The sequence below is a fragment of the Lampetra planeri genome, chromosome 14 (genome assembly GCF_965212315.1).
Source record: "Lampetra planeri chromosome 14, kcLamPlan1.2.h2, whole genome shotgun sequence".
In the NCBI taxonomy this organism is placed as follows: domain Eukaryota; kingdom Metazoa; phylum Chordata; class Hyperoartia; order Petromyzontiformes; family Petromyzontidae; genus Lampetra; species Lampetra planeri.
Window position 1 is genome coordinate 5,821,138 of NC_136120.1, and position 72,089 is coordinate 5,893,226.

The window sequence follows — 72,089 nt, forward strand, 5'->3', positions numbered from 1 at the left end:
CCCAGTCGCCCTCCGCGCCAACAAACTCTTTGAGCGGAGGCAGCCGTTGGTGCAGCGCAGCGGTCGCCATGGAAGCTCGCAGGCTGCTGTCCCCGTAACTCGGCTGCGCTTCGGCGCGAACGGCAGATGGTATCGCCTGTCGCAGCCGTGATGACGCTCCCTCCGCTGGCGGTGACGCGGCAGCCCCAGCGAGAGCGATGTTGGACCCGAGGTTCAGGCCGGCCACGCCCTCAGCAGCTGCTGCGGCGATGGCGGGAGATTCAAAGTTTGAATCCGTTGAGATGGCGGGAAGGCGCATCGGACGTCGGTTCTCCTCGCCCCGTGGTGGTCCACCAGCCCCCAGCCGCGTGATGTGTTCGAGTGTGGTGGCAGCGGCGTAAAGCAGCTCCGCCAGCCTCGCGTGAGCCAGCCTCAGCCCTTCTGATGGCGGCTCCTCTTCATCCTGATGCCCCGGTAAGAATGCGTCCGGCCCCGGCTGCACGATGTCTTGTTGAGCCGTCTCGGGCTCGACAATTTCAGCAGTGTCCTCCACCTGCGGTACTCCGGCTCGAGCTGTCCGGCGCGTGTCCATGTTCGTAGTTGTTCTGACACCAGATGAAGTACCGTTGATGACTCTTGGACACCGTTGGTGAGGCACACGTATTTATTCCGTACAAGTAGTCACAACTGTGGACATACAATACTAGAGGGGGTATCGGCCCCCTCACCCGGCTAGCTGGGAATACACTGCTAGCTATCCCTGACCTACCTCCTAGTCCTCCACTAACGGGCTAGGGGAGGCTGTCTGGCCCGACACTGGTAAGTCGGGCTACGGTACCCGGAGTCCCAGAGCACTAGCTCTGGTTCTCGGGACCACGCCGCTGGCTCGGTCCTGCGCGGCCCTGACAAGGGCGGCGTCCCAGTGGAGTCCAGGGCTCTAGCTAGACGATCTTCGGTCTTCACTGGTTTAGCTTTAACATTCTGCCCCGAGCCCTCTGACACATCCCCCTTTATACTCCACCCCCGCTGAGGGGTGGGGCCCCGGGCTGCCTGGTGCGGACGTCGTTGAGAACACCCCCCCGTGCACTCACGTAGCCCCGCCCACTGTGTTTGTTTCCCATAAGCTGCCATGCATAACGGCTCTCTCTCTAACACCCCTACACATGTGTAAAGACTGTGTTAGCAAGTCTCGATGTGAAGATAGGGTGTCAGCAAGGATGGATGCAAAGACGAGGCGCCATCAAGTCTGGAGGATCTTGGTTGGGAAATTCTCCATATGTCCTTGGTTGGGAAATTCCCCAGAGTGTGGCTGGATGCAAAGACAAGGCACCAGCAAGTCTGGAGGATCTTGGGTGGGGAAATTCCCCAGAGGTCCTTGGTTGAGAAATTCCACAGAGTGTCGAAAAGAGGCAGTTGGGGAAATTCCCCCAGAGAATCTACGAGGATAATTGAAGGGCAAGAAAGCATGTTCGGGGCAGTTGAGAGGGACTCGGGCCATCGTTGCTGTCTTCACGTCGTCGCTGTCTTCACCTCATCGCCGTCTTCATGTCAACACTGCTCGATCATACGATCTCCACGTCGGCATTATCTCATGACGACGTGGTCCTAAGCTACATTACGTGCAATAAAATAAACCTCTAAAGTTCGAATCCGGAGTCGTTACACATGTTTGAATATGTAAAGTTTCGTGAAACAATATACCTGTAAATATTCAACTATACATATATCATGTCAATTGTAGTAGACACAAATTGCAACTACCTTCCAATTCTTTTTCAAATATCTTCAAAGTTGCTAATTTTTTTGAGACAGTGACTCGTGAATTATTTGGCTGGATGAGACTTTGACGGATTACCGAACTCAACATCTGACGTCCGTGAGTTCAACTCTCAGGAGTGGGTCAAACTCTGCCCATCATCTGCAAGAAAACATGCTAAATCAGAATCATTTTGAAGCTATGAGTCATTGTTTGAAAGTGTGATCTTCGTCATGCAACAGAGGGAAATGTCCACCAATGGCGCCAGACTACAAAAGTAGATGAGCACCTCCAGAGAGACTTCAACTTGACATCGTACAATGCTTTCTATAACTTCACGTAGGTCGTAATTGATCAAAGCCATTTCTTTATGCTCTATAGAAGTTCCATTCCTGAAAGCATTAGCCTCCAATAATCCATTATGTTAGTTAATAAAATGTTAATGATGGTGGGGGTGGGTTTTTTTTGTTTGAAAATAACATTTCAGTGGTTCTAAGGAAAAAATATATAAAGCATATTCACCAAGATTACAAAAAAATGCAATAACTGCTCATAAACTATTCGTACGATCTTTTAAAAGTCATATTTCATACATATTGTGAACGAAATGCATTTGTAAGACAAATTATGCTATTTTCCTAGGTAGTAGCCAAATTAAAAATGACATAAATGAAGTTTTAAATTATTTCCCATTCTAAAGTCTCAGTGATACTGCTCATAACCCATCTGCTATATCGTTCCATAAAACGCATGAGATGTGGCACAAAATGGGCACTAAAAGAAAGGCGAAGTGGTTAATGAAGACTGGGAAAAGAATCAAAAGCAAAATGCTATTGCAATTTAACGAAATGTGCCTTTCATCCCGTCATAACAGAAAATGGATTTGCAAAACTTCGTAAGGCACCATAGGGAAAACTGGTTATGTGTTTAACCCCTTTAAAATATCATTAATATAGCTATTTTCGTATTTTTTCATGTCACTGATCAAGTTTGCTGTTCAAGCGCATTGGTGCGTTGCTCTTCATTGTCAAATTTAATTTCCAAAAAAAAGATCCAACCTGTGACATTCCTGGATCATGAGGAGCGGCGATGGCATTGGTAAACCTTCATCCAGCAGTGGACTAACCATGACTCGATGATGATATTGGTAACTTGCATTGCATAGCTTCCTGTATTGGTTAAAATATAATCAACTTTGACATGTGACATTTCGAATGTTATGCTGTTGACCTTTTAGTACACATTGTAAGTGTTATCCTGCACATGATTGGATTTTCTCCAGATACTGTGGTTTCCTTCCTCTCACAAAAAAAAATAAACATTGGCCCAACATGTTGAGCAGGACTCCCATGACAAAACGTCCTTGTACTCTATTATGATTAAGGGAATAATCATGACTCCTGTATATTGTATCCAGCCTAGTGAGAGCATGGTTAGAGCATTTGTGGGGTTGTGAGTTTAATTCCTGGTCAAGGGGTTGGCTTAGCTGATCGTACATCTGGGGTTGTTAAAATAAGTACCAATTTGTGAGGTTCTAATTGATAAAGATATGACATATACACCTCCAGCTCAGAGTTGCCACAAGTGCAGATGATCACAGTCCAATGCTCATTTGAAGCAAGGAAACACATGCCTTTTTAAATTATTATTATGATTAAAACGTGTACCATCATCACAAAGCAATATAGGACTCTTCCAAGATTTCTGGCCAACTTGGAATGTAGGGCAAATACCCTCCAGAGGGACTCTGGAGAGTTCCTCTTAGTGGAGGTCCTTCCTACAGCAGGGGTGTGAGGAAGCAATTTCAGGACTACACTTTTACTTTTAGCAAAGTGATATACTGTATTGTATTTTGCGAGGCCATACTGTCAGGTTTAAAAGTAATTCTAAAACATATACATATGGAAGTCTTAGTTTGGTACCTATGTAATAAAAGACTTGACCACGATCTCTGGCTCAGTGTCCTTTATTCGGTCCGTACTGCGTTCCCACACGGCTGTCTCTCTTATTCTCTCTGTGCTGGTTCCGATGTCACTCCAGTCCACATTAGCAGCCCCGCTGCTGTTCTTGTCGCTCTTGCAGCCCCACAGCAGCTCCGCTGCTGTACTCTCACACAGCTCCCTTGGCTGTTCCTGCTGCAGCTCTGACAGCCTCGTGTTGTCTCGCCTTCTCGTCGCTCCTGCGACTCTTGGCAGCCACCCCGCTGCCCCTCACACACAACCTTACTGCCTATCTCTATCTGCAGCTTTACACTTCCCAGTAGCTCCCTACTGTTCCCAGGGTTGGCTCCCGCTTCTGACGGTGCCCCCTCGGCTCGTACGCCCGCGTGGCCCCACACCTTTCCATTCACACCCCGACTGCCTTCTCCTTCCGGTTTACCCGCTTAAGGACCCCCTACCTTTCACCCACGTCACCTGGCTCCGCCTCCTCGTGACGTCACATCCGGAAGGTCGCTTTCGCCCGCATTACACCACCCTCCCCCATAGAAAAAACCCAGCCGACCTCGGCTGAACAACACCAAAGCGTAATGCGGTGAACCGACCTTCCCCCTTAAAGGACACTAAGCATGCAATATAACAACAAGAACAACACACAAGTAACATCGACGAACGTACGAAAGCATGCGATAAATACGACGGCAAGAACAAGAACAATAACAACATACAATCAACGAAACGTAAGCGATTTGGAACGAGTGCGGGTCGCCGGCCCGTCCCGGACGGTCGGCGGCCCACTTGTAGAACGGGGACGCGATGGAACACGAGAAATGACAGGGGGTAATTCCCCTGCTGCGATTGGAAGTCCACCGACATCTCGTGTCCCTGACGAATCAGTCTTGGTCGTATTCCGCGAATGCGCCTGCAGCGGGGTCGGAAGGGTCGCCGGGCTTGAAGGTACCGCAGCCCTGGCAGGCGCCCTCCGAACAGGCCCACTCCTCCCCCGCGGTGTCACGGTCGGCCTGTCTGGAACAGGTACGACAGGCGCTCTAGCAAGATCAATGGACGCAGGCGGGGAAGAGTCAGAGTCAGCAGCAACAGACCCCGGCAAGGCAACATTGGGAGATGACGCATCACGTAGGGGAGCAACATATGGTTTCAACCGCGACGTATGAACAAACCAACGGCGAGAACCAAACTGAACGCGCCGACTGTGGATTGGGAACCTCAATGAGGCGCACAGGACCATGCCAAGGTTTGTGCAATTTAGGAGAGGTCCCCGGCCGCACCTGCGGGCAATGGAGCCAGGCCAGGTCTCCCACCTTCCAGGGGCACTCCCCCTCAGACCGCCGAGCATACCGCTCGTTCCGGGCCTGGGCTTTGGCCGTAGCCACGCGGGCGTTTTCCCGCGCCTCCGTAACCCGGCGAACCGTGTCCTGAATGTATTCAGGGAGTGGTTTACGAGGTCCCTTCACCCCAGTACCCAATTGCACATCCACCGGAGGCACGTTTTCCCGACCATACATAAGGTAAAACGGCGAATACCCTGTAGCCGCATGGGGCGTCATCCTGTACGCCGAAAGCACTCCGGGGATGTGCAGATCCCAATCCGATTGCTGTTCACTCACAGTATGGCAAAGCATGGCAGACAATGTCCTGTTCAGCCGCTCAACCATACCATCCGTCTGCGGATGGTATGGAGATGTCCGTATCTTCTTAGTCCCAAGGCCTGCGCACACTTCAGCCAATAATTTAGAAGAGAAATTTCGGCCCTGGTCCGTGAGGAGTCTCTCCGGCGCCCCCTTGTCCATAATGTACCCAAACAAAAAGGCGTCGGTGATGGCCGCGGCCGACTGATCGGGCAACGGCCAGGCCATCGGCCAACGGGAGAGATACTCAACCCCTACCAGCAAATATTTATTTCCCCTCGCCGATGGTGGGAAGGGTCCCAATATGTCCAGTGCCACCAATTCATTGACTCGAGACACCTGAATCGACTGGAGAGGCGGCACGTAAGGATGTTTAGGCGGCTTACGCCGGGCGCATTCAGGGCACGCGCGCACGTGCCCTACGACATCTGTCGCCATGCCGTGCCAAAAATAATGACGTTGTAACGTCAACAAGGTCTTCTGCACCCCTAAATGCAATAGTGTGTCACAATGGAGAGTTCTAATCAACTCAAATCGCAAGGACGTTGGTACCACCACACGCCAGCTTTCCTGGAACCTTTCTTGCCACATAAGCAGACCATCTCGGAGAGCGGTTCGCGGCCCCACAGCCGAACTCGGACTCCCATTGTCCCTCATAGACCGCTTCCGCATGGACAACAACGACTCGTCCATCATCTGTTCCCGAATCCAGACAGACCGCGGCAGATTCAAAACCCCATCAGTCGGTCCCGGTTCCATCGGAGTATCCGACTTCCCGACGGCCAACGTAAGCGGCTGAAGGGGGTTCAGAATCGGCGAACACCTATGCGTCCCCGACGCACATTTACAAGGGGCGCGCCCTGGTAATCTGGAAAGTGCGTCAGCGTTCGCATGGCGCACTCCCTTCCGATGTTGAATTTGGAAGGAAAATTCCTGCAGCGTGTCCAACCAACGTGCCCACTGTCCCGATGGCTGGTCCATTTTAAGTGCATATTGCAAGGCCGCATGATCCGTACGCACAATAAAAGAACGACCGTAAAGGTACGGTCGAAATTGCCGTAGGAAAAAAACAACCGCCAAAAGTTCTCTACGAGTGACACAGTAGCGTGTTTCCGCAGGCGACAAGACTCGGCTACCATACGCCACGACGCGCTCTACGCCCCCTTTAGACTGTGATAATACCGCCCCAATACCTGTGTCACTCGCGTCCGTATCAAGAATGAAAGGGCGATCAAAATCGGGATAATCCAATGTCGGGGCCGTAGCCAATAGATCACGCAGACTCCGAAAGGCCGCCTCTTCCGGCTCTCCCCAAACAAATTTCCGTCCTTTACCCGTAAGGAGATGCAAGGGCCTCGCAATCGTCGCAAACCCCGGCACAAATCTTCGGTAATACGAGGCAAATCCCAAAAACCGCCGAACATCCCCCACAGAGGCCGGAGTCGGCCAATCCCGGACACACGCCGTCTTTTCCGGATCCGTGGACACCCCCTCTGCACTCACAATGTGCCCCAAATAACGGACGGACCGTTGCAGTAGGTGGCATTTCTTTGGTTTGAATTTCAAATTGGCAGAGCGCATCCTCGTGAACACTGTCTCCAGCCGCGTTAAATGTTCCTCAAATGTGCGGCTGAACACAATAATATCGTCCAAATATATAAGACACGTCTCCCACTGCAACCCCGTCAAAACGAGCTCCATCAATCTTTGAAATGTAGCAGGGGCCGCATTCAATCCCATCGGGAGGCAGTTGAATTGAAATAACCCCTGCGGCGTACGGAATGCGGTTTTCTCCCGTGAGGACTCGTCAAGGGGAAGCTGCCAAAATCCCGAAGAGAGGTCCAGTGTGGAAAAGAACTTAGCCCCCGACAATGCGTCAAGGGAGTCGTCCATACGCGGCAGGGGGTACGCATCTGCCACCGATATCTTATTCAATTTCCGGAAATCGACACAAAATCGCAAGTTGCCATCCTTTTTCTTAACCAAGACCACAGGAGCGCCCCATGGGCTGTTAGATGGCGATATAATGTCCGCAGCCAACATGTCTTCCACCGCCCCCCGAACGTGTTCTCGCTCCGCTGGACTCATCCGATGCGAATTTAACCGAATAGGGGCAGCGTCGCCCGTCTCAATGTGATGGGAAAGCAACGATGTGCGTCCCAAATCCAAATCGTCGGAGCTGAACACATCCGAATACGTCAGCAACAATTTACGCAGCGCATCACGTTGCCCCACGGACAGGGAAGAATTTTCGTCACATAAGGTAGCGATCCAACGATTATCCGAACCCCTTGGCTCGGAAACACCAGCGACCACTCCCCGGCGATGCGGACAATCGTGCGTCGCAAACGCCGTAGTGGCATGTGCCAAAACCGTACCGGCCGGAACACGGATGTTTTCCACCCCCGCATTAAGCACCTGTAAAACCGGTAATTGATCCGGCCGGACGATGGTCTGTGCCCCAACTAACGCCAATCCCGTTGTTATCGTGGCGGATGGTGACAACAAGACCCCTAATGCTCCTAGCCGATTGGGCAGGGGCTTCCGATACCGCAAGGGTATAAGCATCTGTGAACCAGGTGGGATGTCCACAGATGCGACGGACAGCGCCTGCACCTGTACGGCCGAAGCAGGTCGCCCCCAGGGCGACGGCAGAAACGAGATTCGACGGCCCCCCGGCAATTCAATACAATTCTCATTGATTTTAATCAAAATGGGCATCTTAGCCAAAAAATCCGTGCCTAGTAAGCAAGGAACCGCCAAAGATCTCGATATTAACACAACGCCCGAAGCCGACACATCCCCTATAGATATCTTAGCATCCACCTGGCCCACGATACCCATACTACCCCCGTTCGCAGCGACGCAAGACCCATAAACCGGACACACAGCCCCCGGCGGAATGCCCAACAGATGGAAAATGACATCCGATATAATAGTCGCAGACGCTCCCGAGTCGACCAAAATGCGCACGTCCACACCTTGTATGGACCCCGGTACAGTGGACGAACCCGTAGCGGCCGCGACAACTCTCCGTGCCAATTTGCGCCACTGCGTAACTAAATGACAAGGCCCCGTCGATGGCCTTTCTTTAACAACAACAATAGGATCGCGCAACAAAGGTGGTGGGTGAGGTGTAAAGCCTTGCCGAGTGTCTGGTGCGTGCCGACATGCCTGTTTCGGAGGTTCCTTGGTCGGCTTGTCCGGTGTTGTGGGCTCCTGCTGCGGCGGACCCGGGAAGCGGGCCCAGCAATCTTTGGCGTAATGGCCCCTACGGCCGCAGCGGAAGCAATCGGCCTCGTTGCGCCGAAGCGCAGGTCTTGCATCCCGGCGGCCCCGTCCCAAAGGCGTAGCGCGCGGCCCAGGCCTTCCGCGTCCCGAGCATGGAGAGGAGGCAGCCATCAGCTCCTGTGGACCCCGCTCATCCGGCACATAGATCGCCCTTGTGGGGTCCCACCCCATCGCGCTTCCTTCCTTGACGGGCCCACCCGTCCATGCCGCCACTTGCTTCCAGCGACGGAGATTAAACTGCGCATCCAGACACTTTGCTGCCGCCCGGGACGTGAGCTTCTCATGCCCACACACAGGCATGGGGATCCCCAGATCCCGAGACAGCTCCAGCATTTTTCCCAATATGAGAGGCTCGAGCAGATCCTGTGGCGTGTCAGGATATGCTGCCATGGCCAGCTCCAACACCGCACCCCTGAACGCCACGGGCGATTCTTCGGGTGCTCGTTGTCGTTGAGCGAATCGCCGATGCGCGTCGTCAGGTGGCTCATAGGCGTCGGCCATTTCCTCAAAAACTCCACATAAAGTCTTCTTCTTATCGGCCGTTATGGAACGGAAAAATCGAACAGATTCGTCGTCCAGTAGAGTCGGCAACACTTCCAAGGCCTCCGCATCGGTCCATCTTGCTGAACGAACCGCCGCCAAAAATCGGCAGGCGAAAGCGCTCCAATCGCCCCCGATAGAGAATTCCTTAACTGTAGTAAGGTGGCGACTCCGACTCCTCTTTACGCCGTCTTCCAATGATGGTTGTTCTGGAGGCAAATTCAAAATGGCGTCGGCCCGCGGCGTGGCCAAGATGGCGGTTTGGCGCCGCGGAGCGCGCAAGATGGCGTCTTCTTGCCGCGTGGCCAATGGCGGCGGCAGGGCAGGCAACGTGGCGGCCCGTGGAGCACCTTCTCGTTCCATCGTCGTCCTTGGCGTAACGAGGTGACATAGATGCGCCAGGACGTCCTTGAGTGTCTCCAGTTGTTCTGCCACCTGTTGCCATCTTTGGTCAGCGTCCAATGTTGTTGACGGACCCGCCATCGCGCCGACATCTTCCACGCCCGTCCCCGTGCTCGCCTCAGCAGGGCTCTCCTCCACCACCCCAGCAGAATCCGTGGTCGGAGGGAATTCGTCGTCGTCGGACGAAGAAGCCGATGCTGGCGCCGGGGGAATTTTCTTCCTTACTTGCTTAGACATGCCGTTTCACTTCTGACCCCAGTGTAATAAAAGACTTGACCACGATCTCTGGCTCAGTGTCCTTTATTCGGTCCGTACTGCGTTCCCACATGGCTGTCTCTCTTATTCTCTCTGTGCTGGTTCCGATGTCACTCCAGTCCACATTAGCAGCCCCGCTGCTGTTCTTGTCGCTCTTGCAGCCCCACAGCAGCTCCGCTGCTGTACTCTCACACAGCTCCCTTGGCTGTTCCTGCTGCAGCTCTGACAGCCTCGTGCTGTCTCGCCTTCTCGTCGCTCCTGCGACTCTTGGCAGCCACCCCGCTGCCCCTCACACACAGCCTTACTGCCTATCTCTATCTGCAGCTTTACACCTCCCAGTAGCTCCCTACTGTTCCCAGGGTTGGCTCCCGCTTCTGACGGTGCCCCCTCGGCTCGTACGCCCGCGTGGCCCCACACCTTTCCATTCACACCCCGACTGCCTTCTCCTTCCGGTTTACCCGCTTAAGGACCCCCTACCTTTCACCCACGTCACCTGGCTCCGCCTCCTCGTGACGTCACATCCGGAAGGTCGCTTTTGCCCGCATTACACCTACAACAAAATTATGATGTAAATATGTATATTATTGATTTCTAAACTACATATTTATTATAAACTAGCAGGAAGTACCCGGTGCTGCCCGGATCTTAAAAATATTTCAAAACTACTCTTAACAATGTAACAGCAATACGTACTGACTGTGGTGGCACCTGCTATGATGACAGCCGTGCATACTGTGGTGGTACCTGCTTTCACTGCAGCAGTGCATACTGTGGTGGTACCTGCTTTCATTGCAGCAGTGCATACTGTGGTGGTACCTGCTATGATTACAGCAGTTCATACCGACTGTGGTGGTACCTGCTATCACTACAGTAGTACATGCTGACTCTATAGCAGTATTTATCGACTCCATAGCACAAAGTACTCACCTGACAGAGTGGCGTGGTGAGGCCTAGTCCTGTGCGGTGAGACCTACTATGATTACAGCAGTGCATGCTGACTGTGATGGTACCTGCTATGATTACAACAGTGCATACTGACTGCAGTGGTACCTGCTACATCTAGCGACTGTATAGTAGTAATAACACAGTGAAGATTTTTATAGAATTTTTAACGCAACAAAAAATGTCCCCCCCCCCCACCAAAGGCGCGTGAGTTGGTATGGTCGTGCGCGTGTGATAAATAAATAACAGGTCTACTGCCTATAGTGCGAGCATCGAGCAGCTGTATATATTAGTAACCCCAAGGGGGTTCTCCCTTATCTCCGGTTGTGGCCAACATTTTCATGGAAAATTTGAGATGGACGCCATCCAAGTATCCACTCTACGCCCGTCCTTTTGGAAGAGGTACGTGGATGACATGTTCGTCATCTGGCCACATGGCCGACCGGCTCTGAAACAATTCCTCAAACACATCAATTCCATACACCCAGCAATCAAATTCACCACGGAGGTAGAAAAGGATGGCATGCTACCCTTCTTGGATGTCTTAATCAAAAAGAGACCAGATGGCTCAGTGAGCCACTCTGTCTACTGGAAAGCAACCCATACTGAAGCCTACCTAAAACCTGATTTCCACCACCATCCATCCCAGAAGAATTTCCTCATCAAAACGCTACACCATAGAGCTTAATGTATCTCCGACCATGAACACCTGACCAGTGAACTCAAACACGTACACCAGGCCCTTAAGGCGAATGGATATACTGACTACACAATCCGCAAAACCATCACCCCAACCGTGAGGAAGGAGCAATCTGAAGATCCAATCAAACCATCACCTTACCTTATATAGCAGGGATAACCAAAATATTTCAAAAATCTTGAACAAACACAAGATCCAGGTACGATTTGTCACAGTGCACAACATTCGTGACCTGGCCCCATCTGTGAAGGACAAGATTCCTGACATGCAATATCCCCGCGTCTAAAAATTAAGCTGTACCTGCGGCAGCAGTTACATTGGGGAAACCAAACGACATGTCTCGGACCGTGTTCGTGAACACAAGGCAGATCTGAAACACGGCAGGACCAATACTTCTGCCAAAGCTGATCATTACTTTAATGCGGCTGGCTCACATGAAATGTATTTCTCTATGACGATGGTACTTTGCAAGCCGGCTGGCTATCAACAAAGATTAGCTCACGAAGCCATCCATATATACAGACACAGACACAATTTCAACCGAGACGACGGTTTTAAACTCAGCAATCATTGGAAAGAAGTCATCATGACTTGAATTTGTGTTTCCTTGTCAACCTCTACCGTCAGAGTGTGGATGGGTGTACCAAGGTGCCATTCCCCCCTCCTCCCATCTCTACCCCCCCCCTTTCTCTGCCCCACCCCCTCTCTGTCCCCCTGTCTCTTGCGCAGCCCTTTCCCCCGCCCACTCACTCTGGAGCCCTTATAAGCAGCTACATTTGGAGGCTTGCCCCCACTTTTCTCTCCTCCTGATGAAGACCGCTTTTGTTGCGATCGAAACGTCGTGAGTTTTTTGCTTTAATAAAAAAAATTGTTTACCGAAAGAACCAAAAAATATGGATTTCCACAGTCCCATCTGGGACTGTAAACGTAATAAGACCTACACAAGTTTCTCACAATCAAAACATTACTTTTGCTGAAATAAGCAACAATGTAGCAAGATGCACCATAATACCTATAATTCTATACAACTGTTGAGTCAAGTGCCCTGAATTGATGGGGACAAATGAGAATGATTTTGTTCAATCACTCATGGATTTATGAAGATGCTCAGCATCAGTCGGTCACTGCTGATTGTGTAATAGCTTCAATCAGCATGAGCAGTACTTTACTTAGGATGATGGCAACTGGAGGCACTTACCGGCTGCCTTTGTACAAATTGCAGTTTGAAAAACGACTGGGGCTGCTGAAACAGATGCACATTTTCTTGCAGCACTGACAAACCACATTCAGGGCAAGTCATTGTCAACATGTATCCTTGCTCAAATAAGAAATGAGGCAAAACTCATCTCAACAATGGAAATGCGGAGACGGTGGTGGATATTATGCATTCCTAAGGCAAGATACAGTCCCTCCAAAAGTCGCCCCACAAGTGGTATGGGGTGCTGTGGTGGTGAGATGTTAATTACCTCACCTAGTATACAGGAGGTTGTGGGTTCGATCCTGACCCTGACACCTGTGTATTTGCAGTTTGCTTGTTTTTCCTGCAGTCGCGTGGGTTTTTATTCGGGTCTTTCAGTTTTTCCCTCCACATTTAGAAGCATGTCTTTATATATTTCGGCTGCTATACATTTCCACATGATAAGCCACTTCGTTGAGCTATAATTTTGGCCAGGTCACTTCTGAAAAAGAACTATTTAGCTGAAGTGGGCCTTACCTAATAAAACAAAAAGTTACATATTTTTTTTCGATGCCCTAAATGTGATTGGCTGAGCCATTCTCTGACAAGGCTTTGAATTTGTCTGAGACCGTCAACTCACTGTACCTGAGAACCTATTTTAATCAAAGGTGGCTTCCCATATTAAAATCCAGAATCTCCGTGAGGGAATTTCAGCACTGTGACACAGGCATTAGCCCCTTAAGCCAACCTGCCACAACGGACATCGGAGGCGTAGCTAGGGGGGGGGCAGGGGGGTAAATATGTTCCCGGGCGCCAAGGTAAAGGGGTGCCAAAATGAGGCTTACAATGCGGCAGCCTGAAACTACTGCACAAATCTACACCTCAACCTAAAAGTTGATATATCCCGCCACACACAGCCTACATTTCATGTAATTACATTTTGGTACGCGCGCCTATTAAGAACTTACATGGAAGAACGTCCCAAACAACAGACAGGCGCAGTCTTTCAGCCTTATTCACTGGCCTGTGTTTTGGTGGCGGAAACTACAACGGCCTATTTTTAGTTCTTATTAGTGGCACCACGCTCCAGGCGGCTGCAGCAGCCGCAGCAGCCCACGCACGTTCAATTACATCATCATGGTTTAAACGCCGACGAGCGAACGGAGAGGAAGTGACTCGTTCGTGGCTATTATATTCACCAATCAATAAAGCTGTTTACTGTTTCTGTTGTCTATTATTTACATCATCGAGTTCAAACTCACGAGCTTCGTTTGAGTTAACAAACGATTTCAACAAGTGGAGACAACCAGAAAAACTAAATTCTCATGAAAACAATCCTAGCTACCGCACAGCTTTTACTACATGGAAGGAAGCCGAACGAAGGATAATTGATGGTACTGGAATTGACGCAGTGGTTCAAGCTCAGATTCATTTGGAAAAACAACGTTGGCGAGATATATTGCAAAGAATACTCACCTGTATTAAGTTTCTGGTTTCACAAAATTTGGCACGACATGGCCATGAGGAAAATTTGAATGCGGATGAAAAAAAGATGTTGGAAACTTTCTCGCACTGATCAAACTCGTTGCGCAGTATGACCCATTGTTAGCAAAACACGTACAGCACGCAGAAGAAAGTCCGGGATCAGTTTCTTATTTGTCACCGGAAATCCAGAATGAATTTATCCACATACTTGCGTCGACTGTAAAGAACCAATTGTTGAGTGATATCAGGAAAAACAAGTACTACGGTATCTTACTTGACTCAACTCCTGATCTAGGACATCGGGAACAGCTTTCCCAGGTCATAAGATTTGTGGATGTGGATTTTCAAACTAAAAAAGTAACTATCAAATAATCATTTTTAGGTTATATCGAGATACATGCAAAAGATGCAGCAAGCCTAGAAAGAGTCATCGTCGAGAGCAGTGGCGGCTCCTGCAAAATCTCTCAGGGGGGGGACAAATGTCTGGATGATTGATAAGGATAAGGTCCACCCATGCAATGGATAAATTAACAGCTTAAGCATGTAAAGGCAACTTCACTTCTTTAATATTAATGAAAAATAAAGTGACTCTTACAATACATCTTGTTTGTTTCTATACTCACTATTAAAACAAACCACTCAAGTTTCTTTTATTAAAGATTCCACTAGGTGGCGACAAATTATATTGTTGGATGAAACGTGCTTACGTGTGATGACGTAAGCACGTATGATGACGTAAGCACGTTAGGGCGAGCCCTCCCGGAAGCCATAGAGAATGCATTGCAGCGCCCCCGTTCGAAAAAAAACATCTTTGAATGTAAGTCTATGGGACCACTCGGGGCGATTCTCAGCTGGAGGGAAATCGCCCAAAAAGAGGCCGTACTCCACAGAACGTAGCATGACGCTGATTGGACTTTATCCAGAGGCACAGTGACGGCTAGCGTGACTCTGTGGTTGAATGACATTGGTGGTGCGTCGCCCAATCGCCCTAATGAAGAAACCGCCCCTGGTCGAGAGACTGAAATCTGACAACATACCTCTAGCCGACTGTCGGGCACAATGTTATGACAATGCTGCTGTGATGACTGGGCATATATCCGGCCTTCAACAACGAATATGTGACAAAAATCACAGAGCATTGTTTGTCAACTGTGACAACCACAGCTTAAACTTAGCAGGAGTACACTCAGCTAAACAGGATCCACTTGTCGTCACATTTTTTGGAACAGTTGAAAGTATATATTTGTTTTTCTCTCGTTCAACAATTAGTTGGGAAGAGTTAAAAAAAGCTGTGCCCATCACAGCAAAGCTGGAGTCTGAAACACGCTGGAGTACACGATCAGAAGCTGTTAAAGCTATCTATGAAGGACTGGATGTACTAGTAGGGCTGCTCGACAAATTATCGGAGGACGTAACTATGACGCCTGAAACCAGAAGTGATGCAGAACAGTTACAGGCATGCGTATTACATTTTAACTTCATAGTTTTATTACATTTCTGGAATGTCATTCTTGGAAAAATGTATCGTGTTCAGAAGCACTTACAGGATCCTACTATGAATTTCAAGGAAGCTGCAACTGATCTTGAATCTTTGGAGCATGAATTTGTCAAGATTCGTGATGATTTGAGCCAAGTTGCTGTAGAAAACGCCAAAACAAGATGCACAGCCTGGGGGATCGATGTGGACAGAAGAATTAGGCGACGTCAGAAGATGCCAGGAGAGCTGGCAAGAGATGCAGGACTTTCAGCAGAAGAAGAAATTGTGCGCGTTATGAAGAGCGTATTTTATCGACTTCAACAGGAGATGTCAACACGGTTTTTAGGACTAAAAGACATGAACACAAAATTTTGATTTCTGCTGGACGTCAAAACTCTTCTATCCAACATAGATGTCGATGCAATTCGTCGAAATTGCACAGATTTTGGAAATTTCTATGACACCGACATAAATGGCCACGAACTTTTCACAGAAATTGGAGATTGCAAAATGTTGCTCAGTAACCGGAATGAAGTTCTACCAGAAGCTCCTTTGGATCTTCTTGGTTTTATTGTGTTTTATGTCGACGACATATTTCCGAATTTGCGAATTTCACTGCAAATGTTATTAACAATAGCCGTTTCAATTGCAAGCTGTGAGCGGTCGTTCAGCAAATTGAAACTTATTTAGTCGTATTTGCATGCTTCAATGGGACAAGATCGTCTCAGCGATCTTACTCTTCTTAGCGTTGAAAGAGAAACATTGGAAAAAACAGATGTTGATTACGTGATTGACCAGTTTGCGACAGTGAAATCAAAAAAATGTATTATTTTGTAGACTGTCAACCAGTCTACGACAGTGACTGAGTGGGCCATGTAATATAATTTCTATAATTTAAATTGTTATTCCTTATTCGATGTAATAGGAAAATGTGATTAAACGGGGGGGGGGCGCAAATTTTATAGTTCGTCCCCGGGCGCAAAATATCCTAGCTCCGCCTCTGACGGACATAAAGGAGTTCAACACTCAAACAAATAATAGAAGGAGCCTGAGATTGCTGTGCCTGGAGTAGGTGTTTAAGGATATCCAGATCCGTGATATTAACAAGTAGGGGGAATGCGGCATTGTAAGGCTGGGCGGCCATCCATGTGTAGTGGTGGTGTTGACGCGCGCCGACAGTGAGAGATCACGGGGCGGCACGGGGTGCGTGGTTGTGCGCGCTGACACAAGGGGGGGAAATAGGATCGTGGGCAGCGCGCAGTGATTGGTCAACTGGGGTGGGTGCTCTCAGCGACGTCCGCATGAAGGACTATAAAGGGGGACGCGCGGGAGCACTCGGGGAGTTGTTAACCAGTCGAAGACCGAAGACGGAGTTCAAGAGGTAGGCCCTGAGACCCCTAGTCCCGCTGTCCTTGTGAGGGCCGGGGCCCTGTGTGGCTCGGAGGCGAGACTGTGGGACCCGTGGTCTGACGTCCATGTGGGCCGAGACTGTGGGACCCAGAGTCGAGACGGACACCCCGGCTGGGTGTGTTCCGAGAGGCTACGGGGCGTAAGAGCCCGTGTGGGTGTAGCCAGGGGAACCCCGTGGGTTAAGGCTGGAGTTAGCCACCCGTGTAATATAAGTTGGTGTTAATAAAAGAGTGTGCTACCCGTAAGGTCGTCTCCCGCCAAGTTCATACATTACACATGCATAAGGCATGGATTTTGAAAGCATAGTCACATGAGAGCCTTAGTTGAATGTTAAAATAACAAAATAAACATGGGTAAAAGTTAAAGGCGCAGTTGAACTGCAGTGAAAATGCTGTGCAACAAATCTAGTGTAATGAATAGATTAAGATTTATTACCGTTTTATTGTTGTCAAGAAAGAGCATATTGCATATACAAATATGTCAAAATTAAAATGTTTCTACTCAAACAAACATGGAACAATGCTCATCTCCATTGGCAGTCCTGAGCTAGTCGTAGGAATTCAACATCCTAAATGTGAGAAACAGTCTCTCCATCAAGGCAATTACTGTGAACTTCCCAGGAAATGTGCATTTTTAAAATATCGAATATGGTTTTCCTCATATGTTATGAGGCAACGAATCAATTTGGAAATCTCACAGATCAGCAATCCAGAATTGATAACAAACTCAAAATAATCATCAATAACACATTCAACGCATTCCTCCATTATTTGAACAGAGTCAGAGAATGACCCGGGGAAGCATGTTTTTCAGAGGATGTTTTAAGTGACCACTTGCAGTGGCCTTTTTAAGGTTCATTATTGAAATTTGGGTCATCTTTTACATAATTAGGGAACACCTTTGGCACAAGCTCTTGATTTAAATAATCGCATGACATACAACCAATAATTTAAATAATTGTAGCCAAATCAAGTGTAGAACCAAATTGAATGTGATGGGTTTATTTTGTTTGCATAGTCATCAGAGACCTGTGAAGACCATCCCATCACTACACTTGATAGTTAGGTTTATTTACAGGCAGGAATGTGGCTTAAGCGTTTTAACCTTGGAGCCACCCAGTCAGGTTAAGTGGTATGTATTTTATCAGCCCTGGTGGGATGATAGGCTGACTCAAACCTTGATTAGATTTGAACTCAGACAATTCTGATTGTGAGTAAATAGCTATAACCAGTGTCTTTCTGCCGATGGTACATTAGTCTTGTTCAGTACACCTTTCCACACATGACCTTTAACAAGACCACTGCCCCACCATCCAAATTACCGAATAACTGCATCAGGCAGTTAACCTGAAGTCATATCTGTTTGTTCACTATAGGTTTATGTAATACAGTAATCCCTCGCCACTTCGCGGTTCAAGTTTCGCGGCCTCAGTGCATCGCGGATTTTTCTAACTGATTTAAAGGCCTCATTATACCTGTGCAGTAACACCATTATCCAGAGGTGTGGACTCGAGTCATGTGACTTGGACTCGAGTCAGACTCGAGTCATGAATTTGATGACTTGCGACTCGACTTGGACTTGCATAACAATGACTTTGTCCCACCTATGAGATGTGGACTCGAGTCATGTGACTTGGACTCGAGTCAGACTCGAGTCATGAATTTGATGACTTGCGACTCGACTTGGACTTGCATAACAATGACTTTGTCCCACCAATAGCATTATCATCATCATTCATCATCACATTCATCGAACTGCACAGGTCTGTCATCGTCGTCATTGTCATCGTCATTGTCATCGTCGTCGTCGTCATTACTGGAGTCAAGTCTCAAGATACTACTGTCATTGGTGAGTGTAGAACACCATAATACGTATCGTATGAAAGAGAGTGAATGTATAATATTAAGGTTTTATAATTAAATAGATTTAAGTAAAAAAAAAATATATAGAGTATAAATATACATATTTTAAACATTCTGGTACCCACACACACATATACGGAAATTCCTAGGGGGCCAATCCTACTTCGCGGATTTTCACCTATCGCGAGGGGTTCCGGTCCCCATTAACCGCAATAAACGAGGGATCACTGTACATTTTTTTACTAAATACAACATTTTCCACTAAAGTTCCACGAAAAATCAGTGCCAATTAATGTATAATACAAGCAATGTTTCGGCTTGCATGGCGCTTTCATGAGACGTTTGGGGGTAGAGGCATGTTGAGTTGTTAACGAGCAGTTCCCGATACATAAAAGCAGCGCATCACAAACAGCCACAATTAAATAAGATGGGACAAATCACCACTCTGTGTGAACTGCAAAACTCCATTTATGACTGAATGGAGCACAACAATAGATCATGTTATCTTATCCCCCGAGTTTGAAATTGCGGCATAAATCAGGGAAATTATTTATGGAGTTGTTATCGACCACAGGAGCAATTGCTTAAGAAAGTGACGTCAACCATTTCACCAATGGCAGTGTGCGGCTATTTTTTTCCCACACAGGCCTCTTGCTGCTTCTTTTGGATAAATGTTGTAAAGATAATTATGACTGAGTGCTGTTTTGGGTTTTTCCCCCCTTTAAATCCCAAAAATGTGATGTGTGACATGTGAGTAGTGAAGAATGTTATGGCAAGTTATTAGCGGAATGGATTTCTGTCTCGGTTACTGAGCTTCAATTCCAGCCGTGGCGAGTCACACTTCTGGCAATGTGAGGTCACTGAGAGAATTTGTTTCGGGCCTAACAACAATAACAAAAATCATTGCAATACTGCATTGGCAGTGGTGCACAAGCACAGATAACAACGCATTGCTCGAGTGCTCAAAATGTCACCTCCAGTCTTATATATCGTTCCCTTTTAGGGTAGTGCTATTGACAGTTGTGGTGAGTTTTTTATTTAGGTCTCATCAGTATGTAAACTAGGTAAGGCCCACTGAGCTACATAGCTCTTTTTACAGAGGTGACCTGGCCACAAATGATAGCTCAATGAAGTGGCTGATCATGTGAAAATGTATAGCAGTCAAATATTCTAATTGCATCTTGACTTAAAGCTTTCATGACTGCAGGAATTCATATTATTTGGGTCTTTCGGTAAAGTCACGTAGATAGGTTCAAAGAAAATAAAAATTAAACTAGGACGTTTCGATCGTAACACAAGCGGTCGTCATCATATTCTAATTGCATGTTTATAAATGTGGAGGGAAACACCGGAGGACCTGGAGAAGAATCCAGCGAGACACCACAAACTCCAAATATACAGCAGGCGTCAGGGTCAGGATCGAACCCATGACTTCCTGTATACCAAGTGAGGTAGTTAACATCTCGCCAACGTGGCACCCACAATTGTATAGATGCTTTACCTATGGGGCCAGGATACAGCTCAGGTTAGCAGAGCTTTCGGGCTTCCAATCATAACACTGAATATTCAAGTCCCATCCAGGGTTGAATAAGCTCATCATCCCACCAGGTTGGCAAAAGGACACAAACTGGTGAGGCAATACCATGATGTGGGAAGTTATCAATGGTCATAATATGGTAGACTGGTCCCGTTCATAAAAAAGGTGGAATTTTTGCATTTTCATGATAGAGCCCATAACGGAGTACAGAACACAACCTCTGTACAGTTGGGAAAGGAGATATTGTGTTTCAGTTCACTTACCACTGACTGACAACTCGTGAATGTATTGTTACTTACAATACATTTCGTTTAGTTTAAATGCAGAAAAATGTTCGATAACAAGTAGCTTTATTTAGCACCACACAATCAGTTTTAAAGATGTGCCAATTCCTTTAAAAAAAAATCCTTCAGATTTTATCACTAACTTTAAGTCGACCTGCCTTTGGCATAAAGGTGTGCTAACACCCAAGCCAATAGTTTTCCAGCCAACTGTCCAAAGTGTCCCCTGTATTTTTAGTTACCCAAAGAGAAGAATTTAATGCAATGCATCTTTGAACCTCAGACCCACTATCTCCTCTGGCAGTGATACAATCTGTCATTACACCACTCTCATCTGGGCAGATTTGAATCCCATTTATATATGTCAGGCTGTAGCTGTATAGAATGGAAGGATGTTCTCCTTTTGCCATGGGGAATAATAATAAGAAGGCGTGCTGTGTGTGTTCTTTCTGAGCTCAGGGTGGAATATGCTAAACATGCAGTTCCTACTCTGTGCAGTCCTATGGGGTTTCTCCAAGAAGTTGAAACGTAATTGCATTTTTCCCTGAGAAATATTATGCAAATAATATATAAATAACATGTATAAAATAACTACACATTATTGTGTAATTATAGGACTTAACTAAATGGATACGGCGCTAAAGCTAAAAATTATTCTACCAGTTTTTACATATATTTTTTACGTTTTATGTAATTAATTATAAAACATTAAATAAATTAAGGTTATTCTATTGCAGCAAACAGTGCAATTATATTTGTGTTCTGAATTACTGAAGTTGAGTGTAGAATGAAAACCAAATAAATGTAAAGTCGAGTTTCCGAGTCAAAGTGTCTCCATTCTCAAATGGGCAGTGGACGATGCTCTTGAGCGACAGCTGGGCCAGGAATGGAAATTCCACATCCCTATAAGTAACAACCTTTTTTCTCCATCGGACAACCAATGTTAAAATTCCCATAATGTTGTACTCATGCCATTGCTATTGGAAGGCGTATGGTTTAGGTCAAGACCAAAACTTAAAGTCATGATATTTCACTTGTGAGACTGTCACTTTGCCACTGCCAGAACTCTTGTAACGTGACTGGTAATGCTACTCGTATGCAATGTCATATTTGTTCATAAACATTATGCAATGTTTTTATTCTTCTATGTTTGTCAACGACACATATTGTAACCACCCTTCACCCACCCCCTTTCATTGAGAGCTGTAAATAATATAATTGTAAGGGAAGGCAATACATATTTTATTTTACTGCTAAAATGTCTATAAAACTTACTATCATGATCAAATTTTCAATAGCGCAAAGATTTATGCACATAAAGTGATTGACCCTTACACATCAGCAAGTGTTACAGACAATGCAATTTACGGAGCTTCACCCTGCACCAATTGTGCCTTAATCTTCATTCAAGTAATTTAACAATATTGATTGGCCTGTGCAGCTGGCTATCGACGTATTGTAATTTCAGCAGGAAGACAACTTCATTGGCCCCTGCCAGCACATCCCAGCAAGGGATTAGATCATTACAAAGGGCAACACGGATTAATATTTGCTCAGCTCCAAGCCCTCTGGACTTCAGTTTGGACAACAAAGGCCAATGCTTACAGTAGAACCTTTCAATATCGCCGAATGTGACCATGTGTTTTCGTCCTCATCCCAAAACAGGACACATCACCTTACTTCGCTTCAGAACCTGTCCTTGATCTGTCCAAAGCAGCCCCATTCCCAGCCGGCAGCCCGCTGTAAATCCCCTGATGAATCATTCATAATGATATGAGCCACACAGGAGCATGCGACTGGCCTTGACAGTGCCGGAAAAGCATTAATGCACATAATGTGTATATATTATTACCATGCATGGAGCACTGTCTGGTCAAGCCTAAAAGCCCCTTTTTATCCCGTCACATCCCGAGACTGTCTTTCAGAGCAAAGCTGGACACGGACACTTGCATAGCATGCCCTGCATGCCCTGCATGCAATGCAAGTGTATTACGACTCTAACTGCCACGTTTCTAAATGCATATGGAAAAAAATGTGAAGGTAAACGTGCAGCCCTGCAGGTGTTTGCTCACGCCACTTCTGGCAGAAAGGCCTTCACTGGAAGGAGCTTGAGAGAGCTGTTCTCTAGTGGATAGGTTTGACCTACTCTTCCATGCTGGCCAGATGTCTGGGAAGAGGTGGGAGGATTCACACTTTATCCCACCACAGGTAACCTGCCGGTCGACTTAACTAGACGTAAGTGTCCCCCCCGTCATGATAATGTGGAATTTCTACTGCTGCTTCCGCGGGCTGGAAATTGACATGGGTACAAGAGCAATGCTCTTTAGAGCAAGCGATACTTTGCCGTGCGTATGCATGAATCAATCCGCAAAGTTTTTACATGTATTTATGTGTCTAGTAATCAATATCCACAGGAGGTGATATGGCCATATCCGAATGACTGTGCTTGCACTGATGGCCCTGTGTCAGCCACATAGAATCAAACTCTGCAGTCAGCACCGAAGTGAGCTTCGCACACACGTGTTTAATCAATGCTGCATTAATCACAGCGTTATATATATATCATGATATAAACATTACCATACTGTTTGCATGTAATATTATATTTAAATGTCTGTATTGTACGACAATCTGCTTATATAATGCCTGCTTTGCACAGCAATATATGGCTACACTTGTGCAATGTATGATACTTTTCATTAAAGTTGTGCAATTGCTACAATACCTGAATGAGAGTGCTTGTTCTGTTTTGTGTGCAGTTCTTTGAACTAATTTAAAACATGAATAATAACAGCACATCGCAGGAAAATATTCAAACAAATTACCACCTTGCAGTTTATTCAAACAACTTTTGAAAAATATCAATACTTCTGAGGAAAACCCAGACAAGAATACACATGTACGGTAGTTTTTTTCTTTTCATCGTCGAGAAAAAGAAAATGTAAATTGTTATTATGAATGCCTTAATAATGCAGACATACATTAAACATTAATAGGGCCGTGCAGAATATGCTGTTGTGTAAAATGTACTTTAATGAATAGCCATTGCTGGGGTTTTAAATGTAATTATTATTGCGTGATGTATGTCTGCCGATAAGGAAAGCTACACGGGTGACCTTTTAAATTAATTTCCGCACTCAAAATCACTGACTTAGGATTATTTAATTAAAGCGTAAATATCTGGAACCTAAACTTTCAAACGGTGGGGAGTGGCGGCGTAGTGGGCAGCACACTTCCATGTGAAACTCAACAACCTGAGTTTTGATTCCTGGCCATGACCATCATTTGTGATATCTGACCCGATCCATTCCTTAGACCTGGTGCCAAACCAAGACAGAAATTCAGTGTTCGTTACAGTGCATGCTGGTTAAATAAGTGGAGCTGGTGGGCAGTAGTTACCCATTTGCACTATGAACCTGGTTACTAAGGTTTTATTCTCGGCCACTGCTATCATCAGTGGCGAGTGATAATTAAACCGGTCCTCGCACGCACCCTCAGCAACCCACACAGATCCAGTGTGGTGAAGCATGGTAAACTATCCTCCCCACAGTACGGGAAGGTCACCTTTGAGCAATAGATGGAGAAATGCAATACATTATTATTCATATACATTTTCAAACTAACACAGCCTAATCCAATGAATGTACAGTAGTTGTTGGGAGACAGATGACAGTATTAATGACAAACAAAATTTCTGCATGCTGGAAAAGCTGAAGCACTGCTGACTCCTAAATGCACACTGTTATCTGAATAAACAGCATAACTTCACTATCCTAAACAAAACAGCCCATTGAGTAGCAAGCCATATAAAAGTCAGGTACGAACACAGATGTCTCCTTTTTTTTTGTTTCAGTCATACGTGTCAAGGCCATCACATTTGGCTGTGCATGAGAAGCATTTCTCGACTGAGGAGACAGAGCTATATTTCCCCATGTCCACCCCAAGGGTCGAAGCAAAAGATCTTCTGTGGAGGAGTTGCATTATCTGGATTTGGCATGTGCATTATCCGTATTTGGCCACCAGCTACGTACGGCGATGACCTTTGAAGGAATATTCACATATAAATAGAAGCAGTGTTGAGGAGCAGATATATGCATTACAATTAACATCTGAATATAAAGCTTCAAATGACATTTTAAGCCATTCTAATAACCTACAGTACAATGAATACAGTAGTGCCTTGCGTTTTGTGGATCAATGTTATTTGGGTCGGTTCAGTGCTTATTTTGATCCTGCCAATGTAGAATACCCTTTATCTCGGCAAACTCAATCAAAAGGAATATATAATTTTTTCAGGAAGGTTCTGGCTGGAACTTTTGGCCAATTCCTCGCCAAGTGTCTTGGAGTATGGGAGGAAACTTTAGCACTCCGAGAACAGCAAGACACACAAGGGGAAATCCTGGAACAACCTGTACAGACAGTCGAGATTTGAAGCTTTCGTGACTGCAGGAATCCATACGCTCTGGTTCTTTCGGTAAAGTCACGTAGGTAGAAAATAAAATAAAAATAAATCACGACGTTTCGATTGCAACACAAGCAATCATTAGCAGGTGGGAAAACCACAACAAGGATGTTTTTTGCTGAAGTGGGAGAGAGATGCCGTGGTAACAGATTATATAGGTAAGAGAGGGGGAGGGGTAAGTGAGGGGGGTAGGGGAAGGTGAGCGTTACGCAACGGCATCTCTCTCCCACTTCAGCTAAACATTTTCTTGCTGTGGTTTTCCTACCTGATGATGATTGCTTGTGTTGCAATCGAAACGTAGAGATTTATTTTAATTTTATTTTATACCTACGTGACTTCACTGTACAGACAGGTTATAATGTTGTGTTGGTGGGACTATTTAACATTATTTTCAATCTTGTTGAGCCACCCCATATATAATTACATTGTTATCAAACACACAGCGCTATTTGTTTACATTTAAATCAGTGACACAGATTACGATATACATGTGGATTTCAGATCACGTACAGTAATGTGGAAAATGCACTTTGTATGGACAATATGTCCAAATTAAGATTTGCATACCAATAATCTCACACGAGACTACATTTTATAAGATCACCCCCTTTTTTGTTTGCGCAAAGGTCATTAAGGCTTTAAAACAACATTCCATTTTATTGTGGCGCTCATATTAATTGACTCAGGAATCTGAGGAGAGCAATTTAATTAACCTGGAATGAGAATGGTGAATCAACAAAGCCACAGAATGTATTATGTCAGGTCAAATCATCCATCAAAAATCCAGCGCTATGGAATGCATGGGCTCGTGCTGAGTTTGAGAGTTTTGATGTGATCTATCATCGAGTCCTTTAATTGAACCTTTCATGGTTAAGTGGCTTATCCTGGCATGGCCGAGTCGAGATAAATTATTTGCTAGTAAAGAGTATAATGAACTGATTAATGTACTGGGCTACAGTGTGGACCTGTTTATGCCTTAATAGAATGCGCTACCGCTGTTGATCATACATCACTCTGGCAGTGTCATCAGTTACTGACACCAGAGCACCGCACTTGTGCGCATGCATTCCCCCCCACACAGCAGGATTAGCCACATTTACATAGAATGCAACCGAGCGATGCAGGCACCCTTGCACTCACTTGCAGATAGACACCTTGGGGCAGGGAGCCATTTGGAACAGAAATACAATGTTTATGCAATTTGTATTTCCATCCCTTAAAAAGACACCCACACCACACACAGTTAATCTCTGTATTGGTATTTATCAGCCTTGGCATGTAACAAGCACATTGGACACCTAATGGATACGACGCTCTGTAAAATGTGCCACCTTGCCGATAAACATGCTGTAAAATGCACAGATGAATGTGACTTTTAGTTTTAGTTCTGATTTTTTCAGTAATTCTCGTGTTAAACCCGGAATTTTTTCTATACCTATCAACTTATTCTCTTCATTGAAAAGTCAACAAGTCTGATGGTCTCCCTGTTCAAAGATAATCTGGTGGTAATAATCTCAAATTATTGCAATGAGCTAGTGGTTTGAATGTGACGTGACTATGGTGATGGCCAGTCTTTTAAAAAGGGCAGTTGTTGACTTATCACAAAGCGATACAATTTTTTATAACCCATCCTGGAGAGACGATGTCCCTGAGTTGCCCCACAACTATGGCGTGAACTCATAACTCTTACTGAAAGTGAGATGATCTGTCACAGCCGCACCTAGCCTGTTAATCATTTAAACGTATCTTGTATAAAAAAAAACATACAGAGGCCACCATGGTGTAATGGTTAGAACACATCCAGGTGATGTTTAGTTCAATCTCTTGGTATGGAAGTATAAACAATGGTGCAAGTTTCACAAATCGCCCCATCTCTCTCCACCTATAGGGATGAATGTGTACACCACAGGAAGTCGATGTGCAGTTCCAATATTAAACGAAACATTTTTTTCTTTACCAGGTAAGGCCCACTGAGCTATTAGCTTTTTTTCGTAAGCAACCTGGCGACAAATGATTGCACAACAAAGTGGCTTATAACGTGTAAATGTATAGCAGCCAAATACTCTGAACGCATGTTGATTCTAAATGTGCAGGGGAAAACAACCTAAGCAATGTTCACGCGACAACGGGGAGAATATGCAACTCCAAATATACAGACTTCAGGGTCAGCATCGAACCCACAACCTCCTGCGTACCAGGTGAGGTAGTTAACATCTCGCCACTGTGGCACCCGCATATCTGGGCAGCGGTGCATGAGTAAGATATTTCAGGGCTCCATTTTTACCTTTACACATTTGCAAAAAAATATCAACAAAAAACGGTCATGATTTAAAAAAGAAATAGGTAAAAATAATCTAACCTTTATTACATGTGTATAACATGTACAGATATCCAAAGTACAATGTATTTTCTGTGAAGTCGAATACATTTAAATGTAACTTATCCTCTTGTGTTGTGGAACATTGAATGGCATATCTGTAAATCAGTTCATGTGACAGTCTCACATGTTATTGTGTATCATAGCATCCGCACATCAAAATCTGGATGCTGTTTACATAAAAGCTTCATAAGTCCTATCGTGCAGTAACATCAAGACAAACCTATCAACACGATAACGTGCTTGCATTATTATTTTGCTTGTAAACTCATAAAACATTCGGGTGCATTTCTTCCGTGGTTTTACCTGTAGTTATGCACGTGTTGAAAAAGGTTGTTTTATTTTATATACATTTTGATTCATAAATGTCCACGTCAAAGTAAAACGGGCGAATCTTCCTGCTTTCAAATTACTGCACACTTTTAATTTCAATAGGCACATTTCACATCTTCCTTTTTTACCCAGCGATGTCCTTGAAACACAAGAGATACTGTATCTGATTGCGTGTCAGCTAAGTGTTATGCCCTACGCAACTACTGTACAACTTTTTACCGCAGTATATTATTATGTAGTGATGAATAATCACATCGCGGACTTGTGCTAGCGACTCGACAAGTTCATTTTGTGCACGTTATAAATCGAACTTAACATCACTATCATGGTCATCTCCCATGTAATTAAGTACACACATATACGGGTAAAGACAAAGATCCCCTCTATAGCCTACATGGGCTGTTGGGACAAGTAACGCTGGCAAACAGAGTGGAGGAACGGCGGATGTCCAGAATAAACACGTAATTCGAGACCCAAACATCGCACTTTTTGGCTTTGACATTCCTCAAAGACGCTGGTGGAAGTGTAGTGGTGATACGCGCTGGCAGTAGGGATCGTGGGGTAGCGCGTGGTGATTGGCTGTGTGTTGGTGACGCGCGCTGACGGTGAGGGATCGTAGGTCAGCGCGGGGTCATGGGTTATGTGATGGTGATTGGCTGTGTGTTGGTGACGCGCGCTGACAGTGATGGATCGTGTGGCAGCGCGTGGTGATTGGTTATGTGCGCTGACACAAGAAGGGATCGTGTGGCAGCGCGTGATGATTGGTCGGCTAGGGTGGGTGCTCACATCGCGGTCCGCATAGGCTCCGTCTCCTTGGAGCGGAGGGCTATATAGGGCGGTGTGCGTGGGCGCTCGGGAAGCAGTTGGTGACCAGTGAAGACGGAAGACGGAGGAGGAAGAGATAGGGCCCTGAGACACCTAGTCCCGCTGTCCTTGTAAGGACCGGGGCCCTGTGTGGCTCAGAGGCGGGACCTTGGGACCCGGGGGCCGGACGTTCGTGTGAGGACCGGGCCACGGGACCCAGTGGTCATGATCCATACCCAAGCTGGGGTGGGTCTAGAGGTTCCCCCGGATGCTACGGGGCTGGAATTCCCCTGTGTGTGTAGCCGGGTGGAACGGGTAGCGTGAGCTGTAGATACCACACGTGTCAGGTGGAACGTGTAGCGTGAGCTGTAGTAACCACCCGTGTCAGGTGGAACGTGTAGCGTGAGCTGTAGTAACCACCCGTGTCAGGTGGAACGTGTAGCGTGAGCTGTAGTGACCACACGTGTTATTGTGACAACCCAAGTGTGAATAAAGTGTGCTACCCGTCAAGTGGTCTCCCGCCGTAGTTTACTATACTACAGAAGCATCAGCCGCATCAGACTACCAACAGGCCAGTCCACACATCTCATTCAAGCCACAGTGCGACCATGGCCATGTAACCAAAACTACGGACCATATAATAAACCACTACAGTCCGTGCTCCTTCAACGACACAGACTCTCTCCAGAAGCCCTCTCTTAGCTAGCAGCACTGTAACATGACAAGCAGCTGCAAGGGCGCTGAGCCAACGATGAACAACAACAACAAAGCATGCAACGTTAATTGCTAGTCTATTGTAGTGAGAAATGGACGTAGTTGTCACTTGTGGCACATAGACAATGTTAGTCGTTTCGAGTGAGCTCCGAATGGTGGCGACGACTGCTGCTGCGGCTCGGACACGCGGAGGGAAGGACTTTTCCTGCAGGTGCAGGGAGTCGGCGACAGTGAAGTCGCGGTCACCGGATATCGCCATGGGGACCTTTTTGCCAGTATAAAGTATGAAACATCAGAATAGGTTTTACCCGTTCGGGCAGTAACGCAGGCGTTAAGATGTTCCAACACCAAATACATACCTTTGCAAGGAATCAAGTCTGCATTGACCAACACGTATTTGTGGTGAACATGCAAAAATGTTTACACTATGAGACCTCCTTTACCAGTGGCAAAATATAGTGATAGGTTTTTACCCTTTCAACTGGTACAAAACTGACACCTTTATACAAGGCATCATGTTTGCAATAACCACAACACAAGCAGCCAAAATGCAAACAAAAAGAAATAACTAATGATAATGAAATGCACTAGTGCATTTCATTATCAGAGTTGTTTCTTTTTTTGTATAAAGATGTCAGTTTTTGTACCAGTTGAAAGGGTAAAAACCTATCACTATGCAAAATGTCCCTGCGAATAAAGGCATTGTTTTTTTAAATTGATTGGCCTACACCAGAAACAGCCTTCTTTATGGCCTTGTCTCACCACCAGTGTTCGAACCAGAGAACGCCAAAAAGTGGACAGTGGCGTTCTCTGGCGCAAAGACAATGCGTGTTGTCGTGTTCATCAAAAGTGCATGTGGTTAATGCAGACGTGAATCCTTGCAAAAAACATTGTCTATTTGGTGGTTGAACATCTTAACACCTGTGCTATTGCCAGAAAGGGTAAAACCTATTCTTATTTTTCATATCAGATATCGCGTTCGCCTTCAGAACGCGCAGGGGTCTGAACTTCCCCCAGACCTCGGGCGAAGTCCAGACTCATTGGCACGCAGGAGTCGGCTCCACTCTGGGTGCTTGTGACCAGCACTATCCCCCCACGCTGATGTTTATATACCACGCGTGGTGCTCATTTAAGGCTTAGTCAACCCATGGTAGACCCAGCGCCGGCTCACTCACCACTGATGTTAATAATTGCCGAATAAAGAACTCAGGTCACCACCGAGCCCATAGCACAGTGTGCTAATCAAGACGCTACTGCTCCCCGCTAAATGTATATGGACAGCAACAACAGCTGCAATTCGCCACTAACTCGTGGTGACATCACCACGCCACTTGTGCCAGGCCAGGTATGTTGAGGCCACGTGAAGTGTCGATTGCTAGCTGGCAGAAGGTCATGGGACAGACCCAGCTGCCATATATTGACAAACACATACAAGCACAGATGTAAATTTAATTTTTCTTAAATATATATGATGTTGCCATTGGAAATTGCCAGTCCAACAGCAATGAAATAGCTCTTGCTTGAAATGATGGCCCCTAAAGGCTAATAACGCCATTCATTTCTTAATGAGAAGCAAATAAAGCACGGAAAGAAAAGTAATTGGAGGAGATTGTGTAAAGGTCATTTCACTGCCAAGGACAGACAGCCAAGCTTACTTAAAGTAGTTTTTTTTCTCCCTCTCCTTTTCTACCACCACTACCCTGCCCTCCCTTCCCCGAGGATTTCACCTTTTTTTTGTTGCAATCAGGAGGCACAATCAGAACAAACATTTATCTCTGTCTGGGTGTAACTGTTAAATCTGCCCCCACACAAAGGCTCCCTGGGTTGTAAGAGTTTTAATCAATGCCCCCGTGTTTAATCTGACGGCGCTAGATTTATGGTGATGTGGCTGAGGGCCTGTGGCAGCTAGTGGGGGCATACTTACCGGAAATAATTATCGGGCTTGATTGATTCAGGGATAGACTTTGAGGTTTAAAGGGCCCAGCAAACGCCAAACATTTTGTTAGTCGGAAATGGAGGTCTCATCTGCTTTTACCCCAATGCCTTTGTAATCACAAATGATGGATGTTACCACAGGCATGGCCTGGTTTGAAGGAATTTAGCAAGGGAAAAAAAACGATTACAAGGAATCCATAGCAATCGGAGAACACGATAAAGGGTGCACTACACTAGTAACTTGAGTATGGTCAGCTAATTGTAACTTGAGATGTGTTAAAGTAGTGTATGTGTTAATGGTAAAGTATATTCTCCAAGTGCGTGCTTTACAAACAAAAATGCTTACAAAAGCCCACAAAGAACATTACACACTGGAAATGTACTTTCCCTGACCCTGACGAGCCCTCTCTATCCCTGAGGATGTTGTACAGCGGTTATGGGGTGGGTCAGGCGGATTGGTTTGTGCAATGAATACAGGATTTGCATTGATTGCATTCTCTTTAAATGATTGTGAGTTGTGTTTGATACTTCAGTCCATCTGACATCATGTTATATTTCACTTTGGTCTCGATTTTAGTGCCAATGACTCCACTTCATGAGTGAAGTGTAAGCACTTGTGCGGTCATATCTAAAACGAATACCGTTTTTGAGTACATAAATTATTTAAAATACAAGCACTTTATTCTTAATGTTGGGAAATCAGATCCAGTCATCACCTTCATAAGTGGCAAATAAATGTAAGCCCGGAATACGACTGTGAAGACCCTGACTGAACGGTAGAGCACACTGTGAAGCACTTACAGCTGCGAAATTCAAAGCAGGTAGCAGCAGAAGCAGCAGTAGCAATTCATTTAGCCTTACCTGCAGCTGTCGTGTGACTTTGAAAACTTGGACATTGATCTTTAAGTTGCTATTCACTGGGCCATACGAAAAGAAGAAGAATAATGTTGGAATGTGTACGTCATGCACAATAGCTGGACGATACCTTTTGAGACCTTTTCTCCTCCTTTAACCATTGCCTCACCGACCTGCGTAATGACTTCTCTACAAGAATAAACGGCTACTCCTTAAAAAAACTAGGACAAACACATTCCTCATTGCATTTTCAGTTAAAATAAAAATGCAGAGAAATAAATAAAGCCCAATGAGCACTTTGAGAAATATCACACACCCTTGAGCTGGGTAATAGCTTTTTTTCTCATAGCTTACTGTGTAACAAAAAAAAAATTGTTCCTGGGTAGTAAGTGTTATTTTCTAATTGCTTATGCCTCAAAAGTATAGAAAGTGGCTATTATTATTCCCCACAAACTTTGCTTTTGTTACCAGGACACAAAATCAAAGTTAATAATCCATTCCATTAATAATACTGTGTAACAAATGTATTTATCTTCTTGGTTCTTTCGGTAAAGTCACGTAGAAGGGAAATAATAAAATAATACAAATAAAACATGATAAAATACAATTCTCACGACGTTTCGGCCACAACGCAAGCAGCCGTCCTCAGGTGAAGAACAGGGCTTTCGGAAAGACAGCCATGTTTTGGCCGAAACGTCGTGAGAATTGTATTTTATTATGTTTTATTTTAATTATTTTATTATTTCCCTTCTACGCGACTTTACCGAAAGAACCAAGAAGATGAATCCCTGCAGTCACGAAAGCTTTAAATCGAAATGTATTTATTTTTTGATCCTGGGTAGTCAGTGTTATTTACTAATTTCTTATGCCTCAAAAGTAGAGTAAATTGATATTATTCCCCACAAACATTGCTTTTGTGACCAGGACAGTGATAATTTAAAATGTACCTATTTTCAATGAGATAACGTGTGCATTTGTGTCATTCCTTCACGTAAAGTCCTGGTCACAAAAGCAAAGTTTGTGGGCAATAATAGACATTTTCTATAATTTTGAGGCATAAGCAATTAGAAAATAACACTTACTACCCAGGAACAAAAATCGTGTTACATAGTACTCAACTGCATAGTAAAAAAAAAACGAATACAGCATGTTTGTCAAAAGGATGGCATTCATGAAGTAGTGCAGAGGCGATTTTTACTGAGCAATTTAATGCAATGATTCACACTCTGTGACATGCAAGAGTGTTGTTAATTTTGAGAGGCTTTATAGAAAAAGCACATATATATAAAAAACTATGCTTACTAAAATAAACTGAAAATGCTTATTTGTGCATATATCGAACTGCTTTAATTTAAAATGTACCTTTTACATGGCATGCTTTTATGTATCATTCACATGAATGGTAAGAACTCATTTTACTTGGTCGATATAGAAATTAACAGTGGTCTGATACTGAAAGTATGTTTTAATAAATCACTGTGCAAAATAGCCATCTATTTTAAACAATTTAATACAAAATGCATTATTTAAATTAAAGTAAAATTAAGTATGGTTGCGTATAACTGAGAACATTGTACAGACTTTATTATTTTAGATGAACTGCACGCATTTAAAAAAAATGCCCCTTATTTCAGGGACAGAGTGCAATAGCTAAAGCTTAGGTGGATTTCCTGCTCAAATTAGCATGGAGTCATCAGCACTCATGTTTTGTTTACAGCCCTGAGCCTGGGGTGAAAATTCCACACTGCAGTAGCGGTGATGAGTCTATCCATCTTCTTGGTTCTTTCGGTAAAGTCACGTAGAAGGTAAGTAATAAAATAATAAAAATAAAACATAATAAAATAATTCTCACGACGTTTCGGCCACAACGCAAGCAGCCGTCCTCAGGTGAAAACCATGTCTGTCGAGGCGACAGCGTCTGAATGAAACAGCACCGTGCTTGGAGCATATATTTAAGCTGGGTTGGAAGGGGGGAAAGGGCGCCTTGGCAAAATAATTTGCATATCAAGAGGAATTTAGCATGGGAAATGCAGGTATGTGATTAGTACTACTTATGCCCGTGCATTATGCAGGATTAGCAGCATCAAATGGAGGGGATAGGGGTAGCATTAATAAAGGGAAGGAGTGTTAATAGTATGTAGCTGCAGGACAACCACTAATGTGAAGTGGTCCCCATGAGGTGGTACTTAATTGATCAACTGCAGATAAATTGTTGGCCTAGTCAACCCCCCCCCCAACCAGGATTATAACTTGCAACATTCCAATTGCGAGCCACGTTCGGTGTAGCTAGCTGTATAACTGACTGTCAAACCAAGCTGTATGTATGTATGTTGAACTTCTTCCGGACCATAAGTAGCCAACAAACTAAACACAAAGTAGCCAACAAACTAAACACATCTCTGACTGTATTGTGGGTCCTGGTCATTCATAGGATTACCACTTACTTTTCAATATAGTGTTACACATCAACTCACAGAGACATGAAGGGCTAGGCCAAACTCGGAGTGCAAATTGAGCTGTACGTACGAATGTACGTTGCACTTTTTGTTGCACCGGACGCAGCCAACCATGCTCATCGGAGGTGTGGGGGAGGAACAACAAACACAAAAAGCAGTTCTGAACAAATTAGTTTCCAATCTTGATAACTCCCGTGGCTTCCTAATATTGGAAGGAAGAGCATTCCAAGATAGCCGCAAAGGCACATCTGAACGTGCACGATGCAGTGATCGTCTTTGTACGATGACTTGCCAAAAATCCGCTGTGAGGATGACCGGAGTGCACGTGGTGGTTTATGCTCCTTGACGAGATGAGCAAGGTATTGTGGTTCGTTTGTGGAAAGCACTTTGTGTGTAATGAGTGCAACCTGATAATGCATTTTCACTCTCACGCAGGGCGGCTCAGTTAGACGCTACACGCAGCACTTGTTTGTGTGGGTGGCTGCCTCAGGAAACAAATAACCTACAATACACAACATCTTAGCACCGTTTATATTCTCACTAGTCTTTTGCCCGTCCAAGGGCGGGTGGATTGCATTAAATCTGAAACTTGCAAGCGAAAAGCAGACCACGACGTGATATTCATTGCATTAATGCGTGCGCAATTTGTAAGGGCGCGGTGACACAGACCTATTTCATTTTAAGGCTATAATCCCTTGTTCATCTTGACGTCCTTTCTACTTTGATGTCTCAACAGCGTGACGTGAGGGTTCTGCCTTTGTAGTGAGGGTTGTAAGTTGACGCCGAGGAGGGGGGAGAAGGCGCCTCGGCCCCCCATGTGGAGTGACGTCAGCCGCTAATTATTATTAATGGTGGGGGGGTCCATTTTGAGGACGTCACCTGTTCATGATTATTAATGAGGGGGGTTGGTCGACGTGGAGCGACGTCACGAGCGTTAATGACAGACATTCCTGGGTGATTATTGTAGGTATATGAACTGCAGAGGTAAGCACACAAACTCAAATCAGGCAGGTGGTGAAGGAATCCAATTCCTAATTTATATATTTCTCATTTTAAAAGAGGCACCATACATATATTGAGAAAATGCTGCTGCATCATAGGTAAGAAGGTGCCATCCATTTAGTACGTACACATGGAGGGGGGATGGGGGGTTAACCCAAATGCGTGCGCTTGCGTATGGGGGGTCTACTGACAATGTACGTACGCATAGGAAACGGGGGGGGGGGGGTGGGGTGAAGCCTCGATAATAATGATTTGTCTACATTGGCCTTCAAATGAGTTAGATCAGGGGTCCTCAAACTACGGCCCGCGGGCCACATGCGGCCCACCGAGGACATTTATCCGGCCCATGGTCACTAATTGGGCTGCACTTGTGAGCACTGATTGGGCTGCGCTGGTGAGCACTAATTGGGCTGCGCTGGTCAGCACTCATTGGGCTGCGGTGGTGAGCACTGATTGGGCTGCGGTGGCGAGCACTGATTTGGCTGCGCTGGTGAGCACTGATTGAGCTGCGGCGGTGGGCACTGATTGAGCTGCGGCGGTGAATGGTTCAATGGGCCAATTGACTGGACTTGCCCCCCAGGCCTAAGGCTGCCAGCCCTCCCCTGGCTGCGTTTGACTGGCTCTCCTTCCCTCAGCTCCCTCACTTGCCCCTCGGCTCCACTCCCAGTGATATTCCTGTGTGCTGAGTAAATGATAGAGGGGTAATAACAGAGTGATCTCTGATCTCTGGAGGGGCTGCCTGCTGTTTTCCCGTGCTGGTCAGTGACAGACAGCCGAGGAGTAGGAACCCCAATTTAAATGACAGTAAGTGCATTTATATTCTGATTGCTATTCAGTTGTATGAGGTTATATGTTGTATGTTGTGTAAGCCCCGGTTCATACTGTTGCGATCTCTGAGCAGTGCGAGTTCAGCCATATGCTTGTATGGCTGAACTTGCATTAGATTCGGAAGAAAAAAGGCACATGTGCCTTCTTTTTTCCTGCAGTGGAATCGGATCGCATGGGTCTTCTCCCCCATGCGATCAGATTCCTATGCGAGTTCGCAGATCGCACTGCGATCTGTGAACAAAACTGCAGGTGTAATTAACTTTTTAATGGCACCCGCACCAGTGTGAGCCTGGGGTAAAAGCGGAGTTCCCCCAATCAGACTGCATTGATGGGCAGTGCAGTCTGTATGTCTCTGTGTGGGCAAAGTTATTGCTGGTATATTGTTTTTGTAGCGCTGTATATATATTGGAATTTTACTAATAGCAATTTGACTCCCTAGGAAACAATGATGTCAAGAAAGAGAAAAATTGACTCGGAGTGTAGGATATTCAAAGAACAGTGGACTTATGATTACTTTTTCATGCAGTACAAGGAAAGAGCTGTGTGTCTGATATGCCAGAATATAGTGTCTGTGTTCAAAGAATACAATTTACGTCGACACTATGAAACTCAACATAAAGATAAATATGATTGTTTGGTCGGAGAAGTGAGAAAAGATAAAATATTAAAACTGAAAAATACATTAACAACTCAGCAAAATACTTTTGTGAAGCAGAAGCAGCTAAATATTTAATCACTGCGAGCAGGTTTTCAAGTTGCCAAGCTAATAGCGTGCACTGGCAGACCATTCGTGGAGGGAGAATTTGTTAAAGAATGCCTTCTTTCTGTTGCCAAAGAGATGTGTCCAGAGAAGGCCGATTTATTTAGTACAGTGAGTCTTTCAGGACCTACAATTACACGGAGGATTGAAGAAATGGGAGACAATTTGCATCACCATTTGCAAAACTCCACAATAAAACTTTCCTATTTTTCCTTGGCACTCGACGAAAGCAATGATGTTCGTGATTCTGCACAACTTCTAATTTGTATTCGTGGGACAAATGACTATTTCGAAGTCACAGAAGAGCTTGCTGCACTGCAAAGCATCAAAGGAACAACTACAGGAGAGGATATCTATGAAAAGGTTTGCCAAACTGTGAATGGTTTGGAGCTGAACTGGGCTAAACTAGCCAGTGTGACAACTGATAGTGCTCCTAGCATGGTGGGGTCTAAGAAAGGAGTAATTGCTCGCATTAACCAAGAGATGGACAAACATAACCATTCTCATCCAATAGCCATACACTGCCTCATCCACCAACAGGCGCTGTGTAGTAAATCACTGAAGTGGGACTCTGTTAACTTCATTAGAGCTCATGCACTCAACCACAATTTCAGGAATTTCTGTCTGAGCTAAATGTTGACTATGAAGATGTTCTGTACCACACAGAAGTCCGTTGGCTGAGTCGAGGGAGAGTTTTGAAACGTTTCTATGACTTACTTCCACAGATTACAGCTTTTATGCTTTCAAAAAACAAAGAAGTACCAGAGCTCAATGATGCAGAATGGAAATGGCACCTTGCCTTTCTGACAGATGTAACAGAGCTACTCAACAGTTTCAATGTGCAACTTCAAGGAAAGGGGAAGCTCATCTGTGATATGCAATCACATGTCAAAGCATTTGAAGTAAAATTAGGCCTCCTCATCAAACAAGTGAAGGAGGAAAACTTCTGCCATCTCCCCACAACTCAAAATCTGTTAGCGGAAAAACCATTGGTTGCATTCCCAAACAAAACATGTGTCGATTCACTGGAAAAATTGCAAAAGGAGTTCCAATTTAGATTTAAAGAGCTTCATCTCCATGAACAGGACATACAGCTTTTCCGTAACCCATTTTCTATTGACATTGAAAATGTGGATACAATTTACCAAATGGAACTGGCTGAACTGCAGAATTGTGACTCTCTGAAAGACGCATTCAAGTCAAGCAGCCTTCATAATTTCTATGCATCTCTCCCCTCTGAGACATATCCTCATCTCAGGAACCATGCACTCAAAATGGCAACCATCTTTGGCAGCACTTATGTCTGTGAACAGACTTTTTCCAGAATGAAACATTTGAAATCTACAACCATATCTAGACTAACGGATGCACACTTGCATCACTTGTTACGACTAGCAGTGACAAATATGGAACCGGACATTGACCATCTTATTAGCCAAAAGCAGGCCCATAGTTCCCATTGAAATACTGGCAAGTTTGTTGATTTAACTTTACTTGTTCTTCATTTTAAATATTGTATTTGTTCCCGTTTTGTTTCTTCACTTCAAAATAAGATATATGCAGTGTGCATAGGAATTTGTTCATAGTTTTTTTTAACTATAGTCCGGCCCTCCAACGGTCTGAGGGACAGTGAACTGGCCCCCTGTTTAAAAAGTTTGAGGACCCCTGAGTTAGATAGTCCGTCGGTGGTCTATCTGTTTGTTTAAACACGTTAATATTATTAATCCTAAATCGTTCTGCGTGGATTCGGCCGTTCTGTAGGATTCGGGGGGGTGGGGGGGGCGTCAAGCGTACGTACGCAGTTTGGGGGAGTGGTGTAAAAAGTCCGCGTGCGTACAGGGAGGGGGGAGGGGTCAAGTTTTGACAGATTTTTGCGTACCTACTCAATGGATGGCGCCTAACTATACATAAATCGCACCATAACTTTGAATTTTAAACATGACTAGCAGAAGTACCCGGCGTTGCCCAGGTGAAAAATATATTTCTTAATAACCTTACATATATACACAGATGAAATAAATAAATAAAGTTGAATAACACTAAATCGATCATTAAACCACTTTAAAGGTGACGGATAAAAAAACTGACATGCCTATTCCAATCACGGGGCACGGGACATGCCTCCCGGCAAATCCCACGCAAGCGAGCGTACACAGACGGACAGACAATTTTTGAGTACGACGTTTCGCTGGTAATTGCATCCAGCATCAGCGAAACGTCGTACTCTGAAATGGTAATTGTTGTGGTTTCACGCTTCAACACACCGGTGGGCTAAAGCAGTGAACTATTAGTCTTTTATCAACGTGACACTTTTTTACTGATTGGCCGTGTCGGGTGGTGGAGGGTTACAACACATTAATAAATAAGGCGATCTAAAGCCAATAACGTTGTTTATGAATAATGGTCACGAAAGCCTACGTGTTACAAATTGACTCACTTTACTTAATAACCAGGCTACAGTCTACATTATAGACTGCCAGTACACCCACCCAGCTTAATAACCAGGCTACAGTCTACATTATAGACTGCCAGTACGCTCACCCAGCATAATGACTATTTGTACAGTCAACATTTAAAGAATCGATTCTTGGCGCGTCGGGTTTAAAAGTAATTACACAGTTGTTTTTTCATTGGTATGTAATGTTTGAAAGTTTTCAGAAGATTTTAAATGTATTTTCCCCCCGGGCAACGCTGGGTATATCGAGTTTATACCACAAAGTCGTCGCTTGACACGGGTGGGGTGTCGAGGCCTAGTACCGTGCAGAGCCTCCGGCCTCGCCTAGATTGCCCACTCGGCTGAGGCAGGGTACTGGGGCCGTTACCCCCCCCCCCCCCCGCGCTCCAATAATACTGTCTAATCGCTATAATTTTATTATCTACCGACCCTATAATAGTAATTGCACACATTGGGGTGGGGGGGGAGTGAAGAGGACGTGAAACTTTGATGAATTTACCTCAGAGTCGCGTATTAATGTGTGCGCATATTTTTAACGGGAATTAAAAATGGCGTCCACCCCGGAGCGAATGCATCGCTACCCGTTGCCAGGAGCAACCACCGTGTTCCGCGCCGGTCGTCCAATGAAACTGCGTATGGTCCGGCGACACGCAGACAGACAGACACACACACAGACAGACAGACAGATTTGCGATTTTATATATATAGACTAGCAGAAGTACCCGGCGTTGCCCGGGTGAAAAATATATTTCTTAATAACCTTACATATATACACAGATGGGCTGCTACCCCTGCCCCCCCCCAGCCACGATCTCCTCGGCCGCTGTGCAGTAAAATGTACGGCCTATAGTGTGGTGGGGTGTCGAGGCCTAGTACCGTGCAGAGCCTCTGGCCTCGCCTAAATTGCCCACCCGGCAGAGGCTGGGTACTGGGGCCGTTACCCCCCCCCCCCCCCCGCGCTACAATAATACTGTCTAATCGCTATAATTTTATTATCTACCGACCCTATAATAGTAATTGCACACATTGGGGTGGGGGGGGAGTGAAGAGGACGTGAAACTTTGATGAATTTACCTCAGAGTCGCGTGTTAATGCGTGCGCATATTTTTAACGGGAATTAAAAATGGCGTCCACCCCGCAGCGAATGCGTCGCTACCCGTTGCCAGGGGCAACCGCCGTGGAAAACCAAACGGACCAATCGTGTCTCGCAAATCCCTCACATTTCGTCCAATGAAACTGCGTATGGTCCGGCGACACACAGACAGACAGACACACAGACAGACAGACAGATTTGCGATTTTATATATATAGATTCAAACCTGTTATTTTAGTACTTTAATCAAACCACCTGGAAATTGCATTATTAATCAACAATTTGTATCTTATTAAAACTTCCTCATATTTGCTTGCGTATAATCTCCCTTGGTTTAATTTATTTTGGGAATACATATGCAAGCCCTTCATTAAATATTCTGATAACATGAAAGTAATTGTTTTTTTATTACTCTATTTGCATAGGATCGAGATAGGGATCACAATATATGTCAAACAAGGGACTGTGTTGACAGATTGATACCATTATACCAAAGCACATGCAATGGTACTCGGCGTTAATATAATATCCGTTAGTACCAATCACAGGTATGGTCCATTCACGTTATGTGTGAATCTGCATACATTTAATTCTCAAAACAATTTGACCGTATTTGTATATTTCCAGATAACGTCATGGGTACTAACAGAAAGACTCAGAATAACTGGATTTTTTTTTCTATATATGGGATATTAAACATATTTCAAAGCAAGGGTTCACACCGTGGTCAACATGTTTTAAACTGGATTTAATGCTGCAATTTGTTGCAGAGTTATGAGGGTAGCCTATAATCTGCTTATGGCCTCAAACCAGACTACAGGCCATTATGTGCCATAGCCTCGTGGGAAGTTTTTTTTTCTCCCCCGAATCGCCCCAGGCTAATTCTTCATCCAAGCAAGTATTTAACATCCGCATGCACACAGGCAACAGATAAGGGTTTATTTCCTCGCCAGTTTGCAGACCCTGTGACATGCCACAAGCTGTGGGAAATCATTCTACAGTCCCAATGTATGTTCCCCACCTGCAAAGAGTGGCGATAACAAAAAAAATAACCATCTTGATTCGCTGTGTATGTGTCTGTGCATTGTTTTTTTGGCAGCTACAATAAGGTAATTTGGTTAATGGGATGGCTAAAATATACGTTTAGATATTTTTTTATCGTGGAGGATTCATTTCGTTACTTGCATTCTCCACAATGGTGCTCATGGCAAATTTGTGTTATGGATTAAATATAGCATTCAGGAACACTTTAATATAATTCCCTGCACATCTGATTAGCGTGGTTGGCTACGTACGGTGCGAAAAAAGTTCAACACACATACATTAATTCTAATCAATTGCTACCATGACCGAATTGGTTTGGAATAGCAAAAGGGTAGATCCAATAGGTGTACTTACTGGAGGATATATTCATCCGCAGAATACATCTCCATATATATAAAAGTCAAAGTTGTGATTATGTGTGTCTGTTCAACATTTTAGCGTACTTCCTGACATACAGCAAACTGGAAATTTGTCATGTGGGTACTTTCCAGACTGTACACCATGCAAAAATTATCAAAATACACTTGTTTTGGGGGGGGGGGAGCTCAATAATGCATCTATTTTTTTGCACGGCAAATGAGCTGTGACGTCAAATATGTCATGTAACCCGCGCATGTGGAAGCGTAACGCATTGTAATGTATTGGTTAGCGCGCTGCGCTACGAACCCGGCGACACGAGTTCGATTCCGGCTCACGGTCACCACCGGTGACGATTATTTGAATCGGTCCTGGGCCTCCTCTCGGTCGACTCAGCCTCAAACGAGTAACTGCTGTGGTGTGTGAACATCGCCACTGGGGAGACAAAGGCGGCCGGGCGTGGTGGATCCAAGTCCCGGGCAAAGCCGGGTAGTCCAGCTAGTATTATATATCAACAACTCATTGTGTCTCTATTCATTTCATATTGAGCCAGAATCTATCTTAATTTTGTACGTATGCTTTCATGACCAATGTGATTAATAAAAAGCGAGCAAAATGTTAACAACTTTACACGACGTTGCGTTGGAGATTGTATCCAGCATCATCAGGTGTTAACAAAAGCTCAGGTTTTACTGAGCTCGCTGCTTCAACATTATGGTTTGTTGAAAACGCAAAACTATTGGCATATTTTCCATGTGCATATTTGTCCAACTTGATTTTTTTTCTTTCGTCGTGCGGTGGAGGGTTATATATATATATATAAATAGTGACATTATACCTGCATAATCTCACCAAAAAGAAACAATAATTTATAAGAATATTCTTTATCCATGGTCTGGTCATTTGCCAAGCAAAGGGTCACATGACAAGATAAACTAAGGCTAGAAAATAACCACTGTATGTCTAAATGACATATCCTTAAATAATTAATGTTAGGATTACGCAATGCAATAAATATTAAATGTACACCTTGCTGCAGGGCCTTTCGACATGGTCAGCAATTATACATACATGTGGGAAGACTACTTATACAAATATGTTTCTCACACCTAACATAGTGTTTTCTATTCTGGTGCATCGGGCATATTACTTTTCAGATGTAAAATTGGTTAGAGAGCACAAATCCTATATATTTAATAATATAGTTGCATGGACTAATTACAATATTAACAGGATACATTCTCTTTCTTGATGATTGAGGTGCATGAAATAAACCTCAATCATCTATTCCAAAAGGGTGATGAAACGACTGGAATTGCAGACATATCGGCCTCTTGTCACATGCATATAAATAGAGATCCGTTTGAAACACAAACATGCAAATCCTAGAGGGGAACTAAACACATGAACAGGCCAGGTTTAGAAAAGGGTTTTCTAGAATGGATTACATAAGCTATTAAACTATTTTAAACTGTTTATTTTACCAGGTAAGGCCTATAGAGCTTAATTCTAGATTTTAAGCTTTCGTGACTGCAAGGAATCATATTCTTAGGTTTTTTCGGTAAAGTCACGTAGGTAAAACATCAAAATTAATGAAAATAAAATAAAATAAGACAAAAAATCACGACGTTTCGGAGGCAACACAAGTCTCCGTCATCAGGTGGGACCGTCACAGCCGAATTAGCTGCATCAAGTGAGGCAATGATTCAAGATGTAATCCCTTATAAGCAAGTTGAAGGGGGGAGGAGAGGGGGGGGAGCTCATCAGAATGTTAGTACAACTCATCGGGAGGGGGGGGGGCGGGGCCAAAAAATTGAACGACGGCTTGGACGCGGTTGCTGCTGCACACGCCAACACAATGGACAGAGAGGGGGAGGGGAGGTCTGATACACATGATAGACAAAAGAACGAAAATGCCCATGTTTATACCAATGCTGGCTGAACAATGAAGAGGGTACTGTTAAAAAACAACTGGGGATGTTAACACTCGGTAAAGTAAAGTAAAATAGTGCCTGTCAGATAAGATGGTCGAAAAAGTGTAATTAAGCCTTTTTTGCGTGGTTGATAACATCTTTCCAATGATTACTAAGTTTGTACCCATCATCACGGTTGAAATTATGTCTGTGTTTGTATATTTGTATGGCTTCGTGTACAAACCTTTGATGGTAGCCGGGAGGTTTGCAGAGAACCTTGGTCTCGGAAAAGACAATTTCATGAGAGCCCACCGAGTTGTAGCAATGATCGGCAACGGCAGAAGAATAAGTTCTGCCGTGTTTCAGATCTGACTTGTGCTCGCGGACACGATCAGAAACATGACGTTTCGTTTCTCCAATGTAGCAATTACCACAAATGCAACTCAATTTGCAGACTCCAGGATACTGTAAGTCAGGAACGACATCCTTCACAGATGGAATCAGATCACGGATTTTATGCACTGTACTGAATCGGACTTGGATCTTATGTTTGTTTAGAATTTTGGAGATCTTTTTGGTCACGCCTGCTATGTATGGTAACGTGATGGTTTTGGTCGGAGTTTCATGTGGCTGTTTCTGTGTGGTGGGAGAGACAGCTTGGCGGATAGTACGGTCAGAGTATCCGTTCATCCTGAGGGCCCGATGTACATGTCTTAATTCACCGGTCAGGTGGTGTTTGTCAGAAATGCCATGGGCTCTGTGGTATAGCGTTTTGATGAGAGCATTCTTTTGAGATGGGTGGTGGTGGGAATCCGGTTTCAAGTAGGAATCTGTGTGGGTGGCTTTCCTGTAGACAGAATGTCCCAAGGATCCGTCAGGCCTCCTCTCAAACAAAATATCCAAGAATGGTAGTTTACCGTCTTTCTCCACTTCCATGGTGAATCTGATGGATGGGTGTCTAGAATTGATGTGGTCCAAGAAGTGGTTCAATGCTGGGAGGCCATGTGGCCAGATGACGAAAGTGTCATCCACATACCTCTTCCACAGGGAAGGACGCAGGGTGGATGTCTGGATGGCGTCTGATTCAAACTTTTCCATGAACATGTTGGCTATAACTGGTGACAAAGGGGAGCCCATAGGGGTACCCTCATTCTGTTTGTAGAAGGTGCCATTCCAGGTAAAATAGGTGTTGGTGAGGCAATGCCTAACCAGCGCAGGTGCATCAGATTTCAATCCATGTTGGACTAAGTCCTCAATTATTGTTAGGGTGTCAGGTACTGGGACTTTGGTAAACAAAGATACTATATCAAAGCTGACGAGGATGTCATCAGGAGATAGTACCATGTCCTTAACCATAGAGACTATTTGGGTTGAGTTGAGTACTGCCGAAGAGGTCTTGCCTGTGAAAGGGAGCAGAGTATCTGATAGAAAACGGGCTAGTTTGTACGTAGGAGAGTTTATCGTCGACACAATGGGTCGTAGCGGGGTGCCTTCCTTATGGATTTTGGGAAGACCATAGAGTCTGGGAGGTCTTGCCGCTGATGGTTTTAGAGAGGGACGTTTGCTTGGTTCGATTATGGAAGTCGAACTCGTGATGATACTGTTGGTTTTCGTCGTTAGGCTTTTAGTGGGATCGTTTTTAATTTTGGAGTAACTCCCATCATTAAGAAGGTCCAGGATTTTGTTGTTGTATGAATCTTTATCCATGATGACCGTGGCATTGCCCTTGTCTGCCGAGAGGATGACTATATCATCTCTCTTTTTTAGGTCCGCGAGTTCAGAGCGTTCGTTTTTGCTGATGTTACTAGTGGGTTTCTTAGCATTCTTAAGAATAGTAGCTATTTCAGCTCTTGCTACATCCGCATGGATGTGTACTATGCCTCTGAGGGCTACATCAATCTGAGAAATCATATCCTCTACTGGTATATATTTAGGGGTGACGGCGAAATTTAGTCCTTTGGCCAGTACCGTTTTTAGAGTGTCAGAAATCGGGATGTTACTCTGATTAATCACGGTCTTGTTAACATCCAGCTTTGCGATGTGTGGCTCTGGTTTCTTCTTAGATAGGAGGTTGAATTTAGAAATCAGGTTAGCTTTGCATTTGGCTGACATTTAGTCAGCAGAAGCAGAAGTCATGTTATCAACGTGGTTCCAATCAGAAGGTGACATTTTTTGTGTTAACATTAAATGTGTTTGTAAGAAAGTCTTGTCTAAATTATCGAGTTCAGATCGGAGTAACCTTATTCTCTCCGAGATTAGTGATAGGCTAGCTTTAAATAAGATCTGTTTGGAGTTCGGTGAGGACACAGCAGCGGATGTGAGTGTGAAAGCGATGGGTATTACCTTGTTATCTCGGCATCTCTTGAGGAAGGCCAGCGTCTCGAGAAGCTGTGACTTTTTTTTCAGAAGCGAACTGACCTCAAATTATATCTCAACGAAGTGGCTTATAATGTGGAAATGTATATCAGCCAAAGACTGTACTCTCAACGCATGTTTTAAAATGTGCAGGGAAAAACCGGTAGACTCAGAGAGATATCCACACGACCACAAGGAGAACATGCAACATCCAAATATACAGGCGTCAGGGTCGGGATGAAACCCACAAACTCCTGTATACCAGGCAAGGTAGTTAACATCTCACCACGGCGCCTTATTGGGAAACATAGACTAAATTTGAATGAATAAAGGAACAAGATACGTATTAGAAGGGGAGTCAGACAAGGAGACACTCAGCTACGTTATCCACATCAACGTTAGAAGATATTCTCCAAACGTTGAATTGGAAAAGAAAAGAAAAAATGATAATCATCAGAGATTTTCTGATTACATTCCCATTATGAACGACAGGGAATGATTTAAGAACTCGGTAAAAATTAGCAAAGTTAGGCTCCAAATTAAAATGAGCAGAACAAATGTGACCGACAAGTTAGCTAAATGACTGAAAATGTCTGTTGGAGGAACACAGCTGAGCAACATCTCAGTTGTAGGGAACAAAAAATATTTTACGGAAGGAATGCTGCTGCCTCACCAACAATAAGGCAATACAAACTCCTTGCTATTTTTCATACAGTTAATCTCAAGGAGCAAATTCTTCCTTCAGTTTCCAGCTGGTATTTTGTAGTTGCGTAAGTAATTGTAGATTTGTAGATCTGTATTGTGCACATAAATCGCTTGAGGATATAATGTTAACCCACTGATATACACTGGTGGCAACACACACGAATTAACCGATTACAAAAATACAATATTAATTTTGGCAAGTGACAACTTTGAATTTGGGAAACGATATTGGTCTACACAATGCTATCCTGTTGATAAATTATTTCATGAGACCTTAAACGTGACTTTATCACTGCAAAACTGATATGCCTATATATTAAAAAAAACTGTCTTTTGCTGAAAAATGCACAACCACTAATCGACTTGGACATCTATTCCAATAATCAAGTCACAGTGTCCCCCTGTTCAAAGAGGCTAAGGGGTAGAATTCATGATTATCGGCAGCCCTGAGTCAGTGGTGGACTTTATGTATTCCTATGGTGGGGGCCAGTCTATCCATAGTATTATCGCCATGGTTACAAAATGGAATATATAATGTTTGTGTTCTAGTTCTGCTATATTCATACCTCTAAGCGACTTGTCAAAAACCAGTGTTTGGTAGGATGGTAGATACGGTTAACTCTCAGTTATCCAGGTTGTGGGTTAACTCTGCTCGCAAAAAAAATGGTATGTTAATGTGCATGCTGGTTTAATCACGAGCTGCTTCTCAGCCGTTTGATGATGGTCAGTGACCGGGTGCCCTCATAACCAAAAAAACATGTTGGCATGTAATCTGATTGCTATATAAAAACAGACGTCTTCTACATCTTCACACCTGCTATGCATAGATAAACAATGCAATTGTTTTAAAACAACGATGTACGTATGTTTTGTGCTTTTTACAGGTCAACCCTCCCACTAATTAATTTACCTGTAATAATTATTCCAGGTAAATTAATAATCAACACTTGAATCTATTTGGCATATGTCTTTAAATTCCCTCATGAGAAGCAGTAGATTATGCAATGACAATGAACTTTAATAACAGAAAATGAATAAGTAATTATGCAAAGCAAATAAAATAAGCAATTAACACAATCTATGAAATTACATGACATATACTTGTACATTGTATTATGTACTTATTTACATAATTATTTTCACACACATCCATATGCTACACAGTGGTAAATGGATCAGTTAATAGTGCACCTTGCGGCTCTGCTATATTGTGTCACCAAAGGGCCCCAGGGCTATGGCGCTTGGCTAACTCCAGCTCAGGTCACAAGCACTCAAATTGGGATTCAGCGATATCATTAACTACTGTGTTGGCAAAATTAGCACTTCATCGACTGTTTAATGCAGAAAAGGCGTTTGTACTCATCTTGAAATGTGCCATACGTGTGTGATCATAACACAACGGAAGCTAACATCCAAATATGTGCCAAAATATAATGAATGCTGTAGGTGGCAAATCTTGCTATGGTTCAACATGGGATTGTACACATTGCGTCTCTTCAGTACAGTGGTAGAGTGTAATTTTCTATTTTTCTATTTTTTTTATTTTACCAGGTAAGACCCACTGAGCTATATAGCTCTTTATTCAGAGGTGATCTGGCCACAAATAACAACTCAACAAAGTGGCTTATAACGCGGAAATGTATAGCAAGCAAATACTCTAAACGCATGTTGATTCTAAATTAGAAGGAAAACCCCGGAGGACCCGGAGAAAACTATACACGACCACGAAAGAGAGACATGCAAACTCCAAATATACAGGTGTCAAGGTCGGGATCGAACCCACAACCTCCAGAATGTATTCGGATGACGATAGTATCCTGTCATGTATGTGTAATAATCCTTCAGAAGACGGCTTCGGAATCAGTCCTTTTATTTCCCCTCCACAATACACTTTGCTCACTCACTCTCCGTTGCTGGCAGACAACGGAGAGAGGACAGACTACGCACTAAGTCCCCACCGCGCACGTGGCAACCCGAGCCCCCGTCCGCGCGTGACCCTGCTTTTGTCAGTTTCAGTCTGCTCCCGATCGTTCTCTCTCACTCGCTCTTAATACCTTCGTCACGTGGTTCCCCCAGCCAATCGTTCATGGACAGCTTCGACCATTCTCGATGGTTCCCTGTCAATCCCGGGACCACGCCCCTCATCCGGCTCCCCATTAGCTGGGGCCCCGAATGGCTAGGCCAATCACTCCTGATGACCTGTCGTGATGACGCATGGGCCATGGTCCCTATCTCAACCCTTATTGGCTACAAGCAGGACCGGCAAGCCAATCCCCACGTGAACCCTCTATGGCTGTTATTACATCACTCCCCCCCCGGTGAAAAAATGTAGCCATCTCGGCTGGGAAAAGGGTGAAGAACCAATTCCGCACCATCTTATTAGGGCACCAAGGTGCGTTTAACAATTTGAGGGTGAACCGGCGTTCCCGCGCCTAACAACATGTAAAACAGTCACCCATAATAATTATAAAAAAAAAATCACAACATACATTAGGGTGCCCCTGCAGCGCGGTAACGACAGGGAATCAGCGAACGATCAAACGTTAACGAAACGGAAGAGATTTCGACCGCGTACGCGACGCGGGACCCTCTCCGCTCCCAGCGCAAGGTCGCTTTGCTTCCGGATGGACAGGAGGTGGCAGGCTCGAAGAAGAAGTCGGTTGTTGGTGCTTGGTCACGTCCAGGGCGGGCCCCGTTGGAGGGGGGGCAGCGGGGGCTTCCTCAGCCCTCAGAACCTGTTCATCTGCAGGAGGCACAACACAGGCCCCCCTGGGATCAACGGGCGTGTCAAGCGGCGCAGTCGGCCCAGCAGAACCCGGCAGGTCAGCTATTGGGGATGAAGGACCGACATGCGCGTCAACATAGAGTTTAAGTCGCAAGGAATGAACATACCACCGACGTTTGCCGTATTGAACGCGGATACTTTGCGAGTTCCGAACATCTACGAGCGTCACAGGCCTCCGCCATGGCCTGTGCAGTTTAGGGGATGTGCCCGCCGGTACCTGGGGGCAGTGGAGCCACGCCAGGTCTCCCACTGACCAAGGCATGCGAGTATGCGATCGACGCGCGTACCGTTCGTTCCTTGCCTGAGCACGGGCCGTCGCACACCGGGCAGCCTCTCGCGCTTCCGTTACTCGTTCAAGCGAGTCACGCACGTGGTCAGGCAGGGAGCAGGATGGTTGTTTACTCGGCGTACCCAGTTGCACATCGATGGGTGGAACATTTTCACGGCCATACATAAAAAAAAACGGTGAGTATCCCGTGGACGTGTGCGGAACCATGCGGTATGCCGCCAAGACGCCTGGTATGTGCAAGTCCCAATCGGTTTGCTTTTCACTGACCGTGTGACAAAGCATAGCGGAAAGGGTACGGTTGAATCGTTCCACCATACCATCTGTTTGTGGATGGTATGGGGAGGTGCGAACTTTCTTTGTACCTAGCGCGTCACAAACTTCCCTATGCAATTTAGAGGAGAAATTCCGGCCTTGATCTGTGAGCAGCCTTTCAGGTGCCCCCTTGTCCATGACATACCCGTTCAAGAAAGCATCGGTGATGGACGCTGCCGTTTGGTCGGGCAGAGGCCAGGCCATCGGCCATCGAGAAAAATATTCCACCCCGACCAGAAGGTATTTATTGCCCCTAGCCGACGGGGGAAACGGCCCCAGAATGTCGAGAGCCACTAATTCGTTGATTCGGGACACTTCAATGGAACGCAACGGTGGTACATAGTGGTTCCGAAGCGGCTTCCTTTTCGCACAGTCATGGCACGAGCGGACAAAATCATTGATGTCCGCCGTCATACCGGCCCAGAAAAAATCCTTTTGCATCGCGGCCAGTCTTTTGGACGCCGAGGTGCATCAACTTATCAGCGTGCAGAGCACGGAGCAGGTCGTAGCGAAGCGAAGTAGGCACCACCAAGCGTGGTCGGTCTGACACCCCGTCGGTACACATTAGCAATCCCGACTTACCCCGGAACATCTGCCACTTCCAGCCCGCCAATTGCGATTTCTGTTTCCCAACCAATTTACGTAGCGGAGACAGCGAGGCATCGGCTTCCTGCTCGCGCAACCAGACCGCGTGCGGCAGCCGTAAGGTATCATCGGTGTCCACCGACACCTGCTGGTCCTCCTCTTTCGCTTTCGCCCCTGCGTCGTCCTCATTCGCTATCGCCCCCATAACCGGGCAGGGCGACGTGGGCGGTGCGGCGCAGCGGTGCGTGCCCGTCAGGCAAGTGCACGGAGGAACGGGCGGCAGCCTTGAGTGCACATCAGCGTTTGCATGACAGGCCCCCTTTCGGTACGTTATATCGAACGAAAATTCCTGTAACGATTCCAACCACCGGGCCAATTGGCCTGACGGCTGATCCAATTTGAGGGAATATTGCAAAGCCGCATGATCAGTGCGGACCAGGAATTTCCGTCCATACAGGTACGGTCGGTACAATCGAACAAAATGGACAATTGCCAAAAGTTCCCGCATTGTCACGCAATATCGCGTTTCCGCAGGGGACAGAACCCTGCTGCCATACGCCACCACCCTCTCAACCCCGTCAATATGTTGCGACAAAACGGCCCCAATGCCGATATCACTAGCATCCGTATCAAGGATGAACGGCTGTGAAAAATCTGGGTAATCCAACGTAGGCGCCGTGGCGAGGTGGTCCCGAAGTGCCATAAAGGAACTTTCTTCCTCCGCCCCCCATTTAAACCTTTGATTTTTGCCAGTCAGAACGTGTAATGGTTTTGCCAACGTCGCAAAGTTCTTAACGAAGCGGCGATAATAGGAAGCGAATCCAATAAACCGCCGAACATCACCCACTGAAGTGGGTGTGGGCCACTCACGTACACACGTCGTTTTCAGAGGGTCAGTGGATACACCGTCCGAACTGACAATATGACCCAGGTAACAGATGGAGTGTTGCAGGAGGTGGCATTTCCTCCGTTTAAACTTAAGGTCAGCCGCACGCATTCTTTGAAAAACTGTCTCAAGGCGTTGGAGATGTTCCTCGAACGTGCGGCTAAAGACAATTATATCGTCTAGATATATGAGGCACGTTTCCCACTGCAGTCCCGCCAACACCAATTCCATGAGCCGCTGAAACGTGGCCGGAGCCGCGTTCAGGCCCATGGGCAACCGATTAAATTCAAAGAGGCCTTGCGGCGTGCGGAATGTCGTTTTGGGTTTTGACTCGTCATCGAGGGGAAGCTGCCAGAAGCCCGAGGACAGGTCAAGGGTGGAAAAGAATTTAGCACCCGATAAAGCATCCAATGAGTCATCCATCCTCGGTAAGGGGTACGCGTCCGCTACCGAGATTTTGTTCAACCGGCGGAAATCAATGCAAAACCTCGTACCACCATCTTTTTTCTTAATCAAAACGACGGGCGCGCCCCAAGGACTATTGGATGGCGAGATAATATCCGCCGCCAGCAATTAATCTACCGCCCCACGCACGTGTTCCCTTTCCGCCGGGCTCATGCGGTGAGGGTGAATACAGACAGGCGGCGACGCACCGGTTTCAATATGGTGCGACAAAAGCGATGTGCGTCCGAGGTCCAAATCATTTCTGCTGAACACATCAGCGTACTGCAGCAACAGCGAACGCAAGGCGTTCCTATGTTCATTTGACAAGGAAGAATTCTCTCTGCATAAATCCGTGATCCAGCGTTCTTGTGAACGATCATGCGGAGGCCCATTCGCGGGCATCCGAGCGCGCGGCGGTTTTTCACAAGAGGCGAAATCGGTAGTGGCGTGAGCCAGCACCGATCCCTCCGGAACAACAACGCGATCAGGTCCCCCATTCAAGACCTGTATGAAAGGTGCCTGACCTGGGCGCACGATCGTTTGTGCCGCCGCCAAAGAAAAAGATTTCGATACGGAATTCGATGGGGATAATAGCACGCCTTTCGCACCCCTTCCCATTTGAAGTGGTTTTCGGTAACGTAGCGGAATGAGCATTTGCGCTCCCAATGGAACCTCCACCGTAGCCGCAACTACAGCAGTAACTGCGTTACCTGTAGGCGCCTTGGCCAGCAGGGAAGGCAGGAACGCCATCCTACGACCCCCCGGCATTTCCAAACAGTCCTGGTCGACCCGTATTCGCAACGGCATCCGGCGCAGGAAATCCGTACCCAACAAGCATGGAACAGCTAGCGAGCGAGAAATTAACACAGGTCCTGCGGCGGTAATATTTCCGATAGCGATGCTCACATCCACCTGTCCGCAGATACCCATGCTCCCCCCATTGGCGGCAACACACGCATCATTAACCTTGCGTATTCTCGACGCAGGAATGGACAACAAATGAAAAATTACATCCGAAATGATGGTAGCCGATGCGCCAGTGTCCACCAAGATACGGACGTCAACGCCGTCGATGGTACCACGTACTGTCGACGAGCCCGACGCCGCAGCCACAATCCTGCGAGCCAATTTCTTCCACTGTGTAGCAGAGTGTAAGAATGAGTGCGAGTGGATGAGTGATGTGACACGACCTGCCGGGTGTCCGATTTGTGCCGACTCGCCCGAGGTTGTTGCAGCTCCGCGGCAGGTAGAGGAGATGGAGGTCCCCTTGGCGGAGGAGGCGACAGCAGAGGTCGGCAGCGGCAGTCACGGGCGAAGTGGCCCCGTCTGCCGCACTTAAAACACGCGGCCGACGTCGGCCGGTGGTCGGACGACCCGGCCCTCGCACGCGGTCGGCCCGTGTAGTCGCCCCACTGGTCGCGCAGCCGCCGGCCCGGAATCCTATGCGGGACAGCAGCAGCCAGCATGTCGTCGTCGCCCGAGTCGTCGGAGCAGTGGACAACCAGTCGCGGAGACCACCCCAGAGGCGGTCCGTCGATCTCGGGTTTCCCCGTCCACGCCGCCATCTGGTCCCACCGCTTGATATTAAACTTAGCGTCCAGGCAGCGCGCCACCCACCGCGATGAAAGCGGTTCATGGCCGCACACTGGTAGAGAGATGTTGAGCTCCTGAGACAACTCCAGCATGCGGGAAAGGATGAGTGGATCCAAATGCTCGGCCGTTGCGTCGGGGTAGGCGGCCATGGCCATCGCCATCAACGCCCCCCGATAGGCCAACGGCGATTCCTCCGGTGCCCGGCGACGCGACATCAATTTTCTGGTGGCCGATGTCGGCGGGTCGTAAAATTCCGCCATCTCTGTGAATGCATCCCGCAGTGTCTTCTTCTTGGACGCCGGGATGGAGCGGAAGACTCCCAGAGACACATCATCGAGCAGCGTAGGTAGCGCTCCCAGCGCTTCTTCCTCCGTCCAGTTGACAGATCTAAAAGCTGACTCGAAGCGCCACGTAAAAGCACTCCAATCGCCCCCGGCGATAAATTATTTTATTTGTGGAAGGCGATATCCGCGGTGGCAGGCGCGTACCGCGGGCGTCTCCGGCCGCCGTTCCCGCTCTCCGCTCGGTGCAGACAAAATGGCGTCCGGTGGCCGCATGGTGGTAGGCGCGCCCAAAATGGCGGCCGACGACTCCGGCGCAGCCGCCCCACCCAAGACGACGGCGTCCTCCCGCGTGGCAGGAGCAATGGCGGGTCCCGCTTCCATAGCAGGACCCCTTCCCGCGGCTTCCAGCTGATCGGCAATCTGGCGACCCACGGCTGGTGAGGACGCCACCGCGGTCACCAGGCTTAGCAAAATTGCGCGCAACGACTCAATCTGCTCCGCCATCAGCCGCCATTCGTCTCTCGGTCCTGCGGTGGTCGCATCCTCCCCCGGTCGACGCTGAGAGGCGTCGAGGCGAGCGTCGTCAGCCAGCGGCACCGGGGCTGTAGCTCCCAACAGCTCATCTTCATCCGTCTCGACCTCTTCCTCCGACAGAGGCACGGGCAGGTTCTTTTTTCTGAGGTGCTTAGACATCTTGACGATCGTCCAAACAGTCTCAGAATTACTTCTGACACCAGTGTAATAATCCTTCAGGAGACGGCTTCGGAATCAGTCCTTTTATTTCCACTCCACAATACACTTTGCTCACTCACTCTCCGTTGCTGGCAGACAACGTAGAGAGGACAGACTACGCACTAAGTCCCCACCGCGCACGTGGCAACCCAAGCCCCCGTCCGCGCGTGACCCTGCTCTTGTCAGTTTCAGTCTGCTCCCGATCGTTCTCTCTCACTCGCTCTTAATACCTTCGTCACGTGGTTCCCCCAGCCAATCGTTCATGGACAGCTTCGACCATTCTCGATGGTTCCCTGTCAATCCCGGGACCACGCCCCTCATCCGGCTCCCCATTAGCTGGGGCCCCGAATGGCTAGGCCAATCACTCCTGATGACCTGTCGTGATGACGCATGGGCATGGTCCCTATCTCAACCCTTATTGGCTACAAGCAGGACCGGCAAGCCAATCCCCACGTGAACCCTCTATGGCTGTTATTACATATGTATGCTTAGTCATCGACTTACGAACCAATTAGTTCCTGAGACCCGTTCGTAAGTCGAACTGTTCATAAGTCGGAACACAATAATGCACCGTATTTAAATGCCCATATGGTCAGTGTCATGAAATTTGTTTCGGTTCAACAAAAGGGAAGCAAAGCTTTATACTTAAGAAGAAATATTGTACATTTGCATTTAATACTGTTAAACAATACTGTATAGTAGATAAAACGTAGAATAAAGTAACATGAATATAAAAAGTTGTATTTTCAATTACCTTGAGTCCTTGTTTGTCGGAAGGGGGGCAATGAGTCACCACAATTGCACACACACGGGGTAAGCATGCACACACACACAGCCACACACACGGGAGCATGTTCACACACACACAAAGACAAAGACACATCCCAACGACAACGATCCCCCGTGTAGCCTTAACAGGCTATTTGGGCAAATGCTGTTAACAAGCAGCGCCAACGAGGGAGTGAGTGGCCAACGCCACTCCCGGTTGCCTTTGTTTCCCCAGTGGCGATGTTTACACACCGCACGAGGTACATATAATCGTCACTAGTATTGGCCGGGAGCAAGACTCAAACTCGAGTCGCCACTTTTGTAGCGAACCGCTACACTACCGGTCCCCACACACTCACTTTCACACACAAAGACAAATAACCCCCGTATATCCTTAACAAACTGTTGTGGCAAGTGTTGTTAGCGAGCACCTATGAAGGCCGGAACGGTACACGAGGGGGTGGGTGGCCAGCACCACGCCCGACCGCCTTTGTTTTCCCAATAGCGATGTTTTTACACACCTCACCAGGTACTCATTTGAGGCTGAGTCGACCTAGCGGAGGCCCAAAACCGGTTCAGATAATCGTCACTGGGTCGCCGCTTTTGTAGCGCAGCGCGCTTAACCCCTGCACTACCGCTCCCCAACCACACTCACTGTCACACACATGCGCGCACACAAACACACACAACACTCCCAACGCGAGGTCGACTCATTACATCTTGCGGAGGAGCGGTCCTCAGGAACAAAACTGTTCAGTTTGCAAGTGCGAGTTCGAATTTTAAGTCAATGTTATTATTTTTGTACGTCATGGAAGCTGGTTCGTAGGTGCGGATTTTCGTAAGTCGAGGACTGCCTGCATTCTGTAACGTATGCATCATTGTAATGTATTTGGATGAGGATCATGTTTCGTTATTATCTGGAATGTTTTGCGTATTGTTTCATCAACCTCTCTGTGTGTTGGTGTAGGGCTCTTAAGATCACTGCAAATGCCCGTCATGCTTTTTTCTTCATAACCTAGCAACAAACTAAAGGAATATAAAAAAAATCAACATTTTAACCTAATTTGCTAAATGTATCATGAGCTAAACGTGTATTGCTTTATTATTATATTAAAACATACCGACGTTCTCCACGAAAAGCAAATCTTCGTCCATTCGTTTTTGCTGATAATTTTGCCAGACGGAGTGGGTGGAGCACCAATGCACACTGACCCCAGCAGCAAATGACCAGTTCGGGGAGAAGCATTCTGCATTGGGCGAGCTCTCACATCACGGGCACTCTCCCCGCCCATCGTCTGAGCTATATAATCAGGCAGCAATACGTCTCACACGTGCACACACTTCATCATCATCATCATCAGCAGCCACTGCTGGACGATAGCCACCTTATGCCATTGCCATCCTTTACGGTTTTGCAATGCCACAATCCATCACCCTCCGGCACACAAGGTGATCTCATCACTCCTGCGTCTGCTGTGGCCATCCTCACATTGGAAAATGTGTGTGTGTGTGTTACGGCTCAGTCCGGCAAAAACAACCCCTTACCTCCTCGTGGTGCCGGACGGGCAACGCTGTCGTGGGCGGTGCTGTGGGGGGAGGGCCAATTCGGATTGACCTTTCCCCTCATGCCGTTAGTGACCACCACAGCGGCCAAATGGGGGCTCTGGACGGGTGCAAGGGGCTGGTAACCCCTCCACCTTCAATTAATTACCACTAAACTACGATGGAAATGTTTTATTAATAGGCTTGTGCCAGAGGCCCCGGGGGGACAGGCGTCTATGACGTCTCTGGCCAAACCCCATTTGGAGGAGCCAGGAGACTGAATCCTTACCCTCGGGGCTCCTCCAGAAGCAACAAAAAACACTACATGTGGCCACATGGAATGTTCGAACGCTCACTGCGGAGGAGAGGCTGCCACTCCTCTGCCGTGAGCTGGACCGGTACCACCTGGATCTCTGTGGTATTCAGGAGGTCCGGCGGACTGGCTCTGGGTCCTGCCACCATGAGGGGTGCACAGTCCTCTTCTCAGGGCAGGAGACTGCCAAACAACAGGGAGTGGCTCTTCTTCTGATCAAAAGAATGAAGGGACCGTGGGAGTGTGGCGGTGAGGTGTGGGAAGCTGTAAGCTCCAGGCTACTTTGGGCTCACTTTCCCATCAACCAGAGGCGACGAGTGGTGGTCGTGCTTATTTATGCCCCCACTGAAGATGAACATCCGTGGAGGGACGCAGGCAAGGCCGATGAGTCAGATGCCTTCTAAGGCCTCCTGTCAAAGGTGCTAGCTAAAGTGGCCCCTCGGGATAGAGTCATCTTGTTGGTTGACTTCAATGCCCAAGTTGGTCATGATGCTGGCACCTGGTCTGGAGTGATTGGAAGGCATGGGCCAGATCAGCTCAATAATAACGGCAGGAGGCTGCTAGATTTTTGTGCAGCCCATGAGCTTGTAATTACCAACACGCTGTTCCGGCATCGGCGCATCCACGCAACATCATGGATGCAGGCCGGGTCCAAGCAAGAACATCTGCTGGACTACATAGTGACAAACAGCGGATGCGGGCCCATGTCCTTGACACCAGGACCTACCATGGAGCTGATCTGCCGACTGACCATCGACTTGTCATCTGTAAGATGCACCTGACATTCTTCCACTCCAGTGGTGGGTGTACACCCAGGACCCCATTCAAACCCTAAGTGGCATGGTCTCAGCTAGCTGATGAAAGTTGCAAGCGAGAATTTAATAATCGCTTGTGGCTGGAGTTGGCATCGTCCCCCACTCCTCCTGATCTCGAGGGGAAATGGGCGAGGTTTAGGACTGTGGCTCATGCAGCTGCAATGGCTGCTTTGGGTACACGGACCAGACCTCCCCAGAGACTCTGGGTGACAGAGGAGGTGTTCAAGCTGGCTGAGAAAAAGCGACAGGCCAACTCTCATCGGCTACAGCATCCCACGTCGGAGAATGAGGAGGCTTACCGCAGCCTTTGCTCGGAGGTTCGGAGAGCCGTGAGGCGCTGCAAGGATGGGTGGTGGTCGTGGGTTGCTGAGGAGATGGAGTCTGCCTCAATGGCCCGCGATCACAAATCCCTATTTAACTCCATAAAAAGTAACCTGCAGGGCCGCACCTATTACCATCATGAGCGGAAAGAACGGTGATCCAATCTCTGACCCCCAGGAACAGGTTGGCAGATTTTCTGAGCATTTTTGTGAGGTCCTGAGGGAGGGGACATCCCTCAGCCTGGATAACAACGTGGGACAAAGTGGGGATGACCCTGCTGAGGCTGCGGTGCCTCAAATATTGGAATAAGTCACCCCCTGTGAGTGACTGGCTGAGGTGCCATCTGTTGAGACCAGGAAAGGCACCAGGCAGAGATGATCTCCCAAGTGAAATGCTGAGGGAGGGTGGTGTTTGTGCACAGACTGCCTTACATGACATGATAACAACAGTCTGGACCAATGGACGGGTTCCGCAGAATTGGAAGGATGTCCTGGTGGTCCCCCTATTTAAGACAGGGGACCACACAGACTGTAACAACTACAGGGGCATCTCACTCCTCAGTGTGCCGGGAAAGGTCCTGGCAAGGATTATTCAAAATTGCCTTGCTAGGCATGCTGAGGAAAGGCTTGCGGAGCCCCAATGCGGTTTCAGGAAAGGAGCGGGCCTGCACAGATGCCATATTTTCTGTCCATCTGCTACAGCAGAGGTGAAGGGAATTCCAACGAGACCTACATCTCTGCTTTATTGACCTGGTCAAGGCCTATGCTACCATCAGTAGGCCTGGCCTCTGGGTTGTTCTTCGTGCTTTCAGAATCCCTGACCCTCTGCTCACGATCATTAAGGACCTTCATGATGGTGAGCGGGCCCAGGTAAAACGTGGCCGGGAGTCGGAGCCATTCCCTGTACACTTTGGGGGCGACAGGGATGTCCTCTGGCTCCCACATTATTGAACATCTATTTCGACCACGTAGTTCGTGTAGCCTTCAATAGCTGTACCGGAGAAATTTCCATCTGGTACAGATACAATGGGAGGCTCATCGATGCCCGGGTGCGGTCAAGGGATGGCTCCCTATTGCTCAACCATGTTATGCATGCCGATGATCTGGTAATTTCTGCTCACTCAGAGGAAGAGTTGGAGGCGCTGCTGCTGAACCTGGAGCTTGCCATGAAGAGGTGGGGCCTTACCATCAGCCCCACCAAAACTAAGCGCCTGCCTGGGTATTTTGTACTATCGGACACTCCACCCCCACAACTCCCAATCGGTGATGGGGCAGTTGTGGAGAAAGTGGAGAGTTTCCCATGACCGGCTCCGGTTTAGCAGCAAAAGTCTCACTCCGAATCAGTCAAGCGGCATTATCTTTTCATCGGTTGCACACACAAAACTTCAGGTCTTCTCGGCCACAGTCATTCTCTCCCTTCTCTATGCTTGCGAAACTTGGACCCCCCTAATGGAATATCTTCGCCGGTTAGAAATATTTAGGCTGGCCTGCCTACGATCCATCTTGGGTTTAACCAGGCTGGATTGTGTGAGGAGCCCACAAATCCTTGAAATATCTGGACAAAGTCCAATCGGTGAGCTCCTCCGGCAGGCAAGGCTGTGTTGGTTAGGTCATGTAGCCTGCATGCCCAGCCACCTCATGCTTAAACAGCTTTTGTTCGGCCGGATCGATGTGGCTAAACGGGCATGGTATGGGCTAGAGAAGAGATGGAGTGATGTGGTACAAGAGGATGTGGAGCTGAGTGGACTTGCCGATGAGTGGTACCAGCGGTGTCAAGATCGGCCTCTGTGGAGGAGGCTCGTGAAGGACGCTACTGGGCAGTTGGAGGCAGTCGCCCTCCAACAACAACGGAGGGCGGAGGAGCGATGTTACAACAACGAGCGGAGTGCTGGGTGGCTAAAGCACAGCAAGTTGGCACAGTAGTGTCACAGGTGGTGTATCAGCCAGTCGTCTCAGTCAGTTGACCCGTGGCACCTGGGTCTGCCCCTTGACCTCCAACCAGCGGGCGTTCAACACTTCACGTGGCCTCAAGGTACATATGGCCTGGCACAAGTGTCGTGGTGACGTCACCGCCACTTAGTGGAGAATGGTGGTTGTTGTTGTTACGGCTCTGCCTCCTGCATAACTCTTCACAAGAGCGAAGCCATGTCGCAATGCTCTGCGGATGGCCTTGCGTGCAAGTGGATTCATGCACAGCCAATCCCGCCGCAATTCACCACTGCCTCCTTCCTTCTGCTTGATACTGCAGCTGTTGCATCGTCAGCACGTGATCCCTTATAAACTATCCTTCATATAGCCATGCAGACTGAAGGGGCGAGTGCTGTTCGCGAGCACATATTTAGGCTAGCACGGCATATGAGAAGGCGGATTGTCAGGGTCATGTCCCACTACCTTTGTCTCTCTTGTGCTGATGTTGGCACACCACACCAGCTACTCATGTTGCGTCAGCTTATGGGAAGCTCATGACAGTGTCGGATATCACATGCCACTGATGCGCATGACCAGAATTCAAACCAAGGCCACTGGGGTCAATGTGTGGTGAGCAACTCATTACACTCCCAACATACACATTGACGCAAAGACAACCCCCTACGCAGCCTCTCACACAATGCTGGGGAGAGCGCTATTAGCGAGCACCTATAAAGGGAAGTACAACATAGAAGGGGAATATGTGGTGATCAACACTGTCTCTCCAGTGCTGATGCGTACGCCACACCTGATACTCATTAAGACTGAGGCAACCTCCTGGAGGCTGGATATTAGTTCAGATGTCTATCACCACTTATGTTAGCCGTGGCCAGGAATCAAACTCAGGTCACTGGATTCGTAGCGCAGCGCGTGAAACCACTGTGTCACTGCTGCTCCTACCCCAAAATACAGACTCCCTGAATAGATTTTATGCACTTTTTTAAGGAAAGTGCTGTTATGAGCACCTGTGAAGGTCGACATGGTGTATGAGGGGATGCTATCACGAGTACCACACCCGGCTGCCTCAACCACACACACACAACGACAAAGATCCCCTGCATCGCCTTAACAGTCTATTTGGGAAAGTGCTGTTAGCGAGCACCTATGAAGGCCGGCATAGCACACGGAGGGGTGGGTGGCCAACACCACGCCCGGCCGCCTTTGTCTCCCGAGTGACGATGTTTTACACACCCCACCAAGGAATCATTTGAGGCTGAGTAGACCTAGGAGAGGCCCAGGAACGGCTCTAATAATTGTCACTGGTGTTGGCCGTGAGCGACAATCAAACTCGTGCCACCACTACCCATTACCACTTCACACACATATACACACATTCTTGTCTTTGAGAATGAGAAGTAATGAAACATCCAACCCATTAGTGCGTGACCTTACATTTAAACTTTAAATCAAACTAAACAATGTATAGCAATGGATCAGATATAAACCATTGTCGACAGATGTTTGCAATATATCGTATATTATTTGAAGCTGTGATAACTCTCACATTATCGTATTGTTTAACAATAAGTCACTGTGGGAAAAAAAATCAAATTTATATGTACGTGAAACTTCCACTGCATATTAATAATTGTTTGAAAGTCTGAGATTTATGTCACTAGAGGTCACTACATAACGGCAAATGCAAAGGTTATAAAAAAAAAAGACAATGACCATTGTTATTAAGCGATTATTATTCTGTATGTCACAAAAGTTGTCTTGTAATAAATACACTTCCAATTACTAATGTCGGGCCTTAATACATTTCTTTAGGATAGAGGAAAATAATCAAAATGTCATCTATTTTTGTTGGGTCCCACCCCCCAAATATATATTTGTAGATCACTCTGCACAACACACACATTGTCTCGTTGCTTAAATCAGCATTAAGCAGCGCTTACCTCCAAAAACAGACCTAACTAAGTGAGCATTGGAAATTCCACAATGCTATAGCCAGGACAATATTTTCAATCGAATTGTCACCAATTGGAGATGCTTATGAGCATCATGTCACAAGATCGATAAATATCCGTTGTGGACGCCTAGAGCATTGCCTCTGGAAGAATACATCACAAATCTATTTCTTAGATCCATTTGTCTCTTATCCACACTATTCGCGCCACACTTTCCCACAAGTCCGAACACAGTGATGTTCACCATGAGGTAGTAAAACAAACCTATATATTCTAAATCCGGAGAGCTGGAAAACCGATTTGAATATGACGGGGAGCATCAGCCATCATTGGTGACTGTCAATGTGCTAAACCTGAGAACTCCATGCATCATGGGTGGCCACTGAGTTGAAGCTAAGATCCCAGCAGTACCAGCCTCGGTGCTCTCACGCGGCATTCGCCCTCTGTGCTACACAACCACCTCCCAGAACAACCACATTTGACGTCCTACAAAACGGTATTCATGTTATCAACTCCAGATAAATAAAGGGCTGAGTCCATCCTCAAACCACAAGTTGAACTTTGAACTTTGCAGTTGAGTTGAGTACTCACCAAAATGTGAGGTTAATAAAAGCTTGCCCTTGTGCCAAATTGAATTTATACTTTAAAATGTATTTGCGTTTACAATCAAAGCTTAATAATATCATCAATAAAATACTGACGAATGAATAATGCGCTGATAGTATCCAATCGTCTAGCTCCATGCTGAAAACGATTTACAAAATAAAGGACAAATTAAGTACACCTGAATGAGCAGTGCAAACAAAAACATGTCCGCAAAAACTATATGTATACTTTGAATCAGAAGAGCCCACAGCAGCATGGAAAACAGTTGGTTGCCTTTGTATTTAATTTAATGAGCTGGATATCACTCGCCCCCTTTTCCAGCATTGTGCCCACGTTACTTCCCATCTAAAGCACTGGGGAAGAATAGCCTCTCAAATTACGTTGATTTTATGTTTTTACCAAAAGCGATCGTGTAATTCAAGAGACACAAAAAAATCGCAATTATATACAGCATCGCGTTAAACAAACCCTAAGGTGTTTTAAAGTTCACAAAGACTAATAACATGAATTTCGATTTAAAGCTTTCGTGACTGCAGAGATTCATCTTCTTGGTTTTTTCGGTAAAGTCACGTAGAAGGGAAGTAATAAAATAATAAAAATAAAAAATAATAAAATAATTCTCACGACGTTTTGGCTGCAACGCAAGCAGCCGTCTTCAGGTGAAGAATGAGACACTGCCAAGCTAGGAGCTTATATATAAGCTGGGTTGGAGGTGGAAGAAGAGCGCCTTAACAAAAGAATGTGCATATCAAGAGGAATTTAGCATATTCATGGGAAATGCGTAGGAGGTGGGCGGGGGGGGTTTCAAAGTCATATTATGCCCATGCATTATGCAGGATCAGCAGCACCAAAGGGAGGGGGCAGGGGGTAGCATTAACAAAGGGAGGGAATGTTAATAGTATGTAGAAGTAATGAAACATGTGAATGGGAGAGCGGTGGCAGGAGACCCGCAGCGGAGCAAATAATGCATTCCCTGTGGAGAACACAAGATACACAGTTAATGCCAGTGAGTGGACTGCGGTCTAAAAGTCACCGTAAACGTGAACAACAATCAGTTAAGATCCGAAATGGTTTATTACATCCTTCCAATGATTGCTGAGCCAGAATCCATCTTCTCGGTTGAAATTGTCTCTGTGTTTGTATATGTGGATCGACTCATGAAAAAATCTCTCATGGTAGCCAGATGGCTTGCAGAGAACCTCTGTCTTGGAGAAGCCAATGTCATGTGAGCCCACTGAATTGTAACAGTGATCTGCCATGGCTGAGGTGTTTGTCCTACCGTGTTTCAGGTCTGCTTTATGTTCACGGATGCGGTCCGAGACATGTCGTTTGGTTTCTCCAATGTAACTGCTACCACAGAGGCAACTTAGTTTGTAGACGCCAGGGTACTGTATGTCTGGAACCACGTCTTTTACAGACGGAACCAGATCACGGATTTTATGTACTGTGTTGAATCGGACCTGAATCTTGTGTTTAATCAGGATTTTGGAGATCTTTTTTGTGACCCCAGCAATGTAGGGTAAGGTGATGGTTTTGAAAGGCTCCTCAACAGGATCCTTCTTGATGGTTGGAGTGATGGCTTTACGGATTGTGTAGTCGGAGTAACCATTAGCCTTAAGAGCTTGGCGTACGTGTTTGAGTTCACTGGCAATGTGTTCCTGGTCGGAGATGCATTGGGCTCTATGGTATAGAGTCTTGATGAGGGAGTTATTCTGGGATGGATGGTGGTGGGAATCCGGTTTTAGGTAGCCATCCGTATGGGTGGCTTTCCTGTAGACAGAATGGATCATTGAACCATCAGGTCTCCTTTTAATTAGGACATCCAAAAAGGGTAGCTTGCCATCTTTTTCGACTTCCATGGTGAATCTGATGGCTGGGTGTATGGAATTGATGAGGTCGAGAAATTGGTCTAGAGCAGGCCGGCCATGTGGCCAGATGACAAAAGTGTCATCTACGTACCTCTTCCATAAGGTCGGGTGTAGAGTGGCAGTCTGGATGGCGTCAGTCTCAAGAAGAATCCTGTTGAGGAGCCTTTCAAAACCATCACCTTACCCTACATTGCTGGGGTCACAAAAAAGATCTCCAAAATCCTGATTAAACACAAGATGCAGGTCCGATTCAACACAGTACATAAAATCCGTGATCTGGTCCCGTCTGTAAAAGACGTGGTTCCAGACATACAGTACCCTGGCGTCTACAAACTAAGTTGCCTCTGTGGTAGCAGTTACATTGGAGAAACCAAACGACATGTTTCGGACCGCATCCGTGAACATAAAGCAGACCTGAAACACGGTAGGACAAACACCTCAGCCGTGGCAGATCACTGTTACAATTCAGTGGGCTCACATGACATTGACTTCTCCAAGACAAAGGTTCTCTGCAAGCCATCTGGCTACCATGAGAGATTCGTTCATGAGGCAATCCACATATACAAACACAGAGACAATTTCAACCGAGAAGATGGATTCTGGCTCAGCAGTCATTGGAAGGACGTAATAAACCATTTCGGATCTTAACTGATTGTTGTTCACGTTTACGGTGACTTTCAGACCGCAGTCCACTCACTGGCATTAACTGTGTATCTTGTGTTCTCCACAGGGAATGCATTATTTGCTCCGCTGCGGGTCTCCTGCCACCGCTCTCCCATTCACATGTTTCATTGCTTCTACATACTATTAACATACCCTCCCTTTGTTAATGCTACCCCCTGCCCCCTCCCTTTGGTGCTGCTGATCCTGCATAATGCATGGGCATAATATGACTTTGAAACCCCCCCGCCCACCTCCTACGCATTTCCCATGAATATGCTAAATTCCTCTTGATATGCACATTCTTTTGTTAAGGCGCTCTTCTTCCACCTCCAACCCAGCTTATATATAAGCTCCTAGCTTGGCAGTGTCTCATTCTTCGCCTGAAGACGGCTGCTTGCGTTGTAGCCGAAACGTCGTGAGAATTATTTTATTATGTTTTATTTGTATTATTTTATTACTTCCCTTCTACTTGACTTTACCGAAAAAACCAAGAAGACTAATAACATAACGAAAATTAATGTTGTAATACAGACGTCACCAGTTTGATCTCCCGGTGTGACAGTTTAAATAATTGGCGAATTATGAAGAATACCTTCAAGTCTCATCAGTCGATCACAACCAACATCACTGAAGCTGCCACAATCTTGCCATTGCTTCCTACTGAACTCGCATAATGCTGCGGTGGTTGGTGACTGGAGGGAGCATTGAACAGCAGGCAACTCCCACCTCAGTGTTTATGGAAGCCATTGCCCTGTTGGAGACTAATCTGCTTTTTGCATCACTGTGATAATTAGTCAGGATCCCAGGGTTGATGCAGTGTTGTAATTGTTAGCCCACTGGACTACAATTCAGAGGTCAATGGTGAGATCTCCCAGTACGACAGTTGAAACAATGGGCAAATTCCTCGGTCTCTGTACACACCCAGCCTTATAAATGGGTTAGTCAATGGGCAGGTCGCGTGTGGTGGGGTAACGCATAGGTACTTCCATCTTTTCCAAGGCGTCAGGCCAACAAGGAAGAATAAGCCGACAGACCCCATCTGAAGGAGCTCTGTAGAGCTCCCTCGAGTGCAGGAGTCAGCAACCAAAACAACAAGAGCAGCCATTTTTTTCGAATTCTGTAAAAAAAAGATTCAAGAGTCGCAATGCATGTGAATACGAGACGGTGCTGCTCAATAAATAACGTCACGAAACAGTCCTTAATGAGCCGCATGTGGCTCCAGAGCCGCAGGTTTGTCGACCCCCTGCTCGAGTGTACCCATTTCTGCCAGCTCTGGCACAAGCAAGACATGTCTGGGCTGCACCTTTACGGTTTTTACTCAGGATTACACAATGAGTGGTATTAACCTACATCGCATTTTTTTCCATAGTACACGCTCCGCACCAAGGCTTACTTCGAGTTTTGAGTATAACTCCTATAGTCACGACTTTCGGACAACTTATGCTCATCATGTTCCCCATCGCCTGAAATGAGGACGGAGAAAGGGCTGTAGCTCAGGAGATAATAGTCCTTTGCAGGGGTAAACAACACTGCGTTTAGAGCAAAACAGACCGAGTCGAAATGGGCAGGCCACTTCATGAGAACAACTGACAAGAGATGAGAGACGGCATTCACTGTTGCAGTGGACACAGAGAAAAGGAAAACAAATGGAGGAAAATGGCGGAACAGATGGCAGACAATATCGCAGAGTTCGGAGGCCACTGCTGGAGATTAAGCAACTCAGGTAATTAATGGAAGACAATGGGGGACACCTTTATTACCCAGCGGTGGGGTAGTTACAGGGTTACAACAGCACAGCACTTTGCATGGAGGCAATTGTATTTTCAGATTTGCATATTGTATGGTGATTATTGTTATGGGTGAACCTCATTTCAGATTGGAATCAGATTGGATGATTGGATCAGGCGAGTATGGATTGCAATGTGCCCTAATTAACATCGGGTCACAGCCCGATTAAGTGACTGGACTGTGCTTAATCAGCCATTCAGAGGGGATTTTTTTTGTTAAATTAAAAGTATATGTATGCTTGGAATATATATTCAGAATACATCGAGTGAAATAATGTGTTGTATCAAAGTTAATTAAACACCTCTCGTATCGGATTACCTATTGTGGTCTGCAAATATTAGCACTTTATTACTGAGTAATGATTAATATATAAAGTATATATTGCTACTCATCGATTTTTTTTATCAGAATCATAGATCGCATTAGGACCAAAGGAGAAAAGTCCCCGTCAGACCTAAACTGTCTACTTCTAATGGTGAGACAACATCACAATGCACAGATTATAAACAGTATTATTTATTTGTGACTGAAGTTCCCTTGTTTTATTGATGACAGGCCAGCCCTGAAATTGCTTGATCACGCCACTGCCCATGGAAGGGCGCCAACTGGAGGAAGCCCCCTCAGAGGGTTTTTGACCAATTGTCCACACTGATCAGACGTCCTGAAAGAGGTGAGGGTATCGACATTTTACGCCACAACATGTGACCTGCCAACATCACCCATGTATACTTCTGGGTTGACAGAGTTCGGGGAGGGATACATGTTTGTTGTTTTTAAACTGCACATCGAACCGGCGACCTCTGGATTGTAAGTTCAGTGTGTTAATCATTACACCACGGCAGCATTCATAAGATTATTGAATATTCAGTGTTGCATGCATACCAAGTGATGGACCAGTGGCACAGCGGTCTGTATACCGCGCTTGGAACACAGCGACGTGAGCTAATATTCCTGACACGGTGAACATCAGTGGTGAGTGTATCTGAACCGGTGCGTGGTCTCCACTTCAACAATCTGCACTGACCAGCACGATGAGGTATTTTAAACAAATGTCCATAGCTGACGACATGGAGAGATCTTCATTGAGAAGTAGATTGAAAAAGGGCTGTAAATTCTTAACTATTAATTTTTTGAATGCTAGAGCATTTCACCAATAAGAAAACACCCACTTTAACAACAAAGCACTCAAAGATGTGTCAAGGTCACCCCCCCCCCAAAAAAAAGCCTAGTAAGGGTGCTGTTGAACAAATTCAGCCACTACTTTCACACTCATGTATCCAATGTGGCAGCATGCAATCTATTCCCGGTTATTGAGCTACATGTAGGCAGAAGATTTGTGCTCAATTAAAACGTTTTTAAAAAGTATACAGAAAAAAATTGCTCTGGTGTAAAATGACTAAACTCAATTTACATGCGCTATATATAACTATTTAATGTGCTTGCAAAGGGGTGGGTGAATATTACGAATAAAGGCCCTTATCATACATTGCAGCCCAGCTTTGTGTTTAATAAAGTTGGATAAATATGAGTTGGACCAATGGATTGTTTTAAATTCAGGGAGGATATAAGTAAATAAAATACTACAATAGCCACATGACTATGTAGCCAATCATGTGTACAATACTCATGAATGATATGTCGAATGAGGTACATATTATGTTTCTATAACTGAGGTTACCAATTACCAAAGGCACCTGCAGTGATAATAATGCTACATGCACAATTACAAATGTGGAATTATATAGCATGTAAATGCAGCTGTATCTTCACATCCTGATAACCTGCGCATTTATGTGTGATTATACTTAAAATTGTCACCTACTGAATCACTATCCTTTATATGTGGCTGAGTGATGCTGTTGGCAGATTGCTTGACATATAATGTGTAAGGCTGTGAGTTCAAATCCTGGTCAAGAGGTCAACTCAGCCTGTCAATTCCTCTTGGGGGGGGGGGATAAAGATAAGTAGAACGTTGTGGCGAGTTATCAGTGGTTTAAACTAGACCACTGTAATAAATAGCATGCAATTTCGACTGCTGGCTAAGAGCAACTAAATGAATGCCACCCCAATGCTTGTGTAGTGGATTATACTGAGTCGCAGACGTACTTCTTGGAGACAACACATATTTATTAACACCAACACATTAACACAAAGGGGTTACTGCCCCTTTACCAGATAACCTATGATGGTGGACCACCAGGCTAACTACGCTAGTTACTGGGAGTAGCTACAATGGACAGGATCCTGGCTTGGGTCCTCGTCCACGTGTTGGTGACTTCTTCTTGGACGTAGAACGTAGAAAGTAGATCTTCAGATGACGACAGCCATGCTGAACCCCGGTCCCTGTGCGGACCCGGGTTTATATGCTCCTGGGTCGTGGCTGGCCCCTCCCTTGGCCACGACCACCTTCGAGAAACCTCTTGTCGTTTCTCGACCCTTCCCGTAGGATCTCACCCTGACACGTGACCACCCCCAAGCCCCCACCTGGGGCCCCTGTATAGATCTTACTGGTCACATGCCTTCCAGGGTCAACCTGAGTGCGATGGCCTAGGGCATCGGTGGGGAACGTCCGGCCCGCGGGCCTTATACGGCCTGCAAAATCATTTAGTCTGGCTCTGCCAAGGCAACCGCAGGCGGGACTCGAAATTCAATCAATCTAGGAGCAAACCTGGAAAAGCAGTTGCGAGTAGCAACATCATCAATACCAGCTAACATCACACGCCTCACCAAAGAGAAGCAGTTCCAGCCATCACATTTGGGGTGAGTTAATTAAATGTTTGACCAAATATAACAGGCCAATTTTTAAGTAGATAATTTTGTATGGCCCACGAATGATGTTACAAATATCCAAATGGCCCTTGGCAGAAAAAAGGTTCCCCACCCCTGGCCTAGGATAACCTCATCCCATGGCTGACACTCTCACGCTCCCTCCTGTAGGAGTCAGCATTACGCGCCACGTGTGGTGCCACTGAGCGCTATCCCAGTGCTCACCGAGCCCCCTATAGGGCTGGTACTACACCCACCTACGGGGTGTCCGCGATGGCAATGCTTCGTACGCCGTGCCTTGCGAGAGCCGGCATTACTCAGTGACATTCACGATGTCGCTACATACGTGATGTCCACGATATGAATATTGAGACATCTTCACTTGATGTCTAGAACTTTCTACAAATTTTTTCACATTGCATGTGTATGCTGGGCAGCAGCTATCTAAAAAAATAACATTGGGTGTGTTACGGAGTAACTTTGTAACCTTTTCCATCCAAGCAATTTAAAGATCTCTTCGGAAGAAAATGTTCCTTATTTGGGTGTGTAACATAATACATATACAAACTATATTCAAATAGAGTCCACATATTTGAATTTGGCACGTATGTTCACAAACACATTATTACCGAGCAACAATTATGCCCTTTGTGTATTTCCCCTTCCCAAACCCACATTGACCAGCAACGTGACGCATGGCCATATAATCATCGAGGTGTAGAAACCACCCTTTACTTAGCAGTGGATAGGTAAAAGTGCAGTACGTCTATTTTCCCAACTTTATTGTAGCCTGAATCCTTCTATGTTCATTTCGTATATTTTTGGGGTAAAGTAAATTTTGGATACAATGTAATCTTGAGGATGTCTAAAACATGTAAAACTCATTTGGAATGAAAATGCTTGGTACATATTTTCAGGATATCCCATACATCATCATAAATTTAAACATTGTGATCGATTCGGAATGCTTTGGCAGCTAATAATCAATGGAACTTTCATATTCATCTTAATTTATTCCATAACTACGTAAAACATGTGCAGTGTACTGAGCTATATATTGATCGGTATAATTTAGATCACATTGGTTTTGGTCTTAGTGGTGATTTACATCTCAATGAGTGTCGAGGAGATATCTAAAATATTAATTGGGTCCGTTTACGTTTTTATATTTTTCAGACTCCTTGTCGTGTGTGTGCTTACAGCATACTGATGGCACAATATGCTGATCCAGACATCTCAGTTTTGATTATTAGCCATGTTGATCAGTGGCCTGGTGTATCTACATTAGTCCTGGGTCTCACTTAGGTCGACTCAGCCTTAAATGTGTACTTGGTACAGTGTATTAAACAAAAGCACAGGGGAGATAAAGGTGGCCGAGGATGGGGTTAGCCACACCAACCCCTCGTGCGTTGTGCTGGCCTCAGTACGTGCTTTCTAACCACACTTGCCACTATAGTAAATAAAGGATACATGGGGATCTTTGTGCATGTGCATAGATATGCGTTCTATATTATGTTGGCTTGGATTAGTTTTTTTATCATGATTTAAATAAATTTAAGGAACCTCACTCATTTAAAATTACTCGTGTAGCAGCAGGCCAAGAGACAAGCCGATAGGCAGATGGCGTGACCTTGTGGCATGGTTTCTGGAGTCTGTCACATATCCTGGGGGAGCCGGGGATTGAGGCCCAGGCATGGACAGCCAGGAAACAGCAGGTGAACTTG

The 72,089-nt window shown here is 46.0% G+C and overlaps 1 protein-coding gene across 1 annotated transcript; it reads right to left on the reverse strand.

Annotated features, from left to right (window-relative positions):
* Positions 1–49,631: 49,631 nt before the first annotated feature.
* LOC144722256 (uncharacterized) lies at positions 49,632–53,994 on the reverse strand. The gene is made up of 2 exons (XM_078600349.1): positions 53,620–53,994; positions 49,632–49,871 (listed from the first exon to the last, which is right to left on the reverse strand). Exons 1-2 carry the CDS (start codon positions 53,992–53,994, stop codon positions 49,857–49,859), a joined length of 390 nt encoding a protein of 129 aa, XP_078456475.1. The 3' UTR covers positions 49,632–49,856.
* Between the last annotated feature and the right edge of the window lie 18,095 nt (positions 53,995–72,089).

Bases quoted from the DNA above. Each gene is read 5' to 3' on its own strand.
- LOC144722256 (XM_078600349.1), bottom strand. From the start codon at position 53,994: ATGGCGGCGTGGACGGGGAAACCCGAGATCGACGGACCGCCTCTGGGG.